Source organism: Taurulus bubalis (genome assembly GCF_910589615.1).
Source record: "Taurulus bubalis genome assembly, chromosome: 1".
Taxonomy (NCBI): domain Eukaryota; kingdom Metazoa; phylum Chordata; class Actinopteri; order Perciformes; family Cottidae; genus Taurulus; species Taurulus bubalis.
The window spans coordinates 44,233,101-44,300,812 of record NC_136589.1 but is presented as its reverse complement, the minus strand read 5'-3'; the positions used below and the strand labels follow the sequence as shown (position 1 = coordinate 44,300,812).

At 46.1% G+C, this 67,712-nt stretch overlaps 2 protein-coding genes across 3 annotated transcripts; both read left to right on the top strand.

Annotated features, from left to right (window-relative positions):
• Nucleotides 1-11,999: 11,999 nt before the first annotated feature.
• dhx9 (DEAH (Asp-Glu-Ala-His) box helicase 9) lies at nt 12,000-30,416 on the top strand (the record flags this gene model as incomplete). 2 transcript variants are annotated; one of them, XM_079214631.1, is made up of 27 exons in its annotated part: nt 12,000-12,110; nt 12,181-12,318; nt 13,957-14,080; nt 14,318-14,490; nt 14,687-14,835; nt 15,638-15,684; nt 17,351-17,487; nt 17,576-17,665; nt 18,335-18,496; nt 20,733-20,810; nt 20,911-21,102; nt 21,714-21,855; nt 21,960-22,042; nt 22,132-22,288; nt 22,409-22,506; nt 22,663-22,876; nt 23,127-23,221; nt 23,313-23,386; nt 23,495-23,647; nt 23,818-23,978; nt 24,058-24,169; nt 24,515-24,676; nt 25,474-25,601; nt 28,037-28,266; nt 28,832-28,947; nt 29,727-29,927; nt 30,077-30,416. In XM_079214631.1, 27 exons carry the CDS (start codon nt 12,000-12,002, stop codon nt 30,414-30,416), a joined length of 3,867 nt encoding a protein of 1,288 aa, XP_079070757.1. The 2 variants fall into 2 exon arrangements, with proteins under 2 accessions (XP_079070757.1, XP_079070756.1); XM_079214630.1 differs by having other exon boundaries at nt 12,181-12,321.
• Nucleotides 30,417-32,643: 2,227 nt separating this feature from the next.
• lamc1 (laminin, gamma 1) lies at nt 32,644-65,794 on the top strand (the record flags this gene model as incomplete). The annotated part of the gene is made up of 28 exons (XM_079214617.1): nt 32,644-33,016; nt 48,376-48,680; nt 50,761-50,891; nt 52,016-52,182; nt 53,100-53,288; nt 53,418-53,535; nt 54,424-54,522; nt 54,701-54,837; nt 54,936-55,058; nt 55,648-55,837; nt 57,704-57,816; nt 57,972-58,193; nt 58,380-58,568; nt 58,710-58,955; nt 59,055-59,208; nt 59,299-59,441; nt 59,581-59,759; nt 59,918-60,074; nt 60,205-60,410; nt 60,500-60,579; nt 60,689-60,826; nt 60,917-61,061; nt 61,875-62,024; nt 62,194-62,308; nt 62,414-62,613; nt 63,097-63,255; nt 63,334-63,433; nt 64,009-65,794. The coding sequence occupies 28 exons, from the start codon at nt 32,644-32,646 to the stop codon at nt 64,263-64,265; spliced, it is 4,785 nt and encodes a 1,594-aa protein (XP_079070743.1). The 3' UTR covers nt 64,266-65,794.
• Between the last annotated feature and the right edge of the window lie 1,918 nt (nt 65,795-67,712).

The following is a 67,712-nucleotide window of genomic DNA, read 5'->3' as shown; positions in this document are numbered from 1 at the left end:
CCCGATGGTGGAAAACACTATAATTCATATTCGTCTGATTTAGATTCAGACTGATGTTCGGATTAAATAAGACACCAAAACAACACCAACACAACACCAATACGACACCAATTAAACACCAACACAACCCCAATTAAACACCAACACAACACCAACACAACACTAATACAAAAACACCAAAACAACACCAACACAACAACAACACCAATACAACACCAATTAAACACCAACACAACCCCAATTAAACACCAACACAACCCCAATTAAACCCCAATCAAACACCAACACAACACCAACACCACAACAACATCAAAACAACACCAATACAAAACAACACCACAACAACAACAACACCAATACAAAACAACACCAAAACAACACCAACACAACAACAACACAAAAACACCAATTAAACACCAACACAACAACACCAAAACAACACCACCAACACAAACACAACACCAATACAAAACAACACCAATTAAACACCAACACAACACAAACACAACACCAAAACAACACAAACACAACACCAACACAACAACAACACCAACACACCAAAACAACACCAACACAACAACACCAAAACAACACCACCAACACAAACACAACACCAATACAAAACAACACCAATTAAACACCAACACAACACAAACACAACACCAAAACAACACAAACACAACACCAACACAACAACAACACCAACACACCAATTAAACACCAACACAACAACACCAAAACAACACCACCAACACAAAACCAATACAAAACAACACCAATTAAACACCAACACAACACCAAAACAACACAAACACAACACCAAAACAACAACAACACCAAAACAACACAAACACAACACCAATACAAAACAACACCAATTAAACACCAAAACAACACCATAGCAACACCAAAACAACACAAACACAACACCAAAACAACACCAATTAAACAGCAACACAACACAAATACAACACCAAAACATCATAAACACAAGACCAAAACAACACCAAAACAACACCAATACATCATAAACACAACACCAATACAAAACAACACCAATTAAACAGCAACACAACACCAAAACAACACCACAACAACACCAATACAAAACAACACCAATTAAACACCAAAACAACACAAATACAACACCAAAACATCATAAACACAACACCAAAACACCAATACAAAACAACACCAAAACAACACCAATACATCATAAACACAACACCAATACAAAACAACACCAATTAAACAGCAACACAACACCACAACAACACCAATACAAAACAACACCAATTAAACAGCAACACAACACCACAACAACACCAATACAAAACAACACCAAAACAACACCAAAACATCATAAACACAACACCAAAACAACACCAATACAAAACAACACCAATACATCATAAACACAACACCAATACATAATAAACACAACACCACAACAACATATAAGAAGTACTGATTGTGTGTTTGTTGTCTCATGACATCCATTATATATATTACATATTTTATATACATATACTAAATATATCACGTTCCTCATGATTGTTACAACATCAGCGTCAGCTGATGTTCATGTTTTTGTTTGTTGCTTAAAATGTCTGAACGACTCTGACTGAGTTTGTGTCATCAAACAATCTGAGGATTGTTTCCATCTGTAGACTGTATCCTGAGGCTTCAGACACACCCTGCACACACACACACACTAATTATGACCCATCACACACACCCTGCCTTACCTGGTTACACACAGAAACACTTTCCCCACTGCAGATCTGCACAAATACACCGCTGCAGGCCGTATTACACTTACACACACACACACACACACACACACACACACACACACACACACACACACACACACACACACACACACACACACACACACACACACGCCCCGGCTTGTTCCTTTTCAAAGCCACACCCTGAACACACACATCAATACCTGTCTGCATGGCTCAACTCTGACTTCACTTTTCAGCTTCACTAGCCGAGCCGTGTACTAGTATGTGTAATGGTAAACTGGCGGTGTACTAGTATGTGTAATAGTACACTAGCCGTGTACTAGTACGTGTAATAGTAAACTGACCGTGCACTAGTATGTGTAATAGTACACTTGCCGTGTACTAGCATGTGTAATAGTACACTAGCCGTGTACTAGTATGTGTAATAGTACACTAGCCATGTACTAGTACATGTATTAGTACACTAGCCATGTACTAGTACATGTGATAGTACACTAGCCGTGTAATAGTACACTAGCCATGTACTAGTATGTGTAATAGTACACTAGCCGTGTACTAGTACATGTAATAGTACACTAGCCGTGTACTAGTACGTGTAATAGTACACTGGCCGTGTACTAGTACGTGTAATAGTACACTGGCCGTGTACTAGTACGTGTAATAGTACACTAACCGTGTACTAGTACGTGTAATAGTAAACTGACCGTGCACTAGTATATGTAACAGTACACTAGCCGTGTAATTCCTTCTCTTCCTCTCTTTCTCTCCTCTTCACCTCTTCTTTCTCTCCTTCTGGATAAATGATTGTCTCTTCAATGCATATTACTAACTCTACTTTCTTTTTCCATGGATTCGTGGCTGCCTGGAACCCCGGTCCTCCCCCCTGGCCCTGCTGATGCAACCATGGCCCTGCTGATGCAACTAGTCTGGAACCGGTCCTGCCTACTGCCATGGCCCTGCTGATGGAACCAGGCCTGGAACCAGGCCAGCCAGCTGCCATGGCCCTGCTTTCTCCTCCAACTGCCCCTGGGATGCCCCTCCTCTCTACCTCCTTCTGTTTAATGGGTCGTGGCTATCTGGATCATGGACCATGCCTACTACTCATTATATGAATAATTTCTGTCACATTCATTGAATGAGCTGTAACTCTGTTACGTTATTCATTCTGGTCACATGACATCTATTGCTTCTGTCCATCCGGGAAGAGGGATCCTCCTCTGTTGCTCTCCCTTTCTTCCCCTTTTTTTCCCTGTGAAAGGGTTTTTACTATCTTTATTTTGAGTTTTTCCTGATCTGATGTGAGGTCCCGGGACAGGGATGTTATGTGTACAGATTGTAAAGCCCTCCGAGGCAAACTTGTATTTGTGATGTTGGGCTATATAAAATAAACTGAACTGAATTGAATTGAATGAACTCTTGTACATTCAAATACAAAACAGCAGCTAAACAACAAACGTGTGGTTTGATTGGACTGTGTACCATGACAAGGACGAGTCAAAAATAAACCCACATTTTTGTGAACTAATTCTATGCATGTAACAGTCTTAGAATATTAAACAGGTAAACACCTGATAACTACAGGACTTCAGTGCATGAAAATTATTGCATTTCTGATCAAAACTGAAAGTACAACAAATGCTTTTGTGTCCCAAAGCGAGCATCAGTCCAAGGTTTAAACAAGGTTAAAGAAAAAAAAATCACTCCTTGGGGTTTGTATTTGTACAACATTAAAGTTCTCCCAAAACACAAATATAAACAGGTCCACCTTGCTACAACAACTCTTTGTAACACAACGTGGCACTATTTCCAACATTAGCATACCAGCATAACATGGTACAGACTTGAATAGATTTTTTTTTTTATATTGAGATCGTAAACAAGCCAGCTCAGTTGCATGAAAGCATTAAACTTTATCTGAGAACATTATTATAACTTGCAAATTGCTGACAGCTCTTTACTAGTCTAATCCAGGAGACTGTTCTTCAAAGTTAACAGTTTTGGTGGGAGGTTTTTCTTTCCCAGTCCAAGCATCACAGTCTGAATGAAGTTGAGTGTATTTGCCATGCATTTTGGGTAATCCAATGCAAAGCATATGTAAGCCCAAACAACAGACAAACTGCCTGAGGCAAGTTTTTAATACGATCCATGACGATACCTCCCTCCAGAAGGATGGCAGTGGAGATGGGCTGAAGGTCCTCTGAACTTGGACCCTCGTGAGGACTATCTTCACTGACAACTGTCAGCACACCAACAGTGATGCATTTTAGGGCCTCGTCTCTTGCTCTATCCCACACACACACACACACACACACACACACACACACACACACACACACACACACACACACACACACACACCAGTATTGGCAATGTATGCTTTCATAAAACATTCATCTTTAGTGTTGAAAGCATTTACTAGATAATATGGTTTTAAATATGTGTTCACATGGATTGTCAAACAGAACAATTTGGTATGGTTAAACTGAAGCTATGGTCCACAAGGTCCATTTATTCTTGAACAGTGACAGTCATTTCAACCTAGACTTCTGCTCCTTAGATTTAAAATTAATTAATGTACATGTTTATTTACAGGCTATTTAAATACCTCTCATATTGGCTGTGGAGTACAAAATGTATGTTGTATATTGTGCAGATAGAATTACATATTCTGTCAGCACAGGTATAGTTTTATATTAATGCACACCAAACTTTTACTTATGTGCAAGTACTTACAGAGCATGTCTTGAAGAAATCCCTGGAGGCGTCACCAAGTAAAATCGGAATGCCTTTGAGGACAACAGAGCGAAGTACTGTCACGTCTGGTGTCTCATGATACAGAGAGAGAGAAAAGACCAGTTAACAGAGTTATTTGGCACAAGCACAGGTCAGACAGAAAATAGAACAGGTTGGTCTGGATCATCTCATTTAGAACTTGATTGATAAACTATTATACAGATCAAAAGCAAAGTGAACCTACTTACCATCCAGCTCATATGCTGCATCAGCTCACTGAGTTTCCGGCCAACAGTTCCCTTTTTTTGTTTTGTACTGGTCCAGAGCCTCAAAGAAGTCTCCCTCAAGATTCTTACTTATTCTTACTTACTAATTCTGTTGAACTCGACAAACACCTTAAAAAGTAGAAAGAGGGGTGGGTAGGGATGGAGAGATGGCAGAGGGGTTAACATTCCAACAAGTGTGTTTGGATTTCTAGCCACACACCTTAAATTTCTTTTTGACTGGCATTATTTTATTGGTTAATATCTTACCTCTCTCAGCTTATCTGGAAAGCAGTTTCACCCACGTTCCCTAGGTCCTTTTGAGTGTGCCATGTTGATAAGTGGACTTTGAGTGCATTGAAAGATTTAAATGTGCACAGGCACTCGTTATGAAGGCACGGTAGTGGTGATATTCGGGTGTGGCACCCATGTTTTAAGCGGTAATGCTTAAGTAAGTGGGCTCTCTTTTCAGCACAAAATGTGCAGTACTTACACGTCCACTGCATAGGAAGTTTTTTTGTCTTCTTAAATATCTGAAAGAAAAGAAAAGATAAGTTTAGCATCAAAGCCAGCAAAATAGAAAGACAAAAACATTAACATGCAGTATCAGATTTGAAATACCAGAGCTATAAAATTTTAAAAAATCCTTGCAAAAATGTATCTAATTGTCAAGCTTTTAATCATTGAACTTCTTTAAGACAAGAACACCTACCAAATGAACACAGCAGGACAAAAGGTAAATGATAAGCAACTCACTTATGTGGCTAGACATCAAGGGAACTGTGGATTGATCACTTTCTGCCTGAGCCTGTAAGGGGACAGTTAAAAAGAATACAACAATTTAACACAACCAAAGCTCACCACAACTCACAAACATCTTGAGTCTAGTACAAGTAAAAATTGTATCATCGGCCTATTACCCACAAAGACAGTATTATAATGTACATATCCTAGAAGACAACATGACCTTAAGGTAAGCATGGAAACGGCACAGCTACACTTATTAACTAGTGTTGAGTGAGCAGGGTTAAATAAAAGAAGATTAAGTGAGTTGACTGCGGTGACATCCCCAGTCACACACCTGTCTTTGACAAGCACAGACTAATATTGTTGGTGGCTAGGCTGCTAACCAAACGTAGCAGCCTAGCTTAAACTAGGGTGACCACGTCCTCTTTTCCCCGGACATGTCCTCTTCTTCAGACCTAAAACATGTGTCCGGCAGGGATTCCAAAAACGTCCGGGATTTTGCCTCGTTTGATATTTGTGTTTCTCTGGGTCTTTCACAAACTAGTTATTACGCCCTTACACGTTTTGGAAACGGTATCTTACGTTTACCTGCATTACGTGCATGTGACGAGCACGCCCTCGACCGTTACACTGAAGTTTCTCCTCAACTTTAACGTGACAGTCTTTAATGTTCCCTATTTACAACACTGATGAAGAAATATAGAAACAAGATTAAAGCATTGACCAAACTTCATCCAACGTTACGACCCACGTTACGTTTAATATAGTGCAGCTAGCATTAGCCGACATTACTACACACATCATTAGGCTACTAGCAAGCACGAAACATGGCGCTTACTTACAGAAAGAAAACGGTCAAAAAAAGGGTAAAATATTACTCATCAAATGAGTGTGCCGAGCACAAGAATGCTGATGAACACGAGTGCCGGTGCAGCTCCATGCGGTGCAGCTCCATGCGGTGCAGCTACACGTGGTGCGTTGCGGTCATGTACAGTCAACGGTAGAGCGGACGATGCAGATAGGTCGAAAAAAAAAAAAAAAAAAAAGCGGGCGAAGCAAAAGTACTAATACCACTCCGTGAAATTACTCTGTTACAATACAAGTACATGTCCTGGAGTGAACATTTCAATTAAGTAAAAAAATTAAATATTAAAAGTAAAAAGTAGCATACTCAATAGAGGTAAATGGCTTGTGGTTATTATTATATATCACGTATATTATTACATATGCAGTGATGTAAAACATATAATGTTTCCCTCTGAAATGTAGTGGAGTAAAAGTAGAAAGTAATATGAAAAGTACTTTGTACTTAAGTGTAGTATTGAGTAAATGAATTTAGCTACATTCCAACACAGAAAAAAAAGCACAATTATCAAAAACTTACTTTTTCTAAATGAATCCAGCTCAAGCAGACTGAGCTGGTGAGATTTTCCAACCACTAATTACAAGTAACTTCCTAAAATCGAGTGTTATATAATTTCATAAAACTGATTTAAGTCAATTTACTATTTTTAATTAAATACCATGTTTGCATTTACAGTGTAGACCTCAGTAACGCGCTTTCCTGCGTTGCCCAGGATGAAGGATATTGCAAAGCAATACAACACTCAATACCATCAAGTGCACCTGTCTGTAAGACGTGGAGCTTCTAATGAGGACAAGACACGTCTGTATGAACGGACTCCCTCTACTGGTGAACTGCAGCATTACAACTGTTAAAGCGAGAGTGTCTTGCATCCGACATGTATATATTTTCCACACGTAACATCAATATTAGTTAGCGTCAACAAGCACGTATCATTGTACTTTCTGCCTTCAAAGTAAAAGCACTTCCTGTTTACATGCTCTTCACAATAAGAGTAAATGTCATAAAACAAGTTACAACACTGTGGAAAGGCTTTCAGCCTGGGCAGTATTGTTGTGACCCCAAGGAGGAACAGGCTGTCGGATAAAAGATTCGAGAGACTTTCACTCATGCGATACAATCGCTATTTTGAAGAATAAAGAAAAATGATAAACTTCATAGGATATAGTGCACTTTCTCTTTATTTAGGGAATGATGAAGTGGATTTTCTGTTTATTTAATTGCATTTTCTGTTTCTATTTTTTGGGTTGAGTGCATTTCTGTTTCTATTTTATGGGGAAAAGTGCCATTCATTTTTATATAAATTATATATTTTTATTTTTCTTAAACCACTACAATGATTCCTATAACAAGCTGGTTTTGTTCTTAGGAGTCGGCCCCCATTTGGTTTAGTGGGGTCTCATGTTTCCCAAAGCCTGTTTTCAATGTGTTATGCTGTTTGACCTGAATGTCCCCACCATACACAGCCTCTTGTATCCTGTTGTTTGTGGATTTTAAAGTGAGGCATATTTCTTTGGTCAGACAGTGTGAACAGGGTTAATGTTCGTTCAAGTTAATGGCTGAGTTTTATATGCCATTTTGTTTTACATGTTTACAATACACTATGTGGAAAGGCTAAGAGATGCCCTTTATTGAACATTGAAAATAAAGTGATGAAAGGGCCATGATGTTTGTCCAGGTATCTTTGCGGTTAATTTGGACATTTGCTTAAAAAAAATGGAAAGTAAAGTAGCTAGTAGTGAAGTTACTTTTCAAATGCAGTGACTAGTAAAGTAATCTAGTTACAATTGTCAGAAGTAACTAGTAACTTGTAACTAGTTACTTTTTCTGAGTAACTACCCCAACACTGACTAGTAAACTAGCCGTGTACTAGTACATGTACTACGCATTTGTACTCTTTACTCTACGAACACTAAACCTAATCTATCTGGTGGAAGAAGTACTTTGATCTGAAGTTAAAGTACTGTGTAATACCACAGATCAGAAATACTCTGTTTGGTGTAAAAGTCCTGCATTCAAGAACAAAAGTACCATCTTTAAAATATACTTTGGGTGGACACAGTCAGAGTACTCGTGTACTTCATATTTAATAACACATCATTGTTTAGGAGCTGACTCATAACCTGCAGCTCAGATAACTGTAAGAACAATAAATACTCAAGGAAAGTACCTCGAAGTTGTACTTGAGTGAGGTACTTGTACTTTACTTTACCTGTACTCCTTATTGTTGTACTACCTGTCTACATCTCTGTAAATATATTTATGTATTTGTATTACTGTATCCTGCTCACATAACAGTATATATGTATATATGTATATATATATATGAATATATATACATATATTTGCAGATACAGTCGATCAAGAACATTTGTCATTTTAGGTTTATGTATATTATAGTATATATACACGGTGCCACAGAAACAGGATGAAACAATACACGCAGTTCGCCTCCAGTCCAGCAGGCGGCGCTACGACGCGCAGACCGGCTTTCACCGCCTCAGTCCCCGGCTTCCACACAACAGACCTGCGGGAGCTGCGAGCTTCACCCCGCCGCTGAAAGGTAAGGACACGTCCGTCCGTTCATGTGGTCTGTGGTTCTGCAGCAGGTGGTGGTCTGTGGTTCCGGGTTCACAGGGGACCGACCGTGCTGTCTGGCGCCTTTCAGCCGAACGCGTCTGTTGTTGTGGTAACACCGGACTCAGGGATTTGCACCTGAAACGAGTCCCCTTAGGGCTGGAGCCACCCCGGTTTTGCCCCCGGACCCGTTGGGAGAGTTTCTTTAATCATGAAAAACATATAAAGTCAGATAGATTTCTAGCTGGAGTTTGGTGCGAGGAGCCATTACATTACACTACATGTTGGGATGTTAGTCTGCAGTGAATGTTAACGTGCGTGTTGTGTCTGTGTGAAGTCACGTTACAGGGAGCTGTCCAGCTGCGAGCCACACTGCGGGGAAAGCCTGTGAAGTAAGTAAGTAAGTAAAATGTATTTGTACAGCGCCTTTCGCAGACCAGGGTCACAAGGCGCTTCATAATTACAATAAAACAATACACAGATTAAGAAGTACAAACACATTTAACTTAAAAAAAAAAAGGCCAAGACAACTCAATGACGATCATAACAGCCCCAAGGCAATTAAACAAAAGCCTTGACAAATAAAAGGGTCTTGAGTTTCTTTTTGAAGGAGTCAACAAACTCCATTGAACGCAGGGAAGATCGTTCCAAAGCCTGGGAGCAACAGCCTGGAAAAGTCGGTCTCCTCTGGTCCGGAAACGGGTGGTTCTGACCCACAGACCTCAGAGCCCGAGCTGGGGTGTAAGGCTGGATCAGATCATTGATGTACGGTGGAGCCTGACCATGTAAAGCTCTAAAAGTTAAAACCAGAATTTAAAAATTGATCCTAAAGGAAACTGGCAGCCAATGAAGTGCTTTGAGAATAGGGGAGATGTGTGTCCTCCTATTAGAGTGGGTCAGGGTTCTCGCTGCAGAGTTTTGCACTAACTGCAGACGAGACAGCTCCTTCTTGTTTAGACATGAAAATAAACTATTACAGTAGTCTAAACGTGAAGACACAAATGCATGAATGATCAGCTCCAAATCATTTTGTGACACCATTTTCCTAAATTTGGAGATGTTCCTCAGCTGGAAAAAAAACAATTTTTGGTCAGCTGTTTGCAGTGTTGCACTAATGACATGTCTTTGTCCAATACAACACCCAGGTTTCTTAGGCTCGGCTTAACAGACTGGCCCAAGTCACCTAGGTACTGGTTAATCCCTGGAATTAAGTCATCAGGGGCAATAACCAGTGTTTCTGTTTTGTCCACATTTAGCTGCAAGGTATTATCACTTAGCCATTGTTTTATCTCCATCAAGCAATGAACTAAGGAATTTAGCCTCTGAAGCTCAGTCGGCTTGAAAGAGCAGTAAAGCTGAATATCATCAGCAAACATGTGGTACGAAACATCAGAAAATCTCTGGATGATTTTTCCCAAGGGGATCAAATATAACAAGAATAATACAGGCCCCAAAACAGAACCTTGAGGGACTCCACACAACAGATCTGCTGACTCAGACCTTATTTGATTAGCTGTGACACTAAAGCTACGCCCAGATAGGTATGACGAGAACCAATGTAAAACTGACCCTGACAGCCCTACTTCATCCCTCAGTCTACTCAGCAGGATCTGGTGGTCAATGGTGTCAAAAGCTGAGGACAGATCTAAGAGAACTAGAACAGTGCACTTTCCCGAATCAGCAGACATCATAATGTCACTGGACACTTTCAGTGTTAAAGTCAGTATGTGCATTGACCAGTGGCGGACGGTGGTTTTGGACGTCCTCCTCGTTGTAATGTGCTGCTGCGTGTCTCATGCGGTCCCCTCACCACACATGCTTGTCAAACATCATTGAGAGTCAAGATAGCTCCTAGCTTCTTCGTCTTCTTCTTCTTCTTCTTCTTCTTCTTCTTCTTCTTCTTCTTCTTCTTCTTCTTCTTTTTAAAGAATCTATCCAACAAAAGGTGCATTACTGCCACCTACTATTACAATTACAGAAAAGCCACACACCCAAAAATAATTGGATTCATGAGAGCATGGCGGCCATAGATTTCAGAGTCAGGCGCCACAGTAGCGCTCCCCCGACTGCGTGGCCCAGTGCATGATGGGAAACGCCTGGCTGTCGCCACATCAGAGAGCTGATTGGCTCTTAGATCTGACAGCAAACACCACATGTTGTAGAAAATCCTTATTTTATGTGTAGTTGTAATACTTAACGCTGGATTGTTGACTATTAGTCTCACGTTTAATCTGAAAACATATCTTGTGTGGTTGATAATAATAAAGATGATTTATAACACACATCAAAACCAGTAGTAATGTATTTCACATGCAGACATAAAAAGAACAAAGGATGCAGCTACACACACATTTCTACATAAATATATATTTACAAACACATGAATGAATCCAAACGGGATCTGTAAACTACAAGTAGACTAAAGATCGGAACTAACAGGAAGTAATTTTTTCTGTAACTTCCTGTGTATACTTTGAAGGCAGCTGAAAACTGTCCGACTTGATCGCAGTTTTTTGGCAACGCCTCCTGCTGCGGTCGCCTGCTCTCATCTTGATTCCTGGCCAGGCGCAGATCTAACGAACGAGCCTATTGTTTAACCAGCTCTCGATTGCATAGAGAAACAGAGGTGAAATGTGATTGGATGAGAAGACCCTTAACCAGCAGCGGCCCGTGCCACACAGCAGGCTGAAGGCTGTGAAGGCTGAAGAGAAGGCAGACAACATTGAACACTACACGCGACCTTTGACCAGCTGGCTCTGACGTCACAGTCCGGCGGGAGATTGTATTTATTTATTCATTGAAACATAAAGGACTCGTTAGTATTGGTTCACGTCCCAAAGCTGCTCGTCATAATCATCCAGCCAGAAGGCGGCGGCCATGTTTAGTGAATAAATGCACACATTCATGTATTCATCACTCCATCTTCTCTGACTTTCGAGCTGCTGTAACCAGTGAATGTGTCTGTGAGGGGTTAATATGTTTTTTCTTCTTCTGTTTCAGATTAAAGGTGCACAGGTACAAGCCCCGCCACCCGGCCACGCCCCCTGCCAGGTGAACATGGGTGACATCAAGAACTTCCTGTACGCCTGGTGCGGCAAGAAGAAGCTGACTCCCAGCTACGACATCCGAGCCGCCGGCAACAAGAACCGGCAGAAGTTCATGTGCGAGGTGAGTCCCGGTCCCCGGACCCGTCCTGTGATCCTGATCCGGGCCCAGTTCTAACCCGACCCCTCCGCAGGCCCGTGTGGACGGCTACAGCTACACCGGCATGGGCAACTCCAACAGCAAGAAGGACGCGCAGACCAACGCCGCCCGCGACTTTGTCAACTACCTGGTCCGGACCGGGGAGATGAGCGCGGCCGAGGTCCCGGCTGCCGGGGCCCTGGAGGTAAGGTTCCTGGATGTGGGGGTCCTGGATGTGGGGGTCCTGGATGTGGGGGTCCTGGATGTAGGGGTCCTGGATGTAGGGGTCCTGGAAGTAAGGGTCCTGGAAGTAAGGGTCCTGGAGGTGGGGGTCCTGGATGTAGGGGTCCTGGAAGTAAGGGTCCTGGAGGTGGGGGTCCTGGAGGTAAGGGTCCTGGAGGTGGGGGTCAGCCCGCTGCCCATTATGTTATGTGATGCATATATATATCTCATAAGCATAAGGTTAACAGGACCCTTTTAGCCTCCAACCTCGCCTGCTGCGTCATTAAGTCCAAAGCAACAACCAGTCACATTTAGTCATAACAAAACAATCCAACAAAACCTCGGCACTAAAACTCTGCACACACAAGACATCTCCAGCAGCTGCTGCACCTTGGAGAGGGGAGAGGCGGGACCAGCTCCGGCTCGACCAGCAGCAACAACAGCGATGTGGCTTGTTTATGATTAAATACGACGGCTGATGTAAAAACAGTAACAAAACCAGCAGTTCACTCACCAGGTGCACATAACCCTCCGTAACCCTCTGTGTGAAAGGCGTCATCAGTAAATCCACCAGCAAGTCCGTTTCTCAGGCTTCAGCCTGAGATTTTAGCTTCTATGTTATAGCTTCTTCTCTTTCTTTCATTGACAGAAGTCACGCTGCCCCACTGACCAATCACAGCGCATGTTAATGGTCACGCTGGGCCACTGACCAATCATAAACGTCCACGCCATTTCACAGGCGCTGCTCGTCAAAGAATCCACCCAGCTTGTCAAACTAAAGATCTGATTTGTTGAAGTCCATGACAATCAACCACAATGTCCACTATCTGTGTACTTTAATCTGCAAAGGCTTAAACTGCTTTGCCCCCATAGAGACACCAGAGGTGAAATCTGATTGGATGAAACTCTCCTTCAAACCAGCTGCACTGAAAGCAGTGCTGCAGGCTGAAGGCAGAGCAACAGAGGAAGACAGGTGCTGTGCAATGAGAAAATAAGTTGATAGGGTAGCATCTTTATAATACATGTAGTGTATTTGTGAAAAATTATTAAATTATAAAATAGCTATAACTTTGTGATTCTGTTTAGGCCAGCAGTGAAGGCTAAAGCCTAGTTTATGGTTCTCCGTCAGGTCGACGGCGTACCTAAGCCGTAGCCTGACGCGCACCTCCAAAAAATCCTAATTACGCGTCGCGTTGACGCGGGCCGTAAGCGCTGTGATTGGTCCGCTCAGAACGTAATTTCCGGCAGTTGCTTTTTCCCAGCCTCGACCGGTTTAGTGGTCGTACAGACCACCTCCGCAAACGTCTTCTCTGTCGCCTGCAATTCAACATTTGCAATATAAGCATTTGCTCTTCAATATTGATGAGCTCCAACTTTAATGCAGCCGCTCCAACTTGGTCGCCATTGTTTACTGTGACCGGAATTCGGCTATAACCCCTGAAACCACACAGACACACCCCCCTGGCAGCATGGCGGTAATTGCAGGCAACACGTTCCCTCGACGCAGAACTTCGAATGCTCAACGACGGCGTCACGTCGACGGCGAACCATGAACTAGGCTTTAGCAGGCCCTGACGGCCCACCACTGATCAAAGTCTTGTTCCAACAGGTGAGCGCTCCAGGTGGACACCAACCTGATGGAGCAGCAGGAGCAGCAGGAGGAGGCGGGGCCCCTGGGAGCCTCCCCCCCAGCGGCCCTCCGCCACCTCACCTGGTGCTGAAAACAGAAAAGGGTATGAATCTCTCTGTTGAGCTTTAGGTCAGAGGTCAACAACCTTTTTTGTGTAAGAAAATATGTTCAGCTAACGTTACTAGCTCTCCTCCTGTTGGTTCTCCGTTAGCGGTGCTGCTAACATTACTAAGTCTCCTGCTGGTCACATGATCAGAGACTAGAGAAACATCATGATGTCCTGATCACATGTTTTATATAAGTATTGGAGGGAAACATGTTGTGTTGTTGTTGTTATTAGAACAGGGCGGTAGCTGCGGACCGGTACCAGGAGTGACTGGACTTGGCTACTCAGGAGGAGGAAACTCTGGATGGGGAGGAGGAGCAGGAGGAGGAGCAGCAGCAGCAGACTGGGACCGAGGAGCCAACCTGAAGGAGTACTACGCTAAGAGAGACGAACAGGAAGCACAGGCGGTATGACAAAGATCCTCTGAACAACCGATGCTCTGTAGTTTAGTGTTATAACTAAACTCTGTTCAGAAACAAAGATTCTCTGAACAACAGATGCTCTGTAGTTTAGTGTTCTAACTAAACTCTGTTCAGAAACAAAGATTCTCTGAACAACAGATGTTCTGTAGTTCGTAGATGAAACTATGTTTCCTCCCTGCAGACTCTGGAGTCGGAAGAGGTGGACCTGAATGCTAGTCTCCATGGTAACTGGACTCTGGAGAACGCCAAGGCCCGTCTGAACCAGTTCTTCCAGAAGGAGAAGACCAGCGCTGAGTATAAATACAGCCATGTGGGACCGGACCACAACAGGTCTGGATCAGAAACCAGGAAGCACACAGAGTTATTATTAATACTGATATATTAGTGATAGTGATATGTAAAGACCCCAGGACGTCCTGTATGTTCTTCTGCTGGACGGATGAGACCCAGAGACCTCCGGAGTGTGTCGGTACACCAGAGAGGTCTCACTGCTGCTCACCTGTAGAACCTGTAACCAGCAGGAGGCGCTGGTTCCAGGTGTTGAGGGTTCACCTGGAACCAGCTCCTCCAGTAGGAGGCACTGGTTCCAGGTGAACAACGACAGACGCACAACAACAGACGGACAACGACAGACGCACAACAACAAACGGACAACGACAGATAATAGATAAAAGGAAAAGCTGTATGAAACATGGTTGACATCAGGAAGATGCTAAGTCTAAACCAGTCTAAACTAGTCTAACCCACATCTGAGGTTGAAGAACAGAACCAGTTATCTGGACAAACTGAGACAGATCAGAACCTCAGGAGACAGACACGGGCCAGAGATCAGAACCTCAGGAGACAGACACGGGCCAGAGATCAGAACCTCAGGAGACAGACACGGGCCGGCCTTTAGGCGCACTAAAGCGGGCCCGTGGGTTCTGGAGGCTGGTTGTGATGTCTGGTGTTGCTGTGTCACGCAGGGCGCCGGGGACTCGACCCATCGGTGTTTATTTAATAAAAGTCCGGCAGAAAAACATACAGGCTTCCTCCTGAGGGCGGCAGGTGAGTGCACCGCTTCACGGGTCTTTCACCTTTTATTCTGGAGGGGTAGAGCTCACAGGAAGTGAAGCTGTGTTTGTGTCTGCAGGAGCTTCATCGCTGAGATGCAGCTGTTCGTGAGACCGCTGGGCAGAAGTAAGTACTCACTCAAGTACACGCTGGAGGTACTTATACTCAAGTATTTACATTCACTCAATATTGAGTACACAATGGAGGTACTTGTACTCCATGCTTCTTTCTACGTCTACTGTACTACACCTCAGAGGTACATGTTGTACTTGTTACTGTACTACACTTCAGAGTAGGGCTGCAACTAACGATTATTTTAATAATCGGTCGATAAATTTTTAGATGAATCGGATAAAAAAACTAAAAGTGACAGTGCAAAGCATGTTCAGAAAGCACAAACAGGTTGCTCCTTGAACATCCCTGAGCTGTTAATTAAAAAAGAAAAAGAAAAATGGACTAACACTAAAACATACACATGTATGCTTTACATCTGCCAAATGTGAGCGATTTTTACTGTAATTGATCTCCTTGGAGCATAGGCTGCATTTACATACCCTGCTTTATCAATATGTATGAAATACTGGGACAGTGGGAAGCTGTACTGCTCCTCTTACGTCTGTTTTGACCTCCACTTTCAGGCCCAGCTCCACTTCATCTCAGCTCTGCATCAAGCTGCCTCTTATGACCACGACATCACGTTGTTGGCTAAGCCCAACTACGTGATTTGAATCATTCTACTTTGAGTAAAAAGATTAAAAAAAACCTGCAGCCAGATCCGCCGGTGTGCCGGTTTAACGTTAACGAGTGACTGGTGAAGTGAACCAGACCGGGGGTTACGGCATGTTTCATCACGTTACAATTTTTTTACAAGCAAGACTGAACTGTAACGGAACATAACGTAACTTTAACGACAATAAACAACCGAAACACGTTAGCTAACGTGATAGCTGTTGTAACTTGTTTGATTGCACGATTTACTTTCATCGTGAAGAGCATGGAAACAGGAAGTGCTTTTACTTTGAAGGCAGAAAGTAGAATGATACGTGCTTGTTGACGTTAACTAATGTTGATGTTATGTGTGGAAAATATATACATGTTCGGTGCAAGAGCGCGTTCTCAATCGCTTTAACAGTTGTAAGACTGCAGTTCACCAGTAAAGTGATTCCGTTCATACCGGACGTGTTTTGGTCCTCATTAGAAGCTCCACTTCATTACAATAGCAAGCTGACTAGCTTCCATTAAAAACAAGTTTGAGGGAAATGAAGACGCTGTAGACATCTTAACGCTGATTGGCTAAGACTTGACACGTCACATCAAAGATGTTTTATTTTTGCGAAGGTCACAACCTCAGCGTTTCTCCGTGTCTCACTCCAATTTCAGAAACGCTGGCAGGCCAGTTGCTCTGCTCGGCTCTTTTTCTTCTTCTCGGCGACTTATTGACTGCCGTCATAATCGCACGACACAATAAATCGATAATGAAATTCGCTGCCAACTCTTTTGATAATCAATTTTTATCGATTCGTTGTTGCAGCCCTACTTCAGAGGTACATGTTGTACTTGTTAGTACTACATCTGAACCGTGTATTTGTACACTGTGGAATGACTGCTTTTAAGTAACGGTTCTCCGTTCTCACTGATACATTTCAACACAGTACTTCAGGATGTAAATCCTCGTGGGCCCAGTCGCTCTCCCTGAGGAACCTCCAATGTTCTCAAGTCACTTTGACGTTTTTCTTCTCCTGAGACGTTTCCGCCAGAAGGTCAAAGGTTCACATCCCCGTGTGCTCTGCAGGGATCACGGCTCGGGAGCACGGCTCCAACAAGAAGCTGGCGGCCCAGTCGTGCTCGCTGTCCCTGGTGCGGCAGCTGTACCACCTGGGGGTGCTGGAGGCCTTTTCCGGGCTCACCAAGAAGAAGGATGGAGAAACCGTAAGCCGGCGGCGGCGCTCAGCCTGTGAACCGTTTCCCGCGGCGTGCCCGGTGCTTCACTCTGTGTCGTCCTGTGCTTTGTGTCCAGCTGGAGGCGTTCCAGGTCGACGTGCCTGCAGACCTGCAGCAGCAGCTGGCCGCCGTGGTCCAGGAGCTGGGAGTCCACGTTGCCCCAGCCGTGAGTCACCCGGGAACCGATCAGTGGGTCGATCCACGGAAGGGCAAAGATAATGCTGAGAGCACGTCTTCGACCCTCTGAGCACCGGGCAGTCCGTCTCCTGTCACGTGTTCTCCCTGGTTTTCAAAATAAAAGTCAGGACTAGAAGCAGAACTAGAACACGTCTTTAGAGCAGAATAACTCAGTGATGAGGAGTTAAAATGAGCCTTTACTTCCTGTTTGTATTTCCTCTTTTCCTCTCTTCTCTCTCTCTCTTCTTCCTCTCTCCTCTTCCTCTCTTCTTCCTCTCACATGACTGTTGGTCTCAGATGAATCAATCATGACGTCATAGTTTCTCTTAGTTCAGAATTTAATGTTTTTAACACAATGTGATGAAAGTAAACGGTTTATTTGAGGAGAGATTTTAACCTAGCGACATTTTTTTGTGTTTCTACGAGCTCATATAACATAATCCACAAGTATGAGCAAGATGTGTCGAAAATTACCCCGAGAAATCTTTCTAATTACTGCTCTAAACGGATGCTGTGGGTTGAGGCGCATTTGAGGTCCAGAAAGAAAGTTAGGGCATTTCTTGTGGAAGCAGGTCTTCACAATTCTTCATAAAATGTGATTCTTTACTCATTTTAAGATCAGATGTGGAGTCTAACCCAGTCCTTGTGTCCCGTCCAGCCTACAGACCCGTCCCACTCCGTGTCCCTGGTCCAGGGGAAGCTGGCGACCTTCGAGCCGTCCCAGCGTCAGAGCGGCGCCGGGGTCGTGCCCTGGTCGCCGCCGCAGGTCAACTGGAACCCCTGGACCAGCAGCAACATTGACGAGGGACCGCTGGCCTTCGTGAGTCTTTGCTCTTTACCTTCAAGTACCGGAGAGGCCTTTTCATCTGGTATTGCTTCAATTATATTTATGGACAGATATTCAGTCGCAAGAATCCTTACAGGATCAGATAAACAGCTGATGCTCAGACCAGCTGGTGTTTTAGGATGACCAATAAAGCTCTTTATATGTTGATATTTTTTCATATTTCACAAAACGTTATAATATGAGTATTAGTACCAGTATGTAGTGTGGATTTGGGACGAGTGGAGGGTCCTCTGCCTGTCAGGCGCTGCTCTGGGTCAATAAGAACCCGGTAGTAGTCCCCTGGCTACTCTGTGATGATGTCAGCATGTTTGACATTAGGCTCTTTCGAAATAGCTGCTTTTCGCCTTGAAAGTAGACGAGAGCAGGCGGCAGCAGCAACATCATCATCATCATCAGCGGGCGTTGACAAAAAACTGCAGTCAAGTCGGACAGTTTTCAGCTGCCTTCAAAGTACACACAGGAAGTCACAGAAAAATGACTTCAGCTCTCTGATGTGGGACAGCAGGCATTTCCCATGATGCACTGGGCCACGTAGTCGATGGAGAGCTACTGCGGCGCCTGACTTGAAAACCTGCGGCCTGCTCTGTGTCCATCCATTTTTATCTGCCTCTAATGGGAGGCGTCCAGGAGGCATCCTGATTAGATGCCCGAACCACCTCAGCTGACTCCTTTCAACACGTAGGAGCAGCGGCTCAACTCCAAATTCCCTCCTGATGTCCAAGCTCCTTACCCTGTCCCCCGTCTGGGTCAGCAGTTCCCCCCATCGCTGAGAACAGCTTGGGGTAGGCCCTGCTTTCCCTTCCTGAGCCGTCTAATGGTTTGCCAGAACCTCCTTGAGGCCAACCGAAAGTCCTTCTCCATGGCCTCCCCGAACTCCTCCATGCACGAGGTTTAGCCCTAACCCTTCTGGCCTGCCGGTACCCCTCAGATGCTTCAGGAGACCCCTGAGCCAACCAGGCCCAAAAGGCCTCCTTCTTCAGCTTGACGGCTTCCCTCACCCCCGGTGTCCTCCACCGGGTTCTCGGGTTGCCGCCACGACAACAATGACCTTCCGACCACAGCTCCTAGCGGCTGCGTCCACAATAGAGGCTTTGAACACGGTCCACTTGGATTCCATGTCCCCAACCTCCCTCGGGATGTGTGAGAAGTTCTTCTGGAGGTGGGAGTTGAAGACCTCCCGGACAGGATCCTCCTCCAGACGTTCCCAGTTCACCCTCACTACACGTTTGGGCTTGCCAGGTCTTTCTAGCCGGCTCCCCCATCTGATCCAACTCACCACCAGGTGGTGATCAGCTCTGCTCCTCTCTTCACCCGAGTGTTCAAGACATACGGCCGCAGATCAGATGATACGATTACAAAGTCGATCATTGATCTCCGGCCTCAGGTGTTCTGGTACCAGGTTACACTTATGAGCCACCTTATGTTCGAACATGGTGTTCCTTATGACAAACCGTGGCGAGCACAGAAGTCCAACAACAAAACACCACCACTTCAGATCGGGCAAGCCGTTCCTCCCAATCACCCCCTGCAGGTTTCTCTATCATTGCCCACGTGAGCATTGAAGTCTCCAGGAGAAGTATGGAGTCGGCAGGCGGCGCCGTTTCCAGGACCCCTCCCACCGACTCTAAGAAGGCTGAATACTCTGAAATGCTGTTCGGTGCATAAGCACAAACAACAGTCAGAGCCTTACTCCCCACACCCCGTACGCGCAGTTAGGCGACCCTCACGTTCTCCGGAGAAAACTCCAACACAGCGGCGCTCAGCCGGGGGCTCGATCCCCACTCCCGCCCGGCGCCTCTCACCCTGGGCAACTCCAGAAAAGGACAAAGTCCAACCCTTCTCCAGGAGCTTGGTTCCAGAGCCCATGCTGTGCGTGGAGATGAGCCCCGCTCCACCTCCTGCACCATTTCTGGCTCTTTCCCCGCTAGCGAGGTGCCGTTCCTCGTCCCTAGAACTCGTCTATGCTGCCAGAGATCGGCCCGCCCCCCCTGCCCAGTCTACATAGCACCCGACCCCGATGCTGGTCCCTGCGGGTGGTGAGTCCACAGGGTGGTTGCTCCATGGTATTTCTTCGGGCTGATCCCGACCGAGCCCCATGGGCGAAAGCCCGGCCACCAGACGAATGTCATCATGTTTAATATCGTCTGCTCTGTGGTGATGTCATCATGTTTGCTATCGGCTGCTCTGTCATCATGTTGTTTGTTCTCAGTGCACTCCGGAGCAGATCAGCAGCGACCTGCAGAAGGAGCTGATGCACCAGCTGGAGCACGACGAGCATCTGCACAAGGTCAGCCGGGCTTCTTCTCGTCCTCATTTTCTCTCTCTCTCTCGCTTCTTCTTCCTCCTCCTCCTCTTCCATTGTAAGAATACTTCTCCTCTTGGTCCAGATCCTGTCTGAGCGGGAGCAGCTTCCCGTGAGACAGTTCAAGGAGGAGGTGCTGGCGGCGGTGGAGAGCAACGCGGTGGTGATCATCAGAGGAGCGACGGGCTGCGGTAAAACCACACAGGTTCCTCAGTACATCCTGGACAGCTTCATCCAGACTGGACGAGCCTCGGACTGCAACATCGTGGTCACGCAGGTAACGGCCAATCAGAGAGACCCGTCAGGGACACCTGCAGGAGCTCAACTCCTCTTGGAACTGCTCACCTCCATGACCACTGACCTTCATCACCTCCATGACCTTCATGACCACTGACCTTCAACACCTCCATGACCGTCATGAACACTGACCTTCATCACCTCCATGACCTTCATCACCTCCATGACCTTCATCACCTCCATGACCTCCATGACCTTCATCACCTCCATGACCTTCATCACCTCCATGACCTCCATCACCTCCATGACCTTCATGACCACTCTCACCTTCATCACCTCTCTGACCTTCATCACCTCCATGACCTTCATGACCTCCATGACCTTCATCACCTCTCTGACCTTCATCACCTCCATGACCTTCATGACCTCTCTGACCTTTATGACCTTGCCCTTCATGGCCACTCTCACCTTCATCACCTCTCTGACCTTCATCACCTCCATGACCTCTCTGACCTTCATGACTACTGACCTCCATGACCTCTCTGACCTTGACCTTTATGATCTTGCCCATCATGACCACTCTCACCTTCATGACCTTCATCACCTCTCTGACCTTCATGAACTTGGCCTTCATGTCCCCTCCCCCTGCAGCCCAGGCGGATCAGCGCCGTGTCGGTGGCTGAGCGGGTCGCCTACGAGAGAGGAGAGGAAGTCGGGAAGAGCTGCGGCTACAGTGTCCGCTTCGAGTCCGTCCTCCCTCGCCCGCACGCCAGCGTCCTCTTCTGCACCGTCGGTACGTGGACCTCCTCCTCCTGCACCTCATCCTCCACCTCCTCCTCCTCCTCTATGAGGAACAGGCTGTTTCCTGCTCCTCCCGGTGACATCCTGTTGTTTCAGGAGTTCTGCTGCGGAAGCTGGAAGCAGGAATCAGAGGCATCAGTCACGTGATCGTTGACGAGATCCACGAGCGAGACATCAACGTGAGTCCAGTGTTCTGGAGGGTCGGAGAACCGGTTCAGGTCTGAAGCCTCCGGTCTGACCTTGTGTGACCTTGTGTGTGTCTATGCAGACGGACTTCCTGATGGTGGTCCTCAGGGACGTGATCCAGGCCTACCCTGAGGTCCGCATCCTCCTCATGTCGGCCACCATCGACACCTCCATGTTCAGGGAGTACTTCTTCAACGCGCCCGTCATAGAGGTGTTCGGACGCACCTTCTCTGTTCAAGGTACCTTCATGACCTCGATGATCAGAATGACCTTCATCTGACTTTCATGATCAGAATGACCTCCATGACCTCAATGACCTTCATGACCACTACTTCTAACTACTTCTTTGTGCTAAACAGAGTATTTCCTGGAAGATTGCATCCAGATGACCAACTTCGTCCCTCCGCCGCTGGACCGCAAAAAGAAAGACAAAGACGAGGAGGGAGGAGAGGAGGACGTGAGCTACCTTTGCCTTAAATGCTGTGTCCTCTGTGTGTCCTCATTGTCCCTGTGAAGACAGGAGAATGAGTCCTCTCTAGAGAGTGAGACGTTGTCCTCTCTAGAGAGTGAGACGTTGTCCTCTCCAGAGAGTGAGATGTCTCTCTCTGTGCAGACCAACTGCAACGCTATCTGCGGGCCGGACTACACGCTGGAGACCAAGCGCTCGATGGCTCAGATCAGCGAGAAGGAGACGTCCTTCGAGCTGGTGGAGGCGCTGCTGAAGTACCTGGAGACGCTGCAGGTGAGCGGGGCCGTGCTCGTCTTCCTGCCGGGGTGGAACCTCATCTGCTCCATGCAGAGACACCTGGAGACCAACCCGCACTTTGGTATGTACACACCTGAGACACACACTTTGGCACGTACACACCTGAGACACACACACACTTACACCTGAGATACACACTTTGGTAAGTCACACACCTGAGACACACACTTTAAGTACAACATGTACCTCTGAGGTGTAGTACAGTATAATAAAGTACATCATGTACCTCTGAGGTGCAGTAGTGTATAAGTACAACATGTACCTCTGAGCTGTAGTACAGTAGAGGTAAAATCTCTCGTTCTGGTTTCCAGGAAGTAGCCGGTACCGGATCATGCCGCTCCACTCCCAGATCCCCCGTGAGGAGCAGAGGAGGGTCTTTGAACCGGTTCCAGACCACATCAGGAAGGTCTGGACCGTTATTCATGAATTATTATTCAAACCAACAAGAGTTTGTTTGTTCTGTTTACACAGTGCTTTAAACTGATTTTAATCTGCAGGTGATTCTGTCCACCAACATCGCAGAGACCAGCATCACCATCAACGACGTGGTCTACGTCATCGACTCCTGCAAGTACGGGTCCCGAGTTAGTCTACATGTCCCAGTTTAAACAGGTCCTCTTTGGGTTTAAAGAGGACTGGTCCTCATGGTCCTGGTTTAAACCCTCTCCCGTGTCCTCAGGCAGAAGGTGAAGCTCTTCACGTCTCACAACAACATGACCAACTTCGCCACCGTCTGGGCCTCCAAGACCAACTTGGAGCAGAGGAGAGGCCGAGCCGGTCGAGTCAGAGCCGGGTTCTGCTTCCACCTCTGCAGCCAGGCCCGCTTTGAGAGGTAAGACCTCCTCCAGTCCTTCTCCAGTCCTCCTCCAGACCACCTCTAGACCTCCAGACCTCCTCCATACCTCTAGACCTTGAGACCTCCTCCAGACCTCCAAACCCCCTCTAGACCTTTAGACCTCTAGACCTCCTCCAGACCTCTGCTCACCCCCTCTCCCCCTGCAGGCTGGAGACCCACATGACCCCAGAGATCTTCAGGACTCCGCTCCATGAAGTGGCTCTGAGCATCAAGCTGCTGAGACTCGGAGCCGTCGGTCACTTCCTGTCTAAAGCCATCGAGCCGCCGCCACTGGACGCAGTGATCGAGGCGGAGCACACGCTGAGGGGTACTCCTTAAAATACTACTATATATGTATATGTGTATATTATATATACGTGAATACTAAGACGCGTCTCCGTCCTCAGAGCTGGACGCTCTGGACACCAACGATGAGCTCACTCCTCTGGGACGCGTTCTGGCTCGACTCCCCATCGAGCCTCGTCTGGGGAAAATGATGATCATGGGCTGCATCTTCCAGTCAGTTCCTCCTCCTCCTACTCCTCTTCTTCCTCCTCTTTCTCCTCCTCCTCCTCCTCCTCCTCCTCTTCCTCCTCCTCCAGCGTTGGAGACTTCATGTGCACCATGTAGTAACGACGTGTCCTCTCTTCCTCATCCAATTTCTCATCCTCCACCTCCTCCTCTTTTTCCTCCTCTTCCTCCTCTCCTCCTCATCTTCCTCCTCCTCCTCTTCCTCCTCCTCCTTCTCCTCCTCCTCCAGCGTTGGAGACGCCATGTGCACCATGTAGTAACGACGTGTCCTCTCTTCCTCCTCTTCCTCTTCCTCCTGACTTCTTCTTCCTCCTCCTCCTCCTCCTCCTCCAGCGTTGGAGATGCCATGTGCACCATCTCGGCCGCCTCCTGCTTCCCGGAGCCCTTCGTCAGCGAGGGCAAGCGGCTCGGCTTCGTCCACAGGAACTTCTCCGGCAGCCGCTTCTCTGACCATGTGGCCCTGCTCTCTGTCTTCCAGGCCTGGGACGACGTCAGGTCACTGTCGCTTTATTTATTTATATATATATATATATATATATATATATATATATCTATCTCTATCTCTATCTTTACACTTCTATACGCAGTTCACGACTGAGCCACACGAGGGAGCCCGCATGCTGCTTTAGATGAGAGGAGATGAATCTAATATATGTAATAATGATAATATCTAATCTGAAGACGTTCATGTTTCATGTTGTCTCTCAGCTCGTGATTCCTCAAACCTCCAACATGACTCACTCTTATCTTGATGTTCAGGATTATGGATCAAGTCTGTTGTGAATGATGTCATTTTTTGAAGTGGATCTCCAGAAAATAAGTTTTCAGGATCGCTGATACAAAATAGTGGTTTTTTTTCAATTATTATTAATAATTAACTTTTTTAAAGAATTATATGAAATATTGTGCTTTCTTTTATTTAAAAGAAATATTGTGATTTTTTTTATTATTTATATATATATATATATATTCTTTTTTTTATGATATGACATTGTTTTTTAAATAAACTATTCTTTTTTTATTAAGAAAAATTACAAAATATTGTGTTTCTTTAATTATTAATTTGAAATATATTGAATTATGACACATTGTGTATTTATTTTTTTTAGGATATGAAATATTGGCCTTTTTTTATTTAAAATAATTGGATTTTTTTTAATGAAATGATTATATATATATATTTAAATTATATGATATATTGTTTTTTTAAATATAAACTATTGTTTTTGTATTTTATTAAAAGAAAAGTATAAAATAACGTGACATTAACCCTGCGTTGTCGCGGCGCTCAGGGTCAACGGCGAGGACGCAGAGAGCCGCTTCTGTGACCACAAGCGCCTCAACATGTCCACTCTAAGGATGACCTGGGAAGCCAAAGTCCAGCTGAAGGAGATCCTGGCCAACTCCGGATACCCCGAAGGTACCTAAACTAGGGCGATATACCAGTTCAACCGGTATACCAGTTCAACTTTAGTCATGTTATAACTTTAGTCATGGTTATAACTTTAGTCATGTTTGTAACTTTAGTCATGGTTATAACTTTAGTCATGTTTGTAACTTTATTCATGGTTATAACTTTAGTCATGGTTATAACTTTAGTCATGTTTGTAACTTTAGTCATGGTTATAACTTTAGTCATGGTTATAACTTTAGTCATGTTATAACTTTAGTCATGTTATAACTTTAGTCATGTTTGTAACTTTAGTCATGTTTGTAACTTTAGTCATGGTTGTAACTTTAGTCATGGTTATAACTTTAGTCATGTTTGTAACTTTAGTCATGGTTGTAACTTTAGTCATGTTTGTAACTTTAGTCATGTTATAACTTTAGTCATGTTATTACTTTAGTCATGTTTGTAACTTTAGTCATGGTTATAACTTTAGTCATGTTATAACTTTAGTCATGTTATTACTTTAGTCATGTTTGTAACTTTAGTCATGTTTGTAGCTTTATTCATGGTTATAACTTTAGTCATGTTTGTAACTTTAGTCATGGTTGTAACTTTAGTCATGTTTGTAACTTTAGTCATGGTTGTAACTTTAGTCATGTTTGTAACTTTAGTCATGTTATAACTTTAGTCATGTTATTACTTTAGTCATGTTTGTAACTTTAGTCATGGTTATAACTTTAGTCATGTTATAACTTTAGTCATGTTATTACTTTAGTCATGTTTGTAACTTTAGTCATGGTTATAACTTTAGTCATGTTTGTAACTTTAGTCATGTTATAACTTTAGTCATGTTTGTAACTTTATTCATGGTTATAACTTTAGTCATGTTTGTAACTTTAGTCATGGTTATAACTTTAGTCATGTTATTACTTTAGTCATGTTTGTAACTTTAGTCATGGTTATAACTTTAGTCATGTTATTACTTTAGTCATGTTATTACTTTAGTCATGTTATAACTTTAGTCATGTTATTACTTTAGTCATGTTATAACTTTAGTCATGGTTATAACTTTAGTCATGTTATAACTTTAGTCATGTTATTACTTTAGTCATGTTTGTAACTTTAGTCATGGTTATAACTTTAGTCATGTTTGTAACTTTAGTCATGGCTGTAACTTTAGTCATGGTTGTAACTTTAGTCATGGTTATAACTTTAGTCATGTTATAACTTTAGTCATGTTATAACTTTAGTCATGTTTGTAACTTTAGTCATGTTTGTAACTTTAGTCATGTTTGTAACTTTAGTCATGGTTATAACTTTAGTTATGTTATAACTTTAGTCATGGTATAACTTTAGTCATGGTTATAACTTTAGTCATGTTTGTAACTTTAGTCATGTTTGTAACTTTAGTCATGGTTATAACTTTAGTCATGGTTATTACTTTAGTCATGGTTATAACTTTAGTCATGTTTGTAACTTTAGTCATGGTTATAACTTTAGTCATGTTATAACTTTAGTCATGGTTATAACTTTAGTCATGTTTGTAACTTTAGTCATGTTTGTAACTTTAGTCATGGTTATAACTTTAGTCATGGTTATAACTTTAGTCATGTTATAACTTTAGTCATGGTTGTAACTTTAGTCATGTTTATGACTTTCGTCATGTTTTAACTTTAGTCATGTTTGTAACTTTAGTCATGGTTGTAACTTTAGTCATGTTATAACTTTAGTCATGTTATAACTTTAGTCATGTTTGTAACTTTAGTCATGGCTGTAACTTTAGTCATGTTATAACTTTAGTCATGGTTGTAACTTTAGTCATGTTATATCTTTAGTCATGTTTGTAACTTTAGTCATGGTTGTAACTTTAGTCATGTTATAACTTTAGTCATGTTATAACTTTAGTCATGGTTGTAACTTTAGTCATGTTATAACTTTAGTCATGGTTGTAACTTTAGTCATGGTTGTAACTTTAGTCATGTTATAACTTTAGTCATGGTTATAACTTTAGTCATGTTGTAACTTTAGTCATGTTATAACTTTAGTCATGTTGTAACTTTAGTCATGTTATAACTTTAGTCATGTTATAACTTTAGTCTGGTTGTAACTTTAGTCATGGTTGTAACTTTAGTCATGGTTGTAACTTTAGTCATGTTTTTTCATCTACATTCCCCTAGGTCCTAAGTCCCTCCATGTTTAGCTTCCTAACACCCTCTATATACCAATGTACAAACAGCTGCTCACCACTATAACAGCTGTTCAGTTGGCCGGCGGTCCTTTTCGGTGTCCATGAATGAATGTGTTGAAAAACCGTGATATACTGTGAAACCGCATCTTACAAAAGAATCTTACAAAATACCGTGATATGAATTTTTGGCCATACCGCCCAGCCCTACCTGAACGCACCTCCAGAAGGACGGCTCGGCCCGGTTCTGTCCTCACCGCGTCCTCTTTGTCCTCACTAGAGTGCCTCATGACCCAGATGTTCAACACGGTGGGACCGGACAACAACCTGGACGTGGTGGTGTCCCTGCTGACCTTCGGTTCGTACCCCAACGTCTGCTTCCACAAGGAGAAGAGGAAGATCCTGACTACCGAGGGGCGCAACGCCCTGATCCACAAGTCCTCCGTCAACTGCCCCTTCAGCAGCCACGACATGACGTACCCGTCACCCTTCTTCGTCTTCAGCGAGAAGGTGAAAACACACCAGACGCACTTTACGTTAATGCAGTGGTTCTCAAACTTCATGTTCACTCACTTCTCAAACTTTACATTAATGCAGTGGTTCTCAAACTTTAAATTAACTCAGTGGTTCTCAAACTTTACATTAACTCAGTGGTTCTCAAACTTTACGTTAATGCAGTGGTTCTCAAACTTTACATTAACGCAGTGGTTCTCAAACTTTTTCTGTCACGCCCCACTTTGGAGGAAGAAAATGTTTCGCGCCCCAACAAAATTCGAACAAAATGGTCCATGCTGAATTTCAAGATTCATTTTATTGTCTTATGCACAGATAACAGACAGTTACTCTGTACAATGAATAGCTTATTTTGCTGCGTCCTCCTAACACACAGAAAAAACAATAAACTTAAGGTAAAAAATAAATAAAAATAAGGCACAAAATATAGTAACAGTATTGTATAAAGTAAATATAGTAACAGTATTGTATATAACTTTTTGTGACTCCTCCATCTGTGCTTTTTCAAATAATAATAGTCGTGGAATAGTTTAACGTGAGCGAGTGTGTTTCTGCGTCTCAGATCCGAACCAGAGCGATCTCGGCCAAAGGGATGACGCTGGTCAGCCCTCTGCAGCTGCTGCTGTTCGCCTGCAAGAAGATCAGCTCCAACGGAGACGTGGTGGAGCTGGACGACTGGTGAGAGGACGTAGAGCGACGTAGAGCGACGTAGGGCTGAAGTAGAGCTGACGTAGAGAGCTGACGTAGCACGACGTAGAACTGACGTAGAGCGCTGGCGTAGGGCTGCAGTCTGACGTAGGGCTGATGTAGAGCCGACGTAGCACGACGTAGAGCTGCAGGACGACGTAGGGCTGATGTAGAGAGCTGACGTAGCAAGACGTAGAGCTGACATAGCAAGACGTAGAGCTGCAGGTTGACGTAGGGCTGACGTAGAGAGCTGATGTAGAGCTGCAGGTTGACGTAGGGCTGACGCAGAGAGCTGATGTAGAGCTGCAGGTTGACGTAGGGCTGACGCAGAGAGCTGATGTAGAGCTGCAGGTTGACGTAGGGCTGACGCAGAGAGCTGATGTAGAGCTGCAGGTTGACGTAGGGCTGACGCAGAGAGCTGATGTAGAGCTGCAGGTTGACGTAGGGCTGACGTAGAGCTGCAGGTTGACGTAGGGCTGACGCAGAGAGCTGATGTAGAGCTGCAGGTTGACGTAGGGCTGACGTAGAGCTGCAGGTTGACGTAGGGCTGACGTAGAGAGCTGATGTAGAGCTGCAGGTTGACGTAGGGCTGACGCAGAGAGCTGATGTAGAGCTGCAGGTTGACGTAGGGCTGACGCAGAGAGCTGATGTAGAGCTGCAGGTTGACGTAGGGCTGACGTAGAGAGCTAACGTAGGGCTGACGCAGAGAGCTGACGTAGGGCTGACGTCCACAGGAAGTGAGTGGTGACCTTTCACAATAATGTTGGCAGGATCAAGCTGAGGATCCCTCACGAGGTGGCAGGTGGCATCGCTGCCCTGCGCGCCGGTCTGGAGGCGCTGGTGGTGGAGGTCACCAAAGACCCAGAGTACATACGGCAGATGGACCAGAGCAACCAGAGACTGCTGGACCTCATCAGACTCATATCCAGACCTCAAGCTGCACCACTCAACGTGATGGCAGGCAGCCACAGGTACGGACGGACTGACTCACACTCACAGACAGACTCACACTCACAGACAGACTCTCAATCACAGACAGACTCTCAATCACAGACAGACTCACACTCACAGACAGACTCACACAGTTTCAGACTTATGATGATTCTTCTTCTCTGCACAGGATGGGTGACGGTCCTCGACCTCCAAAGATGGCACGCTTTGATGGAGGAGGAGGAGGAGGAGGAGGAGGAGGAAGAGGAAGGGGAGGAGGGGGGTACAGCGGGGGCTATAGAAGTGGAGGAGGAGGGTATAGGGAGGGAGGAGGAGGATATGGAGGAGGAGGAGGAGGGGGGTATAGGGGAGGAGGATATGGAGGAGGAGGAGGAGGGGGGTATAGGGGAGGAGGATATGGAGGAGGAGGAGGAGGGGGGTATAGGGGAGGAGGATATGGAGGAGGAGGAGGGGGGTATAGGGGAGGAGGATATGGAGGTGGTCGAGGATACAGAGGAGGAGGTTATTAATATCCAGGAGGAGGGGGAAGAGCAAGAGGAGGAGGAGGAGCAGCAGTTATTAACCTCCTGACAGCGGTTCATCGTCACTGATCTCCAGAAAAGATTACATGAATCAATCTTTCTTTCTTTCTTTTAGATGTTGTTGTCGTTTTTTTTTCAATAAACTCTTCAGATCACAAACATACTTATTATTTCATTTAAGAAGTCAGATCCATCCAGTACCTGAACAGCACCTGAACACACCACAGTACCTGAACACACCACAGTACTACTACTTGTAACAGGGTATTTTCACAGTGTGTATTAGTACTTTTACTACAGCGTGTATATATATATATATATATATATATATATATATATATATATATATATATATATATATATACACACACACTCACCTAAAGGATTATTAGGAACACCATACTAATACTGTGTTTGACCCCCTTTCGCCTTCAGAACTGCCTTAATTCTACGTGGCATTGATTCAACAAGGTGCTGAAAGCATTCTTTAGAAATGTTGGCCATATTGATAGGATAGCATCTTGCAGTTGATGGAGATTTGTGGGATGCACATCCAGGGCACGAAGCTCCCGTTCCACCACATCCCAAAGATGCTCTATTGGTTTGAGATCTGGTGACTGTGGGGGCCATTTTAGTACAGTGAACTCAATGTCATGTTCAAGAAACCAATTAGAAATGATTGGAGCTTTGTGACGTGGTGCATTATCCTGCTGGAAGTAGCCATCAGAGGATGGGTACATGGTGGCCATAAAGGGATGGACATGGTCAGAAACAATGCTCAGGTAGGCCGTGGCATTTAAACGATGCCCAATTGGCACTAAGGGGCCTAAAGTGTGCCAAGAAAACATCCCCACAGCATTACACCACCACCACCAGCCTGCACAGTGGTAACAAGGCATGACGGATCCATGTTCTCATTCTGTTTACATCTGACTCTACCATCTGAATGTCTCAACAGAAATCGAGACTCATCAGACCAGGCAACATTTCCAGTCTTCAACTGTCCAATTTTGGTGAGCTCTTGCAAATTGTAGCCTCTTTTTCCTATTTGTAGTGGAGATGAGTGGTACCCGGTGAGTCTTCTGCTGTTGTAGCCCATTCGCCTCAAGGTTGTGCGTGTTGTGGCTTCACAAATGCTTTGCTGCATCAACAAGGCATTTTCGCCCACAGGACTGCCGCATACTGGATGTTTTAATACTCAGACCGGCCCGTCTGGCACCAACAACCATGCCATGCTCAAAATTGCTTAAATCACCTTTCTTTCCCATTCTGACATTCAGTTTAGAGTTCAGGAGATTGTCTTGACCAGGACCACACCCCTAAATGCTTTGAAGCAACTGTCATGTGATTGGTTGATTAAATAATTGCATTAATGAGAAATTGAACAGGTGTTCCTAATAATCCTTTAGGTGAGTTTGTGTGTGTGTGTATATATATATATATATATATATTAGTTACTGTAGACACTCCAAGGGATAATTTCCAAAAATTTCAATTGGATTTTTTTTTGGATCATTTTTATCCTGTGACGTTAAACATTGCTGTTAAAAACTATTTAAAACACTATAAAAAGCTAGGTAACAACTGAGACTTGTTAAAGCACACAAATATCCATTACATCAATTTAGAAATATATATATATATATATATATATATATATATATATATATATATATATATATATATATATATATATATATATATATATATATCAATCAATATAAAATCAAATCAATCAATATAAAATCAAATCAATATAAGTATGCTTGTAATACGTGTATAAATTGCTTGTCAAACTGGTTTGTAAATATTTTCCAGTGAAGAAACTTATTCGACACGACAGCTGAGGTGGTGACGTCATCAAGCTGCTGTTCCCAAAAAGTCCCAAACGGGTTGCGGAAGAGGCGGTAGTGTCCTCTGCGCAGTAGACCTGCGCAGTAGCAGGCTGGGTGTAGTCAGGAGCTCCGTCTTTTCCTGCAGGAGTTGGGAGTTGCATGGCGGCGGACTCACACACACACACGGACACACACTCGCTCTCACAGCGGGGACAAGCAGCTCGGGACGCGGCCTGCAGCACAGACGACCCGCCGGGACTCTGTCGGTAACCGGATAGTTCACCGTAACTTCCTCTGGTGGGGACAAAGTTCAGGGAGAGTTCGTGTCGCAGAAACTTTTCTGTCTTTTTTCTTCCAAACTTTGTTTTTCCGACTGAAAAATGCGCTTTTGGATCCGGGCTCTGGTGGCCTGCTGCTGGGTGTGTGCGTGCGCGCGCGCCGCCATGGACGAGTGCTCGGACGAGCAGGACCGCGCGCAGCGCTGCATGCCGGAGTTCGTGAACGCCGCCTTCAACGTCACGGTGGTGGCCACCAACACCTGCGGCTCCCCGCCGGAGGAGTACTGCGTACAGACCGGCGCCACCGGCGTCACCAAGTCCTGCCACATCTGCGACGCCCGGGACGCGCGCAACCACCACGGCGCCGCGTACCTGACGGACTACAACAACCAGCAGGACACCACCTGGTGGCAGAGCCAGACCATGCTGGCGGGCGTGCAGTACCCGAGCACCATCAACCTCACGCTGCACCTCGGTAAGACCCGCGCCGAGACCCGTGGAACCGACAAGTTCAGGCTTCCTACACGCCATGATGAAGGCACACACATGGAGGAACACAAACACACACTTGGTCTTTAAAAACAGGGTGCGAAAATCCCCCTGCGCCTATTATCAAACAACAACATCATTGCTTTACTTCGTTTAAATTGCTACAAAACCGCAACCCTTGTGAGAAGATACATCTGGTGTGAAACATCTATAAAGTAACCGTTAAGTTTAAGTATTTACGTAAACTTAACGTTCTGAAACTCCTTTGAACACCCACATGCAGTGTTCCATTGTGCTTTGTGTTGCAGATTCTGATTCTTTAGGTCCAAATCTTTCCAAAAAGGTGTCTTATTAGTATATGAGTTATTAGTATAGGGCACCATAATACAGTTTGAAAAACTCGGTGGCCGCTCAAGGAGGCATTTCTGGGAAATCTTTCTCATATGGTGCTGGATGTTCATAGATATGATCAAAATATCTTTTAAAAGTGATTTGTTTGCAGATATACTTTTTTCCCAAGACTTTGCTGAACAAATACATACCATAAACACAAGTATTGGAATTAATTTGGGGTTCCTACGACGACTCAAACACAGAAAAAAAAGGAAAAAAGTCTAGAGCCAAAATTGGTTCCGCCGTGCTTAAAGGGTGAACGAGCCTCTGTCATTCGGCCCACATTCAACACCTCGAGCCGGACTTCATGTCGGTGATTCTAGCTTCTCGGACCGGCTCTCGCAGCTCCGTGGTGTCGCGTCTCGAGCTGTAAAACATGACCCTGTGACCCGGATGTCACAACGTCTCAAAACACGATGTTGAAATGTGAGCTGTGACGTCAGCGGGTTACTTTCTGGAGGGGAAACGTTAAACTAGTGAAGTTCTCCACAGAGGCCGGTGTTTTTCTTACTAAAGGGACAAATACACCCTGCTGGAAACCAGTGATGCGACTTCCACTTGTGTGTGTGTGTGTGTGTGTGTGTGTGTACCAGTTTTTCACTTTGTGATTCCCAGTGTTTGTTTGACAATCTGCTCGGCTGGAGGTGTGAAGTTAGCAGCCTGGTGTCCTCAAACTGGTGTGTGTGTGTGTGTGTGGGGGGGGGGGGGGGGCTCCAGGAAGTGAGTCTTTGTGGGTAAACACAGCAGGCTGCAGGTCCTGGTTAAATAGCTCTGAGGATCTTCTTGACTCTCCTCACTGAGTTACTCCCAGAGCTTTCAGCTTCATCTCATGGTCCTCCTCAGAGGGAAAGCTCAGCTGTGAGGTTTTAAGAAACAACAACATAATCTGTTCCCTGGTTATGTAAAATAAAAAGGAAGAAGACCACAAGACGTGGCTGAAAGCTCTGGAGAGAAGAGTAAGTGGGCCTTGAGCCAATAGTTCTCATCCTTCATGAGAGGAAGTGTCTCTCTCTCTCAGTTAGTTAGTTATATCTATCTCCAGCAGCACGGTGTGTTTGAGGACCTGCAGTGAGCTTGTGTTTCTAAGCGTTCGGGCCCTTTGAAGACGACGTGTCCCGACTCGCCTCAGAGCCTCCAGCGTTCCTCTGAGGCGTTTGCCTCATGAAGGAACCAGCGTCTCCCCTGAATGTTTATGAAACAGATCTGCAAAAAACAAATAATACATTATACACGTATAAGAACAATATAATTATAACATCAAAGTTAACGTATAAGAACAATAGAATAACAAAATCTCACACCGACTCAACTTTATTTAAACGTTTAATCCTCTGGTTAAAGACGATCCAGCTGCAGCGCCGGTTCCCACGCAAAGCTCATTCCTCAGACTACACACACACTCCAGCTGGTATAATTCGCAGCAGCTGGACTCCAGAGGAGGAAACATTGACTTATTGTTTTACGGTTTGAGGATGAAGACGAAGAGCATCTTGAGAAACTCTCAGCTGGGGTTTCCCAGAGTGCACTGTTGTCTCTAATGTCTTTGGGTTCTGATTACGTTTATTGATTATTGACCTTATCTTTTTTGGAAGTTTTTCTTTTCTTTCCTATGTTCTATCATCAACTAATAAACCAGTAACACATATACTGCTATATGAACCTCTTAACTAGTCTCACAAGTGTTTTCTGTATATTATACCTTTTTTAAAATATTGAAATAGACCTTGTGGTTGAGGAGATATTTAGTATGGAGATGCAAACCATTCGCAATTTCTGAGAAAAATGTCTGAGACTTTAAAAAAAACTGGGGTTTAATACATTTTAAAGTAATGCGCCGCCCATCGCGCGAAGGGAGGAGCAATTCATCCGAGGGGCCCTGAACGCCTCATGTCTGACCTCCATCTTTGTTCATAGAAACACAGAAATATAAACTGTGTTCCTCCAATCGCGCGATGGAAGGAACACAGTTTATATTTGTGTTTCTATGAACAAAGATGGAGGTCAGACATGAGGCGTTCAGGGCCCCTCGGATGAATTGATAAGCGTTTTATAATCTCATCGTAGCCCTCTAGAGATGACGGTGGTGGTGATGAAGGTGTCCCTCCTCCGAGGTCTCAGCTCTTCTTTTCGAGCAGCGACGTCTCTTTTGTGTGTTTGCTGTTCCCACCTGAACAGCTGTGTTTGTCCTCTGGACAACAGACTCCGCCTACATGTCAACGCGCGCTCATTAAAAGGCCTGCGGTGCGTTCAGGGTCACGGTCTCCCAGTGACGGTGACATTTAAAGTGTGAAACGGCATTAATTGTTACAATCATTTTAGTTTATTGGGATGTTTTTCAGAGAGCATCTTCAGATTTAATTTTATTCATGGAACTTTTTTTAATCCTTTTTCTTCTAAATTAGAGCAACAAAATGTTGGAATACAAACTGAAAACAAACCTGAATGAGAAAAGCCCACAAAGAAATAATAAATCAACTTCTAAAGTCGTGTTTTCTTCAGTGGAGCCGTGTTTTATTTCTGTGGCTCCACGATGTTGATATATAAATAAATATCTATATCTGCAGCCGGGTGAAAACTCTGACTCGTCGTGTTGCAGCTCGTCGTGGCGACGGCTTGTTATTAAACATCTGGATCAAAACCTCCAGGTGAGCGGACGGCGTCACGGGAAGCGGTGCGACTCTGTAATTACGGCTCTGGCCCGGGGGCAGTGAACGCAGCACGGCTCTGCACGTGATGGCCTAGTGCTGCTTTCAAGGACGCTCGCAACACCCGAGGTTTGATGTTCCGCCCGGCATGAAGGACGAGATGTTTTTACAACTTTTTTGTTTTTCGTGCAGCCAACGGTCAACTCTCCGAGTCATTAAATGCACCACCCGGTTTTCCGTCTTTTCTTTTCTTGCATGAAGCTGCAGAAGGAAAATAAAACACTATTTATTAGATATCTTGGAAAATCAAACGTAGAAGACAGATCTGAAAAGCACCGGTGTCGGAGTGTCCCTGAACGCACCCAGTTTGTGTAGCTGAAGGAACAAAGCTGAAGTCCTCCAGACCAATGTTCCCTCAAATTTTTTTCAGCACTGAGCAAATTTTTTTTCTTTCTGAGCGCAATTCACAACCACGTGACCTGCCGAAAATGACCACAAGCCTGCGTTAGCCATAGGGGATTCAAAGAGATGACAGCAAATGCATCAATATGTATACAAGGTTGATATTTATTCAATATCCTTTATAATGGCTGGACTTTGGGAACATTTTAATGATGGTGTTTTACCAGTCAGTTTAGTTGAATTTAAAGGATCTTTGTTGAACTTCAATAAGGGGAGGTTATGACTGGTTCACTGGTTATGACTGATAATGATATATATATAAAAAATAAAAGTATCAAAGGTGTTTAGTCATTTCTCAGCAGGTACAACATTTAAGTGGAACTTCATTGAAAGAAAAATGCTAATGCAGTGCTTAACAATTATAGGCCTATTAAATTGACATGGTGTCATTTTTCCTAAAGGTAGCCTATATAAACAATTTAATAACTTCATATTCTTCATATTTAAATAAGTCTGAAAGTTTCATCCTACCTGTGTCAGTTTGGACTATTTCATCTAGCCACTCATGCTTGAACGTTAGACAGACCTTTTTCTGGGGCGCCTGCTCTGCCTTTCTTTTCGCCATGGTAGCCTATAGCTGCTGGAGCAGGGCCCGCCAAGAGGAGCCTAAACAGCGGCGGCCCGAGCTCATGTGGCGTTCTGGGCGAGCTTCACTCCTGGCGCCCGGAGGAGGACAGCGGGGGTGGAGGGGTGCTAACGGAGGCAGAGCGCTAGCAGAGGTACAGAGAGCGCATGTCGAGAAACGGGACGCTGATTGGCCAAGAAGACTCGACACGTCACATCAAAGATCTTCTATTGCGGAGATGGTTCACTCCTATCTCAGAAACACTGGCGCAAAAAAGATTTTTAACCCCTGAAAAATGTGTGCAGCTTAGAGGGAACACTGCTCCAGACCAGTGTTTTTTAACCTTTTTTGAGCCGCGGCACATTTTCTACAAAATAAAATCCCGCGGCACACCAATAACCCAAAGAATTTCAAAATGTCACATTGTAACATAATACAGCATTTACCAGGGGTGGGCAATTCATTTTTCCAAGGGGCCACATGAGAACTTTGGACCGTTGTGGAGGACCGAACCAATTCTGAACTTAATTCAATTAACTCAATATGAATGTTATTACTTTATTAAAAAACTGTAAATTATATGGTTTTGAGCTGCTACTGGTAAGAATACATGTTACAATAAGGCTATGAAAATAAGTAAAAAAATGTAATTTGATTTTTTTTAAATCTTACCTTAATTATGTATGTTAAAGACCAGCAATTCATTAACTTTAAACAAAAGCAATAAGTGCTTTTGATGTTTTCCAGTTCAGTTGTTCTTACTCGGTGAGAAAAGTCCAGTCTGTGTTGCTTGAGCAAGAGCATGAAGTCTGGTTGAATGAGGTGGAGATGAAGGACAGCTGAGAGAGAGGATCTGATCTGTTGAACTTCATCACTAGAATGTTTCTCATGTAGGTAGATCCAAAGAGAACCAACATCTTCTGAGCATTTTTCCTCATGTGAGGAAAGTTCTCCTCTTTGAGAGAAGAATAAAAATCCAGAAGTGATACTGACTTAAAGTGCTCTGCTATAGTGGATCAGACCGCAGGTCAGATCCGCGGCGGCTTTGCGCGATTAATGTTCAATCTGGAGGCGGAGACTGCAGCGCGAGGCTCCTTGGGAGGCGGGGGTCTCGCCGCAGCACCTGCTGCTCACTGAGGACAGAAACTGCAGAACAATACGCTTTCACTTCAGTCTCCATCGTCAACACTGCCCGTAGTGAGGCTGCGTAAGCGCGTGTGCGTGCGCGCACACATAAATAAATCGCCTTCAAAGTAAAAGCAGTGCCGTTTGTATTGCACTCATGGCGTGCACCTTATTTATTTTTTCATTTTTTATTGACCTCACGCGGGCCAGACTGGGAGAGCCCGTGGGCCGTAAGATACCCAGGTCTGGCATATATGGTAGGTAATAATTGCGCTACCGACTGGCATGGAAGAGTATTCAGTGTTTCAAGTAAACCAGATTGCTCCATCAGACAAAAAAAGAAAGTTATCACTTTGTTAGGAAAAAGAAAATAAAGTTATGCAAAAAATTATTCATATTTAGTTACTACTAAATAACTTATTGTGGAAAACAGTGAGCAATTTTTTTGCAAAACAGAACAAAGCAGTGTGCAGATGTGTGAGCATCACGTTGTATCCGTATTAGTGGCTGCAGTGAGCTGCTTTTCTCTACAACTCTTTTTAAAACGGGGTTGTAGATTTGATACGGCCGTTCTCAATTCATGCTCAATGTTGAGACACAACAGCAGAAAAGACCTCACCGAGATCTCATAAAGATCGGCCTTTGGTGAAATTACAAGAATCGACGAGTCGCGCAAGCGTAAACTATTAACGGCGGACGGTGAACATTTAAAATCAGCATTTCCTCTTGCGCCCCACCTGTAATAAATACCACCCAGTTTAAATACTGACATAAAGGAAACATGGTGTTCATTTATTTGAATGACGACCACAAAATGAGCAGGCTTTGTCTTTGCAGTGTGTTTTTCGGGCTTTTGGAAGAATATTTCCAGAGCCTCTCGATATGCGAAGTCAGAAACGTCATTGATGGAGCTCCAGGCTCCAGGCTGCAGCCTGTTGGATGTTTGTCTTGACCTGCAAATACATGAACTGTTGGGCTTTAAAAGTGAGAGCTCATAGCTTAAAATAGTGATAGCTTCAGCAGCAAATCCTATTGTGAAAAGCATGCAACATATTGTTCCGCTCTCTCTGTCCGCTGTGTCTCACCTGTGTGCAGCGCATCGGGGCAGAACTCCGACACACAGAGAGCAGAGAAGAGTTGTAACGCGACCCAGAAATGACTAGCTGTCATGTAGATAAGATCAATGACATACGGCCGTTTAGTTCGTTTAATAAAGAACAAGGTGTAGACCTGTTCTATATTACTCTGCTAGCCACTATATTGTAGGCTCAGGCGCTTAACAATGGAAACTAGATAATATTTTTTGGGACCAATTAAGTGAAATTGGACATTTTCCCACGGCACACCTGACGATCTCTCACGGCACAGTGGTGTACTGGCGGCACAGTGGTTGACAATCACTGCTCCAGACTAAACTGAATAAGATTAACTGAATAAGCTCAACGGAGATACAATCTGCCGTGTGGGTCCACATGGAGGCGCCGGCTCTTATCGGGTCTCTGAGAGGATCCGCCTGCTTCAGGACAGGAAGTCGGAACGCATTCAAACGGAATCTAGACGAGCTTTGAACTCCTCATCCCGACTTACCTCTTTGTCTGGCGCTGCAGGTGCGTTCGAGGACCCTTCAACTTTTTTTTGGAGAGTTTTTGAGCGTCGGTTTGTTGAAATGACCCAAAGATTCTCACGACCCGGTTCAGAGACCGCCTCCTAGATTGCAGGAGGTTGTAGATTGTAGTTAGTCAGGGAACAGACGGTTCAAAGGCTTCTGGTTGTAAACTGACGTGTGGAAACTACATGGACCAAACATTATAATGTAGTAATATGAGAACACATATGAAACCTCATGTAAATCAAACACTGAACTCGTTTACTAGGTATTGGTGAATGGAAGCTGACGGTCCCCACGGCAGTGAACGCATCATTGTCGGATTCATGTTTTCACAAGAGCGATCACTTCCTGTGACAGCAGTGATATCACTTCCTGTCACATCAGCGATCACCTCCTCCGGGTCAGGGTTCCTGGTCGGCTCCCTAAACTTCTAAATAATTAATTAACGGTTTAATGCAACGTTCTTAAAACATGTTTTCTGCATGGACTCTGGTCCACCGAGTCCTAACTTCCAGTTCTGACCTTTTCACCCGACTGTAAACCGACATGACGAAGCATTTCCTGTCCTGTGGGAAGAAAGAAAGAGAAAACACTGTGGGAACTCTGCTGGGAGGCTGGACCTCTGAGGCCCTGAACTGAAGGGTGTTAATGGGGGGTCCTGGTCGTGGTCCTGCTGAGACTCTGTGATTTGCTCAGGAAGTGATTCATGCCCCCAGGGAGAGGTTCTATTATTATAGACGGCGTGGAGTCTGACCGAGCAGAGATGCATTACAGGGACAAGCAGATGCATGCAGGGTAATTTTAGCCCAGGAGGGCAGAACACAGAGCGACGCTCTCAGAGCGGGTAATTAGTGAGCAAAGTGATGTGTTCTGTCACCACGTCTCACTCCTTTTAAACTTTCCACAGAAATTAAAACAAAATTGAAGGGTCTTTTTTTTGTTTTTGGGCCATCCCCCAATCTGTGACGTCACTGCAGAAGACACGCTTTAACAAAATAAACTTTATTATCAAAGGAGACGGTGACAGTAAACAGTCTGTTTTAAGACACAAACATTACTTAATGTATTATTTAATTTCTAAAAACCTACAGCTTTAATTTACAAAATAATACTTTCATTTGCTTTCATTTGCAATGTATTACTTTAATATATTACTTTAATTTACAACATATTTTAATTTACAATGTAGAACTTTATTTTTGTTTCACAACCTATACATTTACATCACAACGTATAACTTCACTTGGCACTTGATTCACGTTTTATTTCACAGAAACAAGCTGGTTTTAACATCACATTTCATTCACTGTGTCAAAGGCAGCAGAAAGGTCTAGGACAGGGGTCGGCAACCTGCGGCTTTTAAAGGGAAGTCCTCTTATCTTGGAGTTTTAGGTGATATTGTGTCACTGAAAATAAAAATAAATGTTTAAATATTTCTTTCACTAGGTCTGCATAGTTGTGTTTTTAATTAACCTTAATGTAGCCGACACATGACTATTTTTTGTTTGATAGTTATAAACAGGTAAAATAGCAATACAATGTGAAAGAAATGTCTTTATTCTTGTTCTATATTTTCATAAATACACAAACTATAGTTTTTTGTATATATAATATGACTATATATAAAACTTCAGAAGCTGTGATATCAAATAATTTTTGCGGCTCCAGACAATTTTTTTTGGTGGAAAAATGTCAAAATGGCTCTTTGGATACGAACGGTTGCTGACCCCTGGTCTAGGATAAGGACTGAGGACATAGTGGTACCTCACAGTACTAGTGACTCCATCTGTGCTTTTATAAACAATAGAATAAAGAGCATTGCGATCCCTTTTAAGTAAACCAGATCACTCCATCAGACAAAAAAAGAAAAGTAATATCACTGTTAGAAAAATGAAAATAAAGTTAATCAAAAAATAACTAATATTGAGTTACTAGTAAATATCTATATCTAGCTATTTTCTAACTTTTAAGCACAAGGCGCGGAGTCGCACAGCTCATCAGTAGGCTCGTTCGAGATGAGCCAGTTCTGATCAGAATCGATCGGCGGCGATCGGCTCGCAATGCATGCTGGTTAGATTTGTGTCCGATTTGGTCCCGACTTGCTCTGACGTCATGCACACGTGGTCAACGATACTCTCACGAGATCAAGGCGTCCGTCGATTTTAGAGCCAGGCGCCGCTCTTGGATCTGACAGCAAACACCACGTGTTGTAGAAAATCCTAATTTTATGTGTAGTTGTAATACTTAATGCTGGATTGTTGACTATATTAGTCTCAGGATAGAGGAGAGGACCCAGGACAGATTCATTCTGACTTCTAAAAATAAAACTCATGAACCTCGAATAAATACCCGTAACATAATATAATAAAAGAAGTCCGTCTGCAACAGGATAAAATAATGACGGTCAGAACGCGTTCTCTGAAGGTTCTCTTGAGCGCTCGTCTTCTGGAAACCTGCTGGGCACTAACAGCCGGCCTTCAGTTTCCAGGTTTCACCGTTTAGAAAAGTCTCCCTGAGCCAGACGAGCCGGGGCAGGAGCTCATTCCTCCTCGAGGTTTATTTAAAGTGGTGGAGGCTTTAATCTTTCCGATCTTCCCTCTCAGAAGCTCCACAACTCAACAATCACTCAGAACCTTTTGTCTCGGACGTCCTCGGGCCGGGTGTTTGATTCCCGATGCGTTTCTGCTCCGCCGGTCGTTCACGTCAACGGGACTTTATATTTACTTTTTATTTTACATTGCTTGAGGTAAACGTTTTAAAAATAAATGTTTTTATTGATAAAATGTGATATTTAAAGAATTCAGGTAAAATATTTGCAGCACATACGGAACATAAAAGGTTGTGTAATGCACATACACCCCAATAATACAACATATTATCATACAAATGATGTAATTATGTTACAAAAACTGTAAAACAGCTCTATACCGAAAGTCCTTCCTTCCCGCTGCTGTCAGGCTGCATAACAAGCTGAGCTCACAGTAGACTTATAACACTTTAATCACTTTGGCCACTTTAATTACGTTCATCTGGCGCAATATATACAATACATTTAAGTACTTTTTATATACTTTTTTAAAATTCCGTCTGTTGATATTGCTACTGTATTCTTCTTTACTGTTTTTATTACTGTTTATTTATAATACTTTTTTGTATTTACTATGTGTCGTGTGTGCACTCCTGCTGTAATCATGCAATTTCCCCACTGCGGGACTGATAAAGGATTATCTTATCTTATATACTGTATGTGTACTCTCTGACTTGAGGAGACTCCTGGTTGGGGGTTGGGGTCTTTGTCTCCTGCTGGGACTCTTTGTCTCTTATAACAAGGACGGCTTTGGTTTGTTCCCGCTGTGGTGACACCTCTGGGTGGGGCGTTGGCTTCTTAGGTGGTCTCTGCTGTTAAAGCTTCACCAAACACACTGATGGGGGGGTTAAGGTGGACTCTTGGAGGTCTTAAGGTGGATTCCTGGAGTTTGTAAAGTCGGTGGTCAGTAAAGTGGGAACATGAGAGATAAAGATTCATTCATGAAGTCATTGACCGGCTCACAGACACACTTTCATTTAATTATTATAATTAGTTCATCTGGAGTCAAAAGGCAATAAACCTTCACCACACACACAGACAGACAGACGTTGCCGATGCCTCTTAAGTAAAATAAAACAACAGGTTTAGTAACGTGAATAAAATAACAATAATAAACGGTAAAGAACAGTAAAAGCCACACAAGCTAAGCTAATGTCAGTGCCACACAAGCTAAGCTAATGTCAGTGCCACACAAGCTAAGCTAATGTCAGTGCCACACAAGCTAAGCTAATGTCAGTGCCACACAAGCTAAGATAGCATTAGCGCCACACAAGCTAAGCTAACGTTCGTGCCATACAAGTTAAGCTAACGTTAGCGCCACACGCAGTCAGGAACGAGTTGAGCTTATCGCCTCCTCGAGGCCGCAGACTCTTATCAACGCGCTTTTATCTGCTCTTGTCCAATCAGAGCGCGGCTTTGTTTATCAAACATCTTTCTGCATTCCACGTTTCCTTGAAGACCAGATCCTCAGAGATAAGGGTCTGCGGGCCTCCATGGTTGTGTGCGTTCCTCTCAGGACCAGTTACTCATTAACTTGATGTGTAACTGGTCCACTTCACAGGGAGCGCCCGGGATCTGATTCATGGACAGATTCAGGATCCAACAGACACAAGAACCGCTTTCTGAGGCTTCACAGCTAGACCGGGTGACTGAGACCTGATGCTGGTCCATCATCATCATGGTGTATGTAGTACTAGTATACAGTACGAGTATACAGTGACAGTAAATAGTACATGTATACAGTACGATTATGCAGTGACAGAATACAGTACTAGTATACAGTACAAACGTGCAGAGCGTCTGAGGGTCAAAGGTCGCCACAGCTGGAATGGATCAGACTGAGTGAGTCTCAGTCGACTGTTTCATGTTCATGCTCACATTCCTCACATTCCTCCCTCTGATTTGTTCATGTTTTCATCTCCGAGGCTGTGGCTGGTTGCCCTCTGACCCTGGCACTGTATACACCAACTCCTACAGTTCAGTGTGGAGTATTCTCAGTAGTAGTTTTAGTATTCTCAGCAGTATTCTCAGTAGTATTCGTACTGTTTCCTGTTCGTACTTAATGTGTAGTATCTCAGTAGTATTCTCAGGTTTGAGTCGTGGAGCAGGAACATGAGTGTTTTGGGTTTTCATAACTTAAACACCAAAAGCAGATTAGTACATTGTTTATGAAACAGTTGGTGGCTGATGACTGAACGAGAACACAGAGCAGTGACCTTTGACCCGCTGGCCTGCAGCGACGTCCTCGGTGCCTCTTTCTGACTCTCTGACTCTCTTCCACTCGGCTCGGCCCACGCGCCCAGAAGTCAAAGCGGCCATTGTTCGTTGCTCCGGACAAGAATGCGATGAGGTCATGGGATGAAGTTTAATTGGACTCCTCCTCCCTCCCTTCCTCCCTCCTCCTCCTCTTCATCTCCTCCTCCTCCTCCCCCGAGGCTGCTCTCCTGGAGGATTCACAGGAATGTTCTGTAAAAAACATCCGCATGAACAACTCATCCAGACTACGAGACTAAAACACTGTTGTGGGCTGAACTGGTTCCACTGAGAGGACTGGGAATGAAGTGGGATCCAAACAAGTGAATCACAAAGTCACATCAGGGGATTGTAGTAAAAGTATACAGTATCAGTACACGTTGAAAGAATGTAGTACAAGTACACAGTGTCTTGTCTTCCTCCTTAAAAAGCGTTCTTTATATGGAGGTACGCACGCGATGATGCAAGTTAAAGTCACTTGAATATATCATCCTGTAGTGAGCCTCCTCTGTGACGCGTTCAGGGGTCAAAGGTCATGTGATGCTGCTCAAGGACACTTAAGCTCCTCCTCCCTCAGGCTCAGTCCGTTGTCTTGTCTTCCATATCAGGACAGGAAACAGACCCTCTCTCTCACACACACACACTCTCACACTCACTCCAGTCGGGTCATTCCTGTCTCCATGACGCCTGGAGGCTCTTTTCAAGTCCAGACCTGAATCTGCCCCTGAGGGGTCAGCGCTCCTAAAAGGGTTAAACCAGACCGGATAATTGAACGTGACTGTAATACTACTTCCTGTCCGTATTTAACGTGTAGTACTGCTTCTTGTCCGTATTTAATGTGTAGTACTGATTCCTGTTCGTTTTGAACACGACGAAGAAGCTTTTATTTTGAAACAAAGGAATCAAAAAAACCTTGGCTCTCCTTTGAGACCTTCAAAATAAAGGCGGGTTTACACCCTGGTTAACGAGCTTCTTCGTGAGCTTTTATTGTGGAAGGACAGCGGCCATGTCTGCGGTCTGAGGAGCTGTGTGGAGTCAGAGGGTCCCTCGTCCCACTAGAGGACATGGACGCTCTTTGTTCCTCATCAATACCATGGTTGTTCTGGACGAAGAGACGGAATTCCTCCTGCACTCCTGCCAGGAAAACTGGTCCCTCAGAGAAGAGTCCTGTAGGGGAACTGGTCCCTCAGAGAAGAGTCCTGTAGGGGAACTGGTCCCTCAGAGAAGAGTCCTGTAGGGGAACTGGTCCCTCAGAGAAGAGTCCTGTAGGGGAACTGGTTCCTCAGAGAAGAGTCCTGTAGGGGAACTGGTCCCTCAGAGAAGAGTCCTGTAGGGGAACTGGTCCCTCAGAGAAGAGTCCTGTAGGGGAACTGGTCCCTCAGAGAAGAGTCCTGTAGGGGAACTGGTCCCTCAGAGAAGAGTCCTGTAGGGGAACTGGTCCCTCAGAGAAGAGTCCTGTAGGGGAACTGGTCCCTCAGAGAAGAGTCCTGTAGGGGAACTGGTCCCTCAGAGAAGAGTCCTGTAGGGGAACTGGTCCCTCAGAGAAGAGTCCTGTAGGGGAACTGGTCCCTCAGAGAAGAGTCCTGTAGGGGAACTGGTCCCTCAGAGAAGAGTCCTGTAGGGGAACTGGTCCCTCAGAGAAGAGTCCTGTAGGGGAACTGGTCCCTCAGAGAAGAGTCCTGTAGGGGAACTGGTCCCTCAGAGAAGAGTCCTGTAGGGGAACTGGTCCCTCTGAGAAGAGTCCTGTAGGGGAACTGGTCCCTCAGAGAAGAGTCCTGTAGGAGAACTGGTCCCTCAGAGAAGAGTCCTGTAGGGGAACTGGTCCCTCAGAGAAGAGTCCTGTAGGGGAACTGGTCCCTCAGAGAAGAGTCCTGTAGGGGAACTGGTCCCTCAGAGAAGAGTCCTGTAGGGGAACTGGTCCCTCAGAGAAGAGTCCTGTAGGGGAACTTGTGCATCATGTCCGCCACATGACCCTCGTCCAATCAGTGTCCTCTGGCCTCCTGTCCCAGCAGCCACCTGGGCTCAGGCCCTTCGTCCCGTCTGGCAGGAGGATGTGGAGGCGTTGTGTGACTTCCTGCTGGCTGGCGTCCGTCCTCCTCTCAGAGACTTTGATCTGCAGCCAAACGTTCCGAGTGAAACTCCTTTTCTTCAAACGGCTTTGTTCCCACTTAAGAAACTCGTCATGACCTGTCAATCACCTTGTAGCCCCGCCCTTAAGCACCCCCTGCTTTATGATCTGTTTGAGTCTAAATGACCATAATTTACTAAATGAACATCATGCTGTATTAAAGAAGACTTGAAACTAGAGATTGAGACATAAACTCATGTTTACAATGTTTACTGAGAGAATAAATCAAGAGAGAAGTAGAGTCATTTATATAGACTTCTATACAACTAGAGGAGTCGCCCCCTAGTGGTCAGGAGAGAATGCATCTTAACATATGCTATCTATATAATGTTAACATTTTACAAAATTACAAACATAAAATGAAATATGCATAAAACAGACAACAAAAGAAAGAAAAAATTTAAAAAATCTAATGTAATAGTGTGAGTGTGTGTGTGTGCGCGCATGTAAAAGTAAGCATGGCTTGTACTGGTTTGCTGTTTTCCTGTGATGAACTGCAGTCTCTTGTGGAGCGTCCCATCAGCTGCTTCACCTTTATTTGCCGTAGACACAGAGGGGCCCCCGGGGGCCCGGCTGTCAGCGCCCTGTTTACAGAGTGGATTCTTTAGCCACACACACACACACCTCAAACATGGCGGCGTTCCTTCTCTCGCTGACTGACGGAGCTCGCCGGCCTGCTGGGACTGGAACAAGTATGCAGCTTCAGGACTTGGAGGACCACTTCACATTCCAGCTCCGCGTCGCCCCCAGTCCACTTCCTGCTGAGGCAATAACAACAATAACAAATATCCATCACAATCCATGCAGCAGCTGCATCACACACATTTGGAGTGGACTGAACCTTCATTGTGATGGATTATTTAGTTTAGTCCACGAATCCGTTGGTTCTCAGGCGTAAAAACATTGTTTTGAGTTTTTATTTTTTGTTTCTTTTGGACAGGAGGTCGAGAACCAACAACTCCTGTCGCAGTAAAAATGTGAAATCACGTGAAAATGTTTTTATTTTATCAAACAAAAGTAACAGATTTTCCCTGATGTATAATAAGTGACGCTTGTGCTTCATGCATAGTGCAGGGTTCTTACGCTTATGGAAAGCCTGGAAAAGTCCTTGAAAAAAAAAAAAAATCCCAAAAGTGTTGTAAAAGTCATGTAAATGTGTTATATTCATGTGTTCATGACGTTCATTTAAGCTGAGTTTGAAATAATTAATATGGTTTTAAAAGAAAGACGCTCAGAACATAAGCAGGCATACATACAGGCATCTATATAAATGTTTATTCTTTTAATCAAACTATTGTCTCATTCATTTGTGTCATTTAAGGTTTACTGTATGCTTTGTATTCTCATTGTTAGTTTAAATGTTCTCACTTTTTTCATGTTTACACCCAGATTTCACTAAATGTTTGGTCATGGAAAAGTCATGGAAATCCATTGGTCAAATTGTCTTACACAATTTGACCAATGGATTTCCATGACTAAATTTTACCAAATTTAAAAGTCATGGAAGTTTGGTCCTGGCAATCCACTTGTCACACTGTGAGTGAACCCTGGTATTAATAATGAGCTTCCTGTCTGCAGGTAAATCCTTCGACATCACCTACGTGCGGCTCAAGTTCCACACCAGCCGCCCGGAGAGCTTCGCCATCTACAAGCGCACCAGCGAGGCGGGCCCCTGGGTGCCCTACCAGTACTACAGCGGCTCCTGCGGGAAGACGTACCAGAAGGCCGGCCGCGGCTTCATCCGCACCGGGGAGGACGAGCAGCAGGCGCTCTGCACCGACGACTTCAGCGACATCTCGCCGCTCACCGGAGGAAACGTGGCCTTCTCCACGCTGGAGGGCCGGCCCAGCGCCTACAACTTCGACAACAGCCCCGTGCTGCAGGTGAGGACTCCTCCTCCTCTTCCTCTTCCTCCTCTCGTCTCTTCCTTTCTCTCCGCTTCTCCTCGCCTCCTCCTCTTCCTCTCCTCCTCCTCTCTCCTCCTCCTCTCCTTCCCCCTTGTTGCCTAACAGGAGAGTCTGTCTTCCTTCCTCTCTGAGTTTGTTGCACAACATTCAGGTTTTATTGATGATTTCCAGATAGAAACAAACAACCAGACCTAAATAAAACGGAATGCTTTAGTCTGTCTTCTCCATTGTTTGACCTGAATGATGATCAGCCGTATTTCACCAGATTATTTAGTATTCCTAACCTGTAAAAGACACAGAAGTACACAGACGGAGTACTTAGTATTTTGTTTGGTGAACTAAAAGAACACATTTAGCTCAGCTGTAAACCTCCTTATTTGACTTGTTGGCACGAAGCTATTTATACCGCAGCCGGTCTCTTTTAGGAGGCGTCAGGCGGCGCATTCCTGCTGCCCGTCATCTCTGACAGTCCACCTTAACGCAGGGATTCCACCTTAACAGCCGGCTGTCGCTCGCAGTGTTATTCTGGAGCTGCGGTTAAAGCTCCGTCACTAGATATAGATATCTAGTATAAATATATATATGAATAATTTAAGAGAGGAGGGGGAAGTACTCTCACCCTTTACTGCATTAAATATATGTAATTTCTATATATATTTATACAATATGTACCTCTGAGATGTAGTACAGTAAAAAGTACAATATGTACCTCTGAGATGTAGTACAGTAAAACGAAGTAGAAGGTAAAGTTCAAGTACCTTGAAATTGTACAATACTAGAATGAATGTACTAGTTACTTTCCACAGAGTGTAAAATGGCCGCCGTGTGTATAATAAGTATTATAAAGCTTGTCTCTTCAGAAGTTCTCTGAGCCCAAAGTGACCTCTTTTAAATATGACTAAGTACACGGGCTGATTTACCTCAGCAAGTACCGCAGTAAAAGTACTCTGAGTTTCCTCCTCCGGGAACCGAGTTGATCGACGTCAAACAGAAGTTCCGTCCAGCGTTGAGAAGCTGCAGAACCTTCTCGTTTTCATCAGAGTCCACCGGGATCAGGTCTCACAAAGACCGGATCAGGATTCACTTCGATCACATGCTGATAGGCACGGGCAGGAAGTCACAGATAGATAGGGTGTAGGTAGGAGGTCATAGGTTAGTCCTTTAACAGAGCTGAGGAGGTCATAGGCAAGAATTCATTGTTTGAGAGTTCATATCAGACGCATTAACGTTTCTACGTGTTTCTGGAGAGCAGAAACATCAGTGAGGACCGTTCAGATCTGTGTTAGTCCAACAGCTGCTGCTCTCACTCCTCTGCTGAATGAAATCCTGATAAGCTTCCTGCTGATAGAAACACGGCTATCTCTGGCCTTCCCTAGTTTCCCATGAGCCTACCACGCAGACAGGATGTTGAGTAACTCTCTATCCTCCGACACTGAAACAGGTGTCCCTCAGTGATTCTCTCCATCTGGCTCTCGTGTCGTAATGCCAAGAAGATAAATTCCACTTGGCTTAATAATGTCACGGTCCAAGTGTTTCTCAGGGTTTCCCACAGCCGGAGAACTCAAAGCCACATCCCTGTTTGCAGGATCGTGGTCCAAGTTTCTTGGCGGCTCAAGGAACTTCCATTTGTGAAGAATGTGTTCACACATCTGTGTTTGCCTCTGTTGGCCTGAATCATTGGTGGGATGTGGATGAACTGTGACGGGTTACCGAGTCTCTGTCAACACGTTAATGTGTGTGTACTTTGTGTGTTTATGACCCGACACCGGCAGAACCGAAGGCCGTCATTGTCGTCCTTTATCTCGTCTCTGCGTGTCTCATCTATGGGATAAAACGATGTACAAAACGACGATTGACGACATTAAAGAAAGGCTTTTTTTTATTGCCAAGGCACATTGTTTTCTTCAAATTGAACAATATATTAACTGTTTAAAGTATACTATATGGTCGTATAGGCACCGGTTTTCGGTACCCAACCCTAGTCTCATTGAGGTTTGACTATCCGTGTTTGTTGCCGAGAGGCCGGGTGTCTCTGACCATGTTGTGTCTTCTGCAGGACTGGGTGACGGCCACCGACATCAGAGTGACCCTGAACCGGCTCAACACGTTCGGAGACGAGGTTTTCAACGACCCCAAGGTCCTCAAGTCCTACTACTACGCCATCTCTGACTTCGCCGTGGGGGGAAGGTAAGACGAGGTCCACGGACTCAGTTTGGAACCGTTAGGGAGTCCCAACAGGCCGGACTTAGTTCATACTCTGAGTAGTTTGCATCCTGTTTCCATGAGAGAGAACAAGTTTCAGCAGCCTGAGCTTCATGAAACCTGCCCAGACAGAGGAGGCCCTCCTGAAGGACTTGACGGTCAGGGGGTTCTGTGGGTCCAGGTCTCAGTGGGTCTCTGTGGGTCTCCACAGGAATCCACACAAGAACTCCTGCACCAAAAGGTTTGGACAGGCATTACCAGAGTGTTAAACGGGCCGCGGCTGCTCAGCCTCCACGGCCATAATCTGTTTGAAATGTGGAGCAGATTTCCATTACACAGCCAGCATTCCTGGCATTCCGGGCCGGCAGGCCGGATTACAGGGGAACCGGAATGGGGGCGGACCGACTGCCGTGACGGGCGCAAGGAAAAGACGACGAGTCCTGAGCCGTAGCACCTGCCGGAGCTGCAGAGTCAGACCTCTGTGTTCCCAAGGAGGGGATTCTGAGGAGGATCCTCCTCTTCGTCAGCTCCACCGCCTTCACCTGAACACGCTCACCTGAGAGCCCCTCGACCAATCGGAGCAGCCCAGAGGCTTCCTGCTTTACGACCCCTCATATTTATTCCAACGTTTCCAGACTTCCAGCCCTGTGGTGGACGTGAAACTCTCCTTGATAGAGCTCCTTGTAGATATGTGTATATCTATATACATAGACACATATCTATATTTGTGTGTAGATTATTGTTCGAACACGGTGTCGACAGCCTCTTTCGTTCTTCAGTTTTCCTTCTCGTCGTCAGTTTTTCCAGCGCTCTCTGCCAGGAAACACCTGAGACGATAAGTGAAGGTGCTGATCAAGTCCCGTCGTGTCGAGAGGGGCTCTTTCCCCGAGGAGGTTTGGCAAAACCTTCACTCAGAGCACGGAGCGGAAAAACCTTATCGGAACCAACGTCATGCCATAAAACTGAGAGATGGAAAGACATGTGATGTCAGCAGGAAGAGCTTGTCATGTCCTCTGTCTCTGGCAGGGAAGAGGTTGACCTGATGGCTCACAGACACAGGGTTGTGTGGTGCAGTTGTGTGTAACGTGTGCGTGTTTCTGTGCCGCCAGGTGTAAGTGTAACGGCCATGCCAGCGAGTGTGTGAAGAACAGCGGAGGACGGCTGGCGTGTAACTGCAAACACAACACGGACGGCGACGACTGCAACGTCTGCAAACCGTTCTACAACGACCGGCCGTGGAGGAGAGCGAGCGCCGACAGCTCCAACGACTGTCTGCGTGAGTTTACTGCAGATACTGCTGCTTTACTGCAGATACCGCTGCTTTACTGCTGCTTTACTGCAGATACTGCTGCTTTACTGCAGATACCACTGCAGATACTGCTGCTTTACTAGAGATACCACTGCTTTACCACTGCTTTAATGCAGATACCGCTGCTTTACTGCTGCTTTACTGCAGATACTGCTGCTTTACTGCAGATACTGCTGCTTTACTACAGATACCGCTGCTTTACTACAGATACCGCTGCTTTACTACAGATACTGCTGCTTTACTGCAGATACCGCTGCAGATACTGCTGCTTTACTACAGATACTGCTGCTTTACTGCAGATACCGCTGCTTTACTACAGATACCGCTGCTTTACTGCAGATACTGCTGCTTTACTACAGATACTGCTGCTTTACTGCAGATACTGCTGCTTTACTACAGATACTGCTGCTTTACTACAGATACCGCTGCTTTACTACAGATACTGCTGCTTTACTACAGATACTGCTGCTTTACTGCAGATACTGCTGCTTTACTACAGATACCACTGCAGATACCGCTGCTTTACTGCAGATACCGCCGCTTTACTGCAGATGTTGTAAACTCTTCCAACTGAAACATTCCAGCATTAAAACAGCAGCTGAAGGAACAGCTGGGTCTGAAGCAGATCACATGAGGAGCTTTAGCAGGAGTCATGACGGCCCCAGGGGGGGGATTGTGGGAGCTGTAGTTCCTGACATTCTTATCACAGATGCATGACCAACAGGGTTCATGGAGCGACCCAGTCCAGTGAATCCATCCTGCAGGAAGTGCTTCTGTTACTCAGTACTGCAGATACTACTGCTTTACTGCAGATACGACTGCTTTACTGCAGTACTGTACTACTGTACTGTAGTACTGGTGTTGATGGTTCCCGTCTCCCTCAGCCTGCGACTGCAATGGGAAGTCTTCTTCGTGTGTCTTTGATGCCGAGCTGTACCGGGCCTCGGGTCACGGCGGTCGCTGCAGCGGCTGCTCCGACAACACGGACGGGCCGCGCTGCGAGCGCTGCCGGGACCACTACCACCGCGACGCCGGCGGCAGCCGCTGCCTGGCCTGCAGCTGCAACACCGTGGGTGAGTTCAGGGACATCCGGGGAAAACGAAACGCCTCCACCTTAATGGTTTGTTAATGCGTGTGTGTGTGTGTGTGTGTGTGTGTGTGTGTGTGTGTGTGTGTGTGTGTGTGTGTGCGTGTGCGTGCAGGCTCGGAGTCTCCTCAGTGTGACAGCAGAGGAGTGTGTGCGTGTAAACCCGGCGTGACCGGAGAGAAGTGTGACCGCTGCCAGTCAGGGTTCCACAGCCTGACGGAGGCCGGCTGCAGGTAACACACACAGGAAGTACACTTTACACACAGGAAGTACATATTTATACACGCTTGTGTATTTGTGGTACACAACTGAGACAGTCCATGAATCAATTAGTTCATTGATTCCTCCTGTGACTTTTACTTTTTGTATTTTTACAGTGTGGTATTAGTACTTTTACTGTAACAGAGTAGTTGTACAAACTACACAAGTACAAGTACTCTGTCGCAGGAAAAGTAATAATACCACAGAGTACTAGAAATCATAAAATTAACGGGCAGATTTATCAATAATGAAATTAATCTCCAGCTGCAGCCTGGGTGTGTGTTAGCCTAGCTTAGCACAAACACTGGAAGCAGGGGGAAACTGTTAGCATAAAGAAATGGAAACAAATAAATCCAGCTTCCAATAACTTCCCCGTTTGTTTAGCAGAAATATAAAAAAAAAGTCAAACTGAGTTTTGACCGCCCTCTGCTAGAGAGATTAGACATGTAAACTGGTGCAGTCTATGGCAGTGTTTTTCAACCTTTTTTGAGCCGCGGTACATTTTCTACAATAAAAAATCCTGCGGCACACCAACAACCAAAAAAGTTACAGAATGTCACATTGTAGCATAATACAGCATATATGGTAGGTAATTATTGCGCTACCTACTGGCATGGAAGAGTATTTAATTACTAGGCCAGCCACTATATTGCAGGCTCAGACGCTCAACAATGGAAAATTATTTGCGGCAACTAAATTATATTTTCTTTGACCGATAAAGTGAAATTGGACATTTTCCCACAGCACACCTGACTATCTCTCATGACACTGCTGTGCCACGGCACAGTGGTTAAAAATCACTGGTCTATGGTGATGGTTGTGTAATGGTCATGTGATCTCTCTCTCTCTCTCTCTCTCAGGTCGTGTTCCTGCTCGCCCTCTGGCAGCACTCAGGAGTGTGACGTGAACTCAGGACAATGTCGCTGCAAAGACCACGTGGAGGGCTTCAGCTGCGACAGGTAACACACACACGCTCACTCACACATTCATTCACTCACTCACACACTCACATATAGACTCAGAACACGGGAGCTGCTTTGCTGACCGTTCCAGCAGCAGCAGGTAGTTTAAGAGGATGAAGCTCCTCTAGTGGCCTGTAGACATCATATATATGTGTGTATGTGTGTTTGTGTGTAGGTGTAAACTGGGCTTCTTCAACCTGGACCCCAGCAACCCTCAGGGCTGCACCCCCTGCTTCTGCTTCCAGCACTCGTCGGTGTGCGACAGCGCTGAGGGCTTCAGCGTCCACGCCGTCAGCTCGTCCTTCTCCAGAGGTAGCCCCGCCCCTCCACCGTAACCACGGAGACGTGTGTGGCGCTGTCGTCAAGCGCTGTAACGTATGTGTGTGTGTGTGTGTGTGTGTGTGTGTCAGATGACGAGCAGTGGACCGGTCAGCAGCGCGATGGTTCCAGTGTCTCCGTCCAGTGGTCTCCCAGTGGACAGGAAGTGTCCCTCATCTCAGACGACTACTTCCCCATGTACTTCGTAGCCCCAGGTACACTCACTCACTCACTCTCACACACAGTTACAGAACTCACTAACTGGTTTCTAACTAGTCAGAGATGATTCACCACAGTGTTTTTATTTATTTTTTATTAGCCTTTATTTTACCAGGTCGGTCCCGTTGAGATACAATGATCTCTTTTCCAAGGGAAGCCTGGCCAAGATAGCAGCATAGACAAAGTTTCAACATACACAAGACACACAGAAATCACATAAAACAGATAAAAGACATTAAAAGATAAAGCAACAGGACAAAAACTCCGGATTTATACCAAAACAAGAACAAGTGCGGTATGAAGCTGCTCCAATTTCCCTCACACGAGTCTTAAAAGTTTCAGTGTGCAGCTGTAAAGGGCAAGTAGCCTCCACAAGCCGTCATGGTATTAGATGAGATATGAGAGATGAGATAGAATATGAGATAGAAGAGATGGGATATATATATGAGGGAGGGAGATTTAAATGTGAGGAACCGGTTTTAAACACCAACTTGATGCAGTGCCTCTATTCACCGCTCATCATCACATGTTAAGAGTCGCACGGTGTTTGATTGACAGCTGAGCGGTTCTATTTGTGCTCCACAGAGAAGTTTTTGGGGAACCAGATGCTGAGCTACGGACAGAACCTGAGTCTGAGTTTCCGGGTCGACCGGCGGGACACCCGGCTGTCGGCTGAGGACCTGGTCCTGGAGGGAGCCGGCCTCCGGGTGGCGGTGCCCCTCATCGCTCAGGGCAACGCCTACCCCAACGAGAACATGCAGACATACGTGTTCAGGTGAGACCGGCAGGTGTTCTAGTGTCTCCCCTCCTCTGATTGATCGCTTTGATCACTGGTCACGACCTGTGATTGGCTGTTTGGTTTGATCACTGGCAGTTAACGCCAGTTGACGCCAAACTGCCCACCGTGAACAGACTAGTGTCACCGTGAACGACCAGATTACGGTGGTAGGGTGACCAGACGATGTCACCCCAATATCTCCCCTTTATTACCACGGTAGTCGTCTTGATATCTCTTCTTTATCTCCCCGGTGTTGTCCCGAAATCATCCCGGTACCTCCTCTTAGTCCTCCCGGTATCTCCTCCCGGTACCTCCTCCTAGTCCTCCCGGTACCTCCTCTTAGTCCTCCCGGTACCTCCTCTTAGTCCTCCCGGTATCTTCTCTTAGTCCTCCCGGTATCCTCCCGGTATCTCCTCTTAGTCCTCCCGGTACCTCCTCTTAATCCTCCCGGTATCTCCTCTTATTCCTCCCGGTACCTCCTCTTAATCCTCCTGGTATCCTCCCGGTACCTCCTCTTAGTCCTCCCGGTACCTCCTCTTAATCCTCCCGGTATCTCCTCTTAGTCCTCCCGGTACCTCCTCTTAATCCTCCCGGTATCCTCCCGGTATCTCCTCTTAGTCCTCCCGGTACCTCCTCTTAGTCCTCCCGGTATCTCCTCTTAGTCCTCCCGGTACCTCCTCTTAGTCCTCCCGGTATCTCCTCTTAATCCTCCCGGTATCCTCCCGGTACCTCTTCTTAGTCCTCCCGGTACCTCTTCTTAGTCCTCCCGGTATCTCCTCTTAGTCCTCCCGGTACCTCCTCTTAGTCCTCCCGGTATCTCCTCTTAGTCCTCCCGGTATCTCCTCTTATGCCGTGTTCACACCAAAACAGTTGCGAAATATTCGCGCATCCAGATTACATGTTAAGTCAATGCACAGCTGCGTTAAAGCGAATTTTTCGCCGAGCGTCGCGATAGAAGCGAAACGGCGTCGCAACGCCGCTTTTTCGCTGTTTCGCTGGCGTTCAAATATTTCAACTCCAGCGAATAATTCGCATGACGCGGAGTTGCGAAAGCCAATCAGCGTTGAGAAGCTCCGCTCGTCACCGCCGTCCGGTCGTCTATGTTGCATCAGCAAAATGGAGGACCAACTTATAGTTGCCGTCTGCGGTCACCCGGTGCTTTACAACACAAACTTTTTACTCCTTCCATGGTCGAGTAACGGAAATGAAGAAGGAGATTTTCGCGGCGAAAAGGGACTGAAGCCCCGCCCACTTTCCCCAGCGATGGTTGCGAAAAACTAAAAAACACCAGCGGCGCGATAGAAGCGAAAAAGCGTTGCGAATTTTCGCAACTGTTTTGGTGTGAACACGGCATTAGTCCTCCCGGTACCTCCTCTTAGTCCTCCCGGTACCTCTTCTTAGTCCTCCCGGTATCTCCTCTTAGTCCTCCCGGTACCTCCTCTTAGTCCTCCCGGTACCTCCTCTTAGTCCTCCCGGTACCTCCTCTTAATCCTCCCGGTATCCTCCCGGTATCTCCTCTTAGTCCTCCCGGTACCTCTTCTTAGTCCTCCCGGTACCTCCTCTTAGTCATCCCGGTACCTCCTCTTAGTCCTCCCGGTACCTCTTCTTAGTCCTCCCGGTACCTCTTCTTAGTCCTCCCGGTACCTCTTCTTAGTCCTCCCGGTACCTCCTCTTAGTCATCCCGGTACCTCTTCTTAGTCCTCCCGGTACCTCTTCTTAGTCCTCCCGGTACCTCCTCTTAGTCCTCCCGGTACCTCTTCTTAGTCCTCCCGGTACCTCTTCTTAATCCTCCCGGTATCTCCTCTTAGTCGTCCCGGTGTTGGCATGCTTGTCAGAATCGGTGAAGCCTGGCTTGTGTTTCAGGCTCCATGACAGCTCAGACTATCCCTGGATGCCGACCATCAGCCACCCCGACTTCCAGAAGCTCCTCCACAACCTCACCGCCATCAAGATCCGTGGCACCTACAGCGAGAAGAGTACGCAACACAACAACAATGATAACAACATCACACAGCACATGAACAACACAACAACATCATCACACAACACATAAAAACACAACACACACAACTACACAACACGTTTATTAAAGATCACTTGGGCATCATGTAACAACGACTCGTCTCTCCAGGTGCCGGTTACCTTGACAACGTCTCCTTGGTAACGGCGAGGCGGGCTCCAGGTGAGCCGGCCCACTGGGTGGAGCGCTGCACCTGTCCTCAGGGTTACCAGGGTCAACACTGTGAGCAGTGCACTCTGGGATATCGACGCGCCCGTCCAGAGCTCGGAGCCTTCAGCGGCTGTGAGCCCTGCAACTGTAACGGACACAGCGAGGCCTGCAACCCTGCCACTGGTACTACTGGTTATACTGGGAATTGACACTGGTTATACTGGGAACTGCCTGCTAGCATTGGTTATACTGAGAGCTGATTGGTAGCATTGTTGTACTGGTTATACTGGTTACTTACACTGGTTATACTGGGATCTGCCTGGTAGCATTGGTTGTACTGGTTCCTGACCACGTCTCTCGTCGGTCCAGGTGCGTGCGACTGTCGGGACGACACGGCCGGCCTCAGCTGTGAGCGCTGTAAAGACGGTTTCTACGGCGACGCCACCCACGGGTCGTCGGCTGACTGTCAGCCGTGTCCGTGTCCGGCTGGAGCCACCTGCGCCGTGGTGCCCAAAACCAGAGAGGTGGTCTGCACCAACTGTCCCGCAGGAACCACAGGTACACACACACGCACACGCATACACACCTGTGTTCTTTGAGGACATTTTGGGGTTCTGAAAAAGTCCAAAATATCCTAGAAAACAAAGAGCTGTCATCAGGTTTTAGATGATTTTATTTGCCCCCCCCCCTCCCCTCCAGGGAAGCGTTGTGAGCTCTGTGACGACGGGTTCTTCGGCGACCCGCTGGGTCAGAGCGGGCCGGTCCGAGTCTGCCGCGCCTGCAAGTGCAGCGACAACATCGACCCCAACGCCGTGGGGAACTGCGACCGTGAGACCGGAGAGTGCCTGAAGTGCATTTACAACACGGACGGCTTCTTCTGCGACCGCTGCCAGGACGGCTTCTACGGCAACGCCCTGGCTAGCAGCGCCGCCGACAAGTGCAACGGTAGAAGGGGGGTTCCCTGTTCAGGGTCTCACCGGCTTCCCCTCTAAGGGCTCTGATAACCTGATGTCTGGTCTCTGATACCCTGGTCTCTGTCCTCAGCCTGCGCCTGCTCTGCGTTCGGTACGGTGGGTGGACAGACCGGCTGCTCTCAGGTCACCGGTCAGTGCGAGTGTCTCCCCAACGTGGCGGAGCGCGGCTGCGGCGCCTGCCAGCCCGGCTTCTTCAATCTGCAGAGCGGCAGCGGCTGCGATCGGTGAGCTCTCCTCTCTCCTCTCCTCGTGACGACGCCGGTCCTGGTGCTTTTCGGGGGGTTTTAATCGGCTCCTCCCACTCGCCTCCACAGGTGCGACTGCAATCCGATTGGCTCCACCAACGGTCAGTGTGACATCACGTCGGGGCAGTGCGAGTGTCAGCCCGGCGTCACCGGCCTGAACTGCGAACGCTGCGAGGTCAACTTCTTCGGCTTCAGCTCGTCCGGATGCAAACGTGAGTGTCTGTCTGTCTGTTTGCCTGCGTGACCTAACGACCTCCTGACGACCTCCTGATGACCTCCTTGTGCCCTAACGACCTCCTGACGACCTCCTTGTGCCCTAACGACCTCCTGACGACCTCCTTGTGCCCTCAGCCTGTGACTGTGACCCCGAGGGCTCCCGCTCCGCTCAGTGTCAGGAGGTCGGGCGCTGCGAGTGCCGTCCCGGCTTCGTGGGCGCGCGGTGCGACATGTGTGAGGAAAACTACTTCTACAACCGCTCCAACCCGGGCTGCCAGCAGTGCCCGTCCTGCTACAGCCTGGTCCGGGACAAGGTGAGCCGGGTTAGGGTTAAACTATTAAAGCATGCAACATGAAACCACTCATGCAAAGCAAACATATGTGGTTAATAATAATTACGTTCATAAAACCAAGGACTGAAGACAAAATGCTAAACCTACGGAGCAGAAGCATAATGTGTGTGTGTGTGCAGGTGAACCAGCAGAGGCAGAAGCTGCACGACCTGCAGACCCTGATCGATGGCCTCGGCTCGGGCCGCGACGCCGTCACCGACGAGGCGTTCGAGGACCGGCTGCAGGACGCAGAGAAAGCGATCATGGAGCTGCTGGAGGAGGCGCAGGCCAGCAAAGGTCTGCTCATCATCACCTGAACAATAACACCAGTCTGCTTACAGATTCTATAACTTACTGATATGTCAGGAACCAGCTCAGCCTTGTTTTTTGGTTTCCGGCCCCTGAACTTTGACCTTTCCCCACACAGATGTGGACCGTGGCCTTCTGGACCGGCTGAGCGGCATCAACAGCACTCTGACGACGCAGTGGAACCGCCTGCAGAGCATCCGCAGCACGGTGGACGACACCGGCACGCAGGCCGACCGCGCGCGCCACCGCGTCCGGGACGCCGAGGACCTGATCGAACGCGCCCGCCAGGAGCTGGACAAGGCCAAGGACGCCGTCGGCAAAGTGGTGAGTGGCGGCGCTGTTTGTCCTGTCGACGGTTAGCTAAACGCGGCCCGCCGAGAGCTCATTAACCAATGGTGGCTTTCTGTCTGCAGGACATCAAACCTCCGAGCGGCACCGGAGACCCGAACAACATGACGCTGCTGGCGGAGGAGGCCCGAACGCTGGCTGACAAGTACGTTGTGAAGAAAAGAGTTTATGACTACTGTTGTTCAGAGGATCTTTGTCTCTGAACAGAGTTTAGTTAGACCACCTACTAAACTACAGAACATCTGTCGTCTTAGGCACAAGATGGACGCCGACCAGATCGAGAAGATTGCCAAAGACGCCAACGACACGTCGACCAAAGCGCACAACCTGCTGCTGAAGACTCTGGAAGGAGAGAGCAAGACGAGCCGGGAGATCGACGAGCTCAACAAGAAGTGCGTCTCCATTGAAGCGTCCTTCACATATTACATATACATATACCCTGAAGTATGAATGTAAACACTGTTTATGTAAACACTGTCCAGGTACAACGAGGCCAAGGAGCTGGCCAAGAATCTGGAGAAACAGGCTAACAAGGTTCAGGCCGAGGCCGAAGACGCCGGAGACAAAGCTGTGAAGATCTTCGCCAACCTGACGAGCGTCCCGACGTTTGACGCCAAAGCCCTGGAGGTGACTTAAAAAGGATCTTGTTTTTTAAAACGGAAACTTAATTATCTCCGCTACCACAGGATTGTTTAACTTTATTTAAATTGATACAATACCGTAACCCTTGTGAGAAGAGACCTATGGTTTAAACAAATTATAAACCGTTAAGTTTAAGTACTTGCAGGAACTTGTCGCAGTGACCGTAAGGTTTCACTAAACCATTAATAAGTACCCCATACAACGTCTGATTTCACTAACAGACACATCTCCGTAACCCTATGGGCTTGTGGGAGTCTAACAAAGCAATAATCATTCATAACCCCCTATTAGTACCTGTAAAGTCACAAAATGGCCGTAGTTTTTTTCGGCGGACGTTTATGAGTCCTGAAGCCTTCCTGGTCCGCCCACGTTATCTAAAACCGCGTCATACAGCACATGCGGAACTGAACGACACAGTTCTTTGACTGAATATCCTTTCTAACATGCCAATGCTTTGTTAGATTCTGATTCTTCAGGTCCTAATCTTCCCAAAAAGGTGTCTTATTAGTATGTGGGTTGTTGTTAAGGCCCTGAACCATACAGTTTGAAAAACTGTGGTACCGCTCAAGGAGGCATTTTTGGGGAATCTGGCTCATATCATGCTGGATGTTCATAGTTATGATCAAAATATGGTATAAAAGTGATGGTATAAAATAACATTATAACTCATTTGGGGTTCATAGGACTACTTGAACACGGGGAACAAGAGGTACAGAAGGTGACTCACATAGGAGATGATGGTTTATAATAAGCATATCTAGACCTCGTGGATAACCCAGCAGCCTTTGCGTCTGTCAGGATGAAGCCAGTAAGATCAAGAAGGAGGCGTCGGACCTCGACAAGCTCATCGACAAGACGGAGAAGGAGTACAACGACCTGAGAGACGACCTGAGGGGCAAAGAGCAGGAAGTGCGCAAGCTGCTGGAGAAAGGAAGGAGTGAGCAGCAGGTACGTTGATGCTAAGCTAGGCTAACTTTAACACACAGTCGACTGGACGGAAGGAGTCGCAGCCGGCTGAAAACATAAAGCCAGATTCGAAAGACAAATGAAACGGTGACATAAAGTTATGATGCGTTTTCTTGTTGACGTCTCACTTCCTGTTTCCTGTCTCTGACAGACTGCAGATCAGCTTTTGGCTCGAGCCGACGCTGCCAAAGCTCTGGCTGAGGAGGCAGCGAAGAAGGGCCAGTCCACCTTTAAAGAGGCCGAGAGCATCCTGGAGGACCTCAGGGGTACTCACTCTCTCTCTCTCTCTTTCTCTCTCTCTCTGTCTCTCTCTCTCTCTAATAAACGTGTTCTCTCTAATAAACGTTCTCTCTGATGTTCTCCTCCTGCAGACTTTGACAAGCGAGTGAACGACAACAAGACGGCGGCGGAGGACGCTCTGAAGAAGATCCCCGCCATCAACGCCACCATCATGGCTGCCAACCAGAAGACCAGGCAGGCGGAGGCGGCGCTCGGCAACGCGGCCGCCGACGCCCGAGAGGCCAAGAACAAGGCGGAGGAGGCCGAGAAGATCGCCGGCAACGTGCAGAAGGTACGACGGAGCCGAGAGACCATATATATGTAGGACTGGGCAGTATGGCCAATAATTCATATCACGATATTTTGTACGATTGTGGTGGTTTCACAGTATTCTTTTTTAAGTAAACACATTTATTCATTGACGCTGGGTATGTTGGTACATAGAGGGTGTTAGGAAGCTAAACCTGGAGGGACTTAGGACCCAGAGGAATGTAGGTGAAAAAAAGGCCGGAAGGGTCTGTCTCTTCTTGTTGTGATAGTGGGCGAGCTGTACCCAGCATGCAGTTCGGCGGTGTAATTTTATAAATGTACAATAATTTGTGTTACAACTTGTTTATGTGTCAAACTGTTGTGTCGTGGTGTTTTACCTGTTGAAGAGCATTAATTGTTATAAAGTTAAAACCATGACTAAAGTTATAAAACCTTGACTACAGTTAGAAAATATATATGTATTAGATGTCATGAAGCATGAATGAAACGAGCGCTGTGTCTTCAGGGCTCAGCTAAGACCAAGCAGGATGCAGAGATGGCCTTCCAGGACACCAACGAGCTGGACAACCAGGTCGGAGACATGATGGACCAGCTGGACGCCGCAGAGCGGGAGCTGCTCCGGAAGAAGGCAGAGGCCGACGCTGACATGATGATGGCGGGAATGGTAGGACGCCGCCTCCAGAGAGATCTGTGGAAACCCGTCTGTTTGTGTGTCGCTTCAACTACGTTTACTTCTCCTCAGGCATCGGACAACGCCAAGGAGGCCGAGGACAACGCCCGCAAGGCCAAGAGCGCCGTGAAGACTGTGCTGTCCACCATCACCGTGCTGCTGGACCAGCTGGGTGAGGACCTGTGAAAATATATATAAAATATTCTCAACTTTAAGCGCCTTGCGCGGAGTCGCACAGCTCATCAATGTCACACTCGGCCAGGGCAGCCAATCGGATGAAGCAAGAGGCGGGCTTTATTACTTTACCACTTCCTTCCTGTTTTCGTGTGGTATCGTCTTTCCTTTTTCTTTAAAATATCGTGAACCCAAAACCTCCGCTTTTTGGGGGCTTTTTCCTCATCCCACAACACAGCAAGGGCAAGAGCGCGACGTCTGCTTGAATCCATTTGGTAAATTAAGTTATATCGCCCACAGGTTTTTGCCAAGGCGTTTTTGAAGCGACTGCGCTTTTAAAAGTCACGTCTGGTGTGAACAGCCCCTTAGGGTTCCCTCCTTCAGCAGCAGGGTTAGGGTTCCCTCCTGAAGGAGCAGGGTTAGGGTTCCCTCCTTCAGCAGCAGGGTTAGGGTTCCCTCCTGAAGGAGCAGGGTTAGGGTTCCCTCCTGAAGGAGCAGGGTTAGGGTTCCCTCCTGAAGGAGCAGGTCCATGCAGAGTTCCTCATCATCACGTCTCTCTCGTCTTCCCTCCAGGAAACATTGACAAAGTGGACCTGAGCAAACTGAACCAGATCGACGAGTCCCTGAAAAGGGCCAAAGGCAAGATGGGCGACAGCGCTCTGGACCGCAAGCTGACGGAGCTGAACGACGCGGCGCGCTCGCAGGAGGACATGATCCACGACTACGACCGGCAGATCCGAGAGATCCGCGCCGACATTTCCAATCTCAACGACATCAAGAACACGCTGCCGGAGGGCTGCTTCAACACGCCGTCTCTGGAGCGGCCGTAGCTCCGCCCCCAACGCCGCCTCACAGCTAACAGCCGGCAACCACGCCGCCCTTTACCAAAACAGTTTCTAATTATATAATATGTTTGTCCTCAGATTCTTGTCTTTGAAGTCAATATTAAGCCACGTTCACGTTTGTTTTGTTTAAGAGAAGCAGCTGTTTTTGTTTTGTTTAAAAAGAGAAGCAGCTGTTTTTGTTTTGTTTAAAAAGAGAAGCAGCTGTTTATTTGGCAGCGACGTGTTTCGGTAGAATGAACTCGGCGGCGGCGAGAAGCCGTGCCGAGAGGCGGACGAGCCTCGGAGGAGAACCAGAACCACAAACCCGACGTGACTGCACAGACAGGAAGTGTCCACTTGTATTACCCATCATGCCCCGGGACAGCTACCTTCACAGTCTTCAACCGGCTGAACGTCCGGCTGGACGCTGTTGGAGCGCTGCGTTATTATTTTAATGTTTAATCAACCGTGTTTTCAGAAACCACACCGTGAAGGAATCCTCTCTTCTTCTTCTTCTTCTTCAGCAGAAGAAAAGTCTTTCACTTCTCTCAGTATTTTCACTCCACTGGTGAACACGAAGCCTCTGAAGTCCACAAAACATGAATATCTTCCTCCCTTTACACACATGAATATCTTCCTCCCTTTACACACATGAATATCTTCCTCCCTTTACACACATGAATATCTTTCTCCCGGCGGAACGCAACACTATGCAACTTTGTACATTTTGCGTAGCGATAATTTGTATCTGATACACTGGTGCTAATAATTATTTCAAATGTTATATTTTTGTGTGAATGTTTTTTTTTTTTTATCATGACATATAGAGTGAGGATTTTTGTTGTTGTTTGTGTAAATATATGCTAAAATAATTCAGGACTGGCTGATTTTTAAGAAATGAGACTCCAACACACACAAAACAAACACAGCCGCATCGAGTTCGATCACAATCAATCAACGGAAACCTCCAGTAAAATATATATGTGAGTATCTACGATGATGTCTGTGGTATGTTATTATTATAATAGGCTCGCTTGTATACGAGCCTCATAGCGATGCTCTGATTGGTCGGGACGTCCTGAGTCGTTCTACGTCGTGTTCTGTGCCTTTAAGACGAGTTTGCTTGTAATCAGTCCTGTTTTCCACTAAACGTTCTTCTACTCGGTACTGAAGCAGGGTTTGTGTTTTTAATCAGGTCACACACACAAACACAAATATGTGCAGAGAATTTGCTCACTTGTTGTATTTCTATGTTTTATTCTGCTCCATCCGGCGGCCGCTCTGCAGACGTGATGCATGAACAGTGTTTTAAATTATAATGGCCCAGCTGTGTGTGTGTGTGTGTGTGTGTGTGTTTGTTTGCATGTGCGTCTGTCTGTGTGTGTGTGTGTGTGTGTGTGTGTGTGTGCGCGCTGCACAGCCTGCAGGATGCCTCCTCCTTGAGTGTTTATCCTGTCGTCATGGTTACAGCCCTGTGAGGACCTGAGTGAACTCTGTAAATCCAAACCTAACATTTGAATAATAAAAGATTACTACAGGAAGTGATGTGTGTCCATGAATCTACTGCAGTACAAGTACATGAATGTACTCAATAGCCAGTAGTCAGTAGTAGCACTCCTCTGGTTGTATAGAAGTGTATGCTTCATGTGTGTCTGAAAGGTAGGGAGGGGTCAGGTTGTTTAGGGCTTTGTAAGTGGTGAGTAATATTTTAAAGTCTATCATGTATTTGACCGGGAGCCAGTGGACGTTGCGTAGGACCGGGGTGATGTGTTCATAGTGGCAGGTGGAGGTGAGAAGTCAGGCGGCAGAGTTCTGAACATATTGGAGTTTATGGAGGACTTTGTTGGGTGAGCCGTAGAGGATGCTGTTGCAGTAGTCTAGTCTGGAGGTTATGAGATCATGGATGAGAATTCCGGTGGTGGCAGAGGACAAGGAGGCCGGAGGCGTGCAATGTTCCTGAGGTTAAAGAAGGCAGTTTGTGATGTGGTTGGCGTGGGGGAGGAAATAGAGGGTGGGGTCGAGGTTGATGATCTGGGTGGAGGGGATGACGATGAAGCCATAAATGTTCAGAGAGAAGGTCTGGGCTGAGCGGGTGAGGGAGTTCGGGCCGATGAGTATTTCAGATTGATCCCAGTTGAGTTGAATTCGGTTTCATCCATGATTTTATATCACTGAGAGTGGAGTGGGTGACTGAGGTGATGGTCTTTGAGGAGAAGTAGAGTTGGGTGTTGTCCGCGTAGCATCGGAAATCGAGACCATGACAACGGGTGATTTGTCCAAAAGGAAGGATACAAATGAGGACCAAGGACGGAACCTTGGGGGACACCGTGGGTGACTTGAGATTGAGATGCAACAGCTCTCTCAAGGACCCTGGACAGGTAGGGGAGGTTGGAGATCGGACGGCAGCTGTCGGGGTCCTTCAGCACGGGGGTGACAGCAGCCAGCCTGAGTGGGGAAGAGGAGAGGGGGTTGAGGGCACAGGTGGAGGTCTTCATGCTGGAGACCATGGAGGAGAGGTCCATGTCAGTGATAAAACTGAAGGATGAGGGTGAGTGGCTTGGAAGTAAGGCTGGGGGTGAGGAGGGGGCAGCCAGCTGGTTGTGTATTGCGATGATTTTGTCATTTAAGGATAGAAAGAAGTTGCATTTGCTGGTGATGAAAGGAGGTGGAGATGTGTCCATGGGCTTGAGGAGTTTGTTGATGGTGGAGAAAAGCGTTTTGGGGTTGTTGGAGCCAGATTGATGATGGAGGAGTAGTGAGAGGAGCGGGTGGCGTTGAGGGCATATTTGTATTGTTGTTGGTGGAGTTTGTAGGCATCAAGGTGAACAGTGAGTCCAGTTTTGTTGGCAAGACGTTCCAGTCGACGGCCCTGCACTTTGAGGTGGTAAAGCTGGTCGGTGTACCAGAGGGCGGAGTGAGTGAAGGAGACGAGTTTGGATTTTTGGGGGCGATGAGGTCAAGACAGGAGGAGAGTGCATCATTATAGTGATTGACCAGGGCAGTGTGGGAGGCAGTCGAAATAGAGGCAGAGACGATGGCAGCCAAGGTGGAGGAGAGCGAGACGAGGTTGATGGACTTGATGTTCTGGAATGTTATGGTGCGACTCTTCTGGATCTTAACATGGGGGATGTCCGGCATATCCTGTCTCAAAGCGATGCAGAAACGTTGATACACGCATTTGTTACTTCAAGACTGGATTACTGTAACTCCTTATTATCAGACTGCTACGGTAAATCCCTTGGATCTCTCCAGTTGATCCAGAATGCTGCAGCTCATGTACTAACGAGGGCACGGAAGAGAGATTACATTACTCCTGTACTAGCTGCTCTCCACTGGCTTCCTGTAAGATCGAGAATCATATTTAAAATCCTTCTCCTTACCTACAAAGCCTTAACTGGTGATGCACCATAATATCTTAAGGACATTAGACATTAGTTAGAATTAGTGCCATAT